The sequence below is a fragment of the Cavia porcellus genome, unplaced genomic scaffold (genome assembly GCF_034190915.1).
Source record: "Cavia porcellus strain 051 isolate PalLab524CR breed Dunkin Hartley unplaced genomic scaffold, mCavPor4.1 scaffold_7, whole genome shotgun sequence".
Classification (NCBI taxonomy): domain Eukaryota; kingdom Metazoa; phylum Chordata; class Mammalia; order Rodentia; family Caviidae; genus Cavia; species Cavia porcellus.
The window spans coordinates 25,543,691-25,615,779 of record NW_026947490.1 but is presented as its reverse complement, the minus strand read 5'-3'; the positions used below and the strand labels follow the sequence as shown (position 1 = coordinate 25,615,779).

The following is a 72,089-nucleotide window of genomic DNA, read 5'->3' as shown; positions in this document are numbered from 1 at the left end:
GAGTAGATTGAGCCATAATCTGGATTTTCACAAGTAATTTGTACAGTGATTTGAGTAGATTGAGCCATAACCTTGATTTTCATACAGTCAGCATGGATAACACCTGGTAAAATCTAGAGACCTTTTAATGTTAGATTGCAATGACCTAATAGTAGACACTAGTCTTTGAAGCAAAGGCTTATAGAATCCAATAGGAAAAACTTAAGGTCCAATTTCAGGAGTTAGTATGAATAGAGGAAGAACTGAGGTCCAAGCCTCTGCTATCTTTGTTGCTCATCAGAGGTCAGAAATGTGCTTGGTGACAGAGGGTGAGATTTGGGATGAATTGAATGAAGCACACCCCCCCCCATTGTTTGGTGGGGATCAGGCAGTCCCAATTAGAAGTTTCTTGAAATAGCCTGGCCATCTACATCAGTTTTTGTTCTACAATTACTTTCTCAATGGTGTTCTTGTCAATACCTTGCACAAATATGAGAAGGTTTCATAGAAGACACAGATAATGGCTGTGCTGTCTCCACAGTTGCAGCAGTTGAACATTTTCTAGCAAGATGCCCTTCCCTTCTGCTCTGAAAACAAGTAGCCTTGTGTTTTACCTTTACTCTGGGCTGTGGTTTAATGACCTGAATGATAGTTGCTGTCAAAGCAGTCCCATGTGTATATGAGGGGCCAATATCTGCACAAACTGAATCATCTCAGCATAGCAATGATTTGTGGTCTTCTAAAACATCTTTTTATCATTCATTTGAATTTCAAAGCCAATATTTGAACTACAAATTTATTTACTTTATTGTCACTTATAATTCTCTTGCTAGCTTGCAATAAAAGTGCAGCACAACCCTGAAATTTTTCATTTGGATGCTGGGAAATAGAAGTTATATCCAAGGAGATCTCACCCATTGTCTTAGTTACATTTTACTCATCACTGAGACAAAATACCTTACACCCAAAGTTAGGGAATGAAAGGTTTATTTCTTACAGTTCTGGAGGTTTCAGTCTATACTCAGTTGGCTCCAAGGCATGTTGGCATAGTGAGGACTGCAGTTCATGGTAGCTTCAAATGGCAAAGTGGAAACTGGCAAGAGAGAGACACACACCTCTTTCCTGCCACTACATTGAATGCTGGCTCCACCCTTAGGTGGGGGCAGCACTGACACCATCAATCCAAGTCCTAGACAATGAAGCAATTACAAATGAACAATGCACTGAAGAGACCAAGAAAGCTCGTTCCACCTGGTGCTTCCCCTCCCCTTCTCCCTTCAAATCCAACTAGGTTAAGTTTTAACTTCCTAAAGGCCATAAAACAAAGGCCTGAGGTAATAGCTCCTGACATCCTGGGTCTTCCCTATCCAGAAGCCCCATCACAAATTGTGTTAATTGCATCAGATTGTATTAGATTGTACATTCTTCACAAAAAATAGCTTCGTTTATATCATAGTAATACCTGTAACTGTAAATGATTGATATGTTAATCAATGCTCTCTGTAAAGAATTGTAAAATCTTACCTAATCGATATGCTAACCATTGTTGCCCTCTACAAATAGAACGGTTGTGGTGTTAAAGTATGTGCAGCTCCACCCCCACAGGAACCAGTGTTCTTAAACTGTTAAGACAAACAGTCTTAACCTAAGACAGATCTCTCAGTCATGAGACAAACGCCCATTCCTAAGAAATGCCACCCCTTCTAGGGAGACACTCCCTTGCCCCACTAAAAAAACCCAATCCCTTAAGGACAGCTCACCATCAGCTCTGCTCTAACCGCTATGATTGGCTTCTGTAACAACGCTTGCTTGCTTTGCTGTTTTAGGCCTTAAAAGGCACAGCCCTGCCCCAACTCAGGGTTCTCCGTTTCCACCTGTTTGGAGGACCCCATGTACACGGAATAATAAAAACCCCATTGTTTTTACATGAGAGCGAGGCCCTTGGAGTCTTCCTTGCGACACCGGTCTAACAACACAATGCACACCCATGAGGCCTGAGTGCCACCAACATAAACTATGATTCCCATTGAAGGGAACTAACCTTGTGGTTTTCATGGCTGCCATTCTAATTTGATCATACACTAACATATCAAAATCCAGTTGACCCAAGGACCTCAAACACTGATGGGATAATCAGTCACCCCCTCCTCCTTGCCTAATGCCCCCAGGAGACTGGCAGGATCATTGGTTACCCTTCCCTCCACCCAAAAGGCAAAAGCAACCAACAGACAATCAGAAATTCTTTCCATCACCTTCAGAAGTTTGGTGGTTTGATGGGGAGCATCGACAACTCCTCACCCACACAGAGGACCTCAGAAGGCTTGTGATAGCATGGGGAGATTAACCCTCAAATAAAGAACCTCAGTGGGTAAACAGGAGCAGCAGTGAACTTGCTCCTGCCAGCTCCCAAAAGCTGTTGAGCCTGGAATGATTGTGGGTAAATTCTTTCATACAAATAATACCAGGTCTGTTAAAGAGTGTGTCCACAAGGTCTCCCCCAACAAGGATGAACTCAAAGGTGCTTATAGACAACCAGTGACACAGTAAAGTCGTAGCTGAGGTGTACATGTCACCTCAGGTGGGGGATCAGGCAGGCTGTAACAGACTGAAGCCACAGTAACAATAGGAACTAAATATTGAGTGACCTCAATATTCATAGGCTAACCAGCCTAGGAAGAATATAGGACTCTCCACAAAGGCCCTGCAGGAGGATTTCAGGTGACTAACACCTCCCCTTCATTGTGGGATCCAGCCAATGGATACACATCAACCACAAAGTAGGACCCTAAAACACACGTGATATACAGGTGAGACTAGTGTATTAAAAGACCCAAATATTAAAGCAAGAGGTGAAAATGACCAAAGGAAAAAGCAGACTGCAATCTCAAAGTCCATGGCATCAGGAACAAGTGCTGGAGATGCTGAAATAGTGGTCACCAAAAGTAATACACCTGGATTTTCTGAAAAGACGACAAGTGAAATGTTCTAACTTGGGCCCCGGTATAAAATCCAAGGAAGCAAGAGAATGAAAATTTAGGTAGCAAAGGCTTTATTTCCAGGCCTGGCGACGAATCTCTGGCAGCCAATTTGGAGACTGCCCCCAGAGACTGAAGGGAGGACTTTAAAAAGAGGCTGGAGGAAAAGGCGGGGGGGGGGGACAAAGAATCCTGCAGAGCCATCAAACTTGTTGACCCAAATCTGGAAACTGTATTGTTGTCCACTTAGCTCTGACAATCTCGGGAGTTCCTGGTGTTTTTCAAATTACTCCCATCCTACAGACTGACATTATCTCAGAGTTGCACATCTGCAGCAATATTTGGAGAAGAAAGTGGAGAGTTAATTATCCCAGGACAGCTCATTTTTGCTAGTGAGTGTGAAGGGGTCAAGAGTTACAAGAAGCTGAAACTTAAGGTTTACAAAGATCTGATATCTAACTCATTTGATGCATATAGAACAAAAGGAAAGCACCGATTGGGGTTTGGGCCATAGTATTTCCCAGTAATTTCTTTGAAGCTAAACAGTTCTTAAAATTGGGGCAGGCTCATTTTATGACAGATCATCACTGGGTCAGGAAGAGGTCACCAGAAACCCAAATTCTTATGGCCTAGCCTAGATAGATAGGTAAGGGGAGAGGGAGGCAATAAGGCACCATAAAGAACAGAAAATGGTGGCTATGGTTTTTTTTTTTTTTTTTTTTTTTTCCTTTCTGGGAAGGGAATCAAGGTCATGTAAAGGGTTAAACTAATATGCAAATCTCTCTGTGCACAAGCAAGTTACTTCAAACAAGTGTAAATTAGTGGGCCATCCTAGTTTTCTTTCACTCTTTAGCAGAGAATAGAGTTGCCTAACAGTGATTAACAACCCTTGTTAGCTTCTTTTAGCACAACTTCAGTAGTTTGTAGAAGGTAACAATGGTGAACATATCAATTAGGTGAGATTATTGCAATTCTTTACAGAGGAGAGTATTGCTCAACATATCAATTAGGTCACTTAACATATCAGTTAGGGAAAAAGGATAAAAAAACACATTTAGTAAGCCACATTGCAGGATTGCTATAATACACATATAACAAAGCTATTTTCTTACAGTACAACATTCCCCACTGATTTTCGTCAGTGAGTCAAATCATTGATTCATTGGCATCTGTTTATAACCTTGCATGTGTCTTTAAAATCATAAGCTTTTAAGATCTTTGACATAGTTTATCAATTTGTTTACAATACAAGGCCCAGTAGGAGGAATAACAAAGATGTTGTAGCTGTCATTATTAAAGCTGTTAAACAAAACGAATTTACTCTGTTCCATCATACAAGTAACAATTTTTAAGTCAGACAGAGGCCTCCTCGGGGTCTCTACAAAGGAGGAGAACAAAAAATTATCAGTTACATTAGATAATCTTAAGCTTTAAAGTGTCCTTGGTAGAAATGACAGTTCACTTATCCGCAGGCTGATTGTCTTTTGAAGCCTGGACCTGCTTGCAGTAGTAACAATGAATCCAGGCAGGCTTTCAGCTACTTTGACAGTCCATTGTGGCTCAAGAGATTCATGGTAAGGTCGCTTGTCCAGGTGCCTAGGCTCTCCAGCTTGCAGTGGGCAGCAGCGAAATAACCAGTGGATGGAAGTCAGAGCTAGCTGAAAAGTCTGGAGGGGACTTAATAAGATCTTGATTAGTTAAATCAGCTAATTTTTTTAGAAACCTTTAAGGATAAGAGGAAGGTCTCTCACATAAAACCTCAAAAGAGGAAATATCTGTAACATAGGGGGTGCATCACACACACAAAAGGGGCAAAAGGAAAAGAGACTCACCCAGTTTTCACCAGTTTTTAAGGCCATTAGTAATTATGGTCTTTAAAATCTGACTTACCTTTTTACCTCTCCTGAACTCTGAGGCCGGTAAGCCCATTGAGTTTTCTAATTGATCTACAAAGCATAGGCTAGTTTGAGTTACTAGGCTATAAAAGCCAGGCCATTGTTGGACCCCACAGATAAAAAGGGAGACCAACTGAGGGAAACTGCTATCAGAGCTGACTCAGACTGAGTAGAAAACGCTTTTATCCATCTAGTGAAAGTATCAACCATTATAAGTAAACACTTATATCCTTGAAGTTCAAGATTTTATTTTTGTAAAATCTATTTCCTAGTGTTTTCTAGGCATAATCCAACGATAACCAGTGGTTTCTATTTGTTGCAATTTGTTTTTGATTTACCAAGTGGCACTGAGGGTATCTTAAGCTCAAAGACTGGGCTAGCTTGATATTAGCCCCCCCCAGGGGCTTCTCTCATAAGTTGAGGTACCAGATGCTAGTCTTTTAAGTTTAAATAGGATCTGACAAAGGAAGTAGTGGGATCAGCAGTAATATCAAGTTTATCTTAATCCCTACTCATTTGGGGGCTTTATGGCTGTCTTTTGGAAGGTGCCATTTGCCAAATTATTTTCCCATATAACAAGATCATCTTCTACCCAATGGATTATACAGTAAATAGTAGCCACTCTCCTTGGCATCTAGATGGCAGCCAACAAGTCCAAATTTGGGGAGCATTTTTAATCTTTTGAACCCAGAAGCCAATAAACACCATTTTTGATAAAGACAACTTGGGGCCTCAGTGTGGGCAATGAGTTTAGCCCACTATGCTGATGTCTCTGGCTCTAAGATTTGTTCCCATAGAACCTGAGATTTTGTGTAATGGCAGCTCCCACGACCCACTTACCTTGATAGATATAACTGCTTCCATCAGAGAAGTAGGATGGTACTCTAGATAGTGGCTTATCCACTAGATAAGGCCAAAGTCCTGTGAGGTGATCGATGACCTCAGTACAATTGTGGTGAGGCAACGAGGGGTCATCCTCAGGCAGTAAAGTAGCCGAGTTTGAAGCCAATGTTTCCAGAAATAGTGTCTGATAGTGTATGGCTCGGGAGTTAGACATCCATCAGTCTGGTGGGGCCTTGATGATAGTCTCCAGCAAATAGGAGGAAACAATTAAGAGTTTTTGTCTAAAAGTCAATTTTTAAGCCTCCTTTATGAGGGGGCCACCTAGGAAATCACTGCAGACCGGATGGCCATCTGGCTGCCACAGAATCAAGTCTCTTGGAAAGATAGGCAACAGGCCTCTGCCAGGGTCCCAAACTCTGGATCAGTCCTGTGGCTCCTAGAAATTTTGTACTTGTCTTTTAGTTACAGGGACTGGAATCTGTTAGATGGCTCACAACAACCAGTGCAGTCTTTCTTTGTGTAGACTGGTTCTGACAAGTGTCGGAGGGACTAGCATCAGAAGAGTTACTTTCTCACGTGGCCCCTCAGATGTGATTGAGTGGCCTGATATGCCAAATTGTTCCCTCAGGTGAAGAGCAGCAATCTGCTGAGACAGCCAGACTGCTGCCAGTACGTCTAGGAGCATTTTTTTTTATCTTAGTCCCGGCTGAGTTTAAGAGACCTCGCTCTTCATAGATGGCTCCATGTACATGTATAGTAGCAAAAGCATATCTACTATCAGTATAGATGTTTACTCTCTTTCCCATGGCTAGTTTTAGCACCTCAGTCAAAGCAATGAGCTCTGCCTTTTGGGCAGAGGTGCCAGGCTCTAACCACTTAACTCAGAGTGCTTCCTTTTGGTGGTCACTGCTGCCCCGGCCACTCATCTGCCTCTGCCATTCTGTATGCTTCCATCTGTGAAATTTCTCAGGTCATTGTCAGACATAAAGGTGGATGAGTTTAAAGCTGAAGAAGTCTTGAAAACTACCGACTCTGGATCCAGGAGCAGGGCCTAATAGTGTGAGATTCTAGCACTCAAAAGCCATTTTTTGGGAGGCATTTTGATGAGTCTCTAAACTGTGGGAGGTCACTACAGAAATCTTCTGTCCAAAATTGAGTTTCTTAGCCTCTTTTAGTAGCATTGCCACAGTGGCCAGAATTTTTAGGCATGGAGGCCACTCTCCTGCCACTGGATGGAGTCTTTTAGAAAGATAGGCTATAGGTCTCTTCCAGGGGCCAATATCTTGAGTTAGAACTCCTTTTTGCTATGCCTCTGAGTTAATCTATGAACAAGGTGAAGGGTTTAGTAACATCAGGGAACCCAGGGCTGGAGCCTCAGTCAGGGCTTGCTTGAGCTGTTGGAAAGCTTGCTCACACTCATCCGTCCAATCAAGCAATTTTTGAGTCTCTCCCTTCAGAGAGTCATACAATGGGTGAGCAATTTCAGTAAAATTTAGAATCCACAGTCTATGGCATCTGACAGCTCCCAGAAACTCTTGCACCTGTTTCTTAGTTTCTGGGGGTGGGATCTGTAATATGGCCTGGATTCTTTTTTTGATAAAGTCCTCTTTCCTTCTTGTAATTTATAGCCCAGGTAAGTCATGGCCTGATGACACAGTTGAGCCTTTTTAGCTGAGACTTTATAGCGTAACCATCCCAAAGTCTTTAATAGCTCCTCAGTTGCCTCTTGACATGTTTCTAGAGATGTTGAAGCTATTAACAAATCATCTACATATTGACAGAGCACTATCTCGGGGTGTTCTTCTCTAAATCCTAAGAGATCTCTTGCTAACTCCTCATCAAAAAGAGTGGGAGAGTTCTTGTAGCCTTGAGGTAAACGTGTCCAGGTCAGCTGTTTTTTTCCCATGTATCTGGGTCAGTCCACTGGAAGGCAAAAAGGGGTTGACTCACTGGAGCAAGAGGCAGGGTGAAGAAGGCGTCCTTCAGGTCATGGACAGAGTACCAGGTGTTCTCCGGATTGAGGAGGCTGAGCAGGGTGTAAGGATTTTTACAGAGGAGAGTATTGCTCAACATATCAATTAGGTCACTTAACATATCAGTTAGGGAAAAAGGATAAAAAACACATTTAGTAAGCCATGTTGCAGGATTGCTATAATACACATATAACAAAGCTATTTTCTTAGAGTACAACATGAAATAAGGAAGCAAGTCCAGCAGACTATAGAGGAAATCAGATTGCAAATAATTTCTCATTTAAAAAAGAAATAATAAACTTAATGAAGGAGAGGCTCATGAGAGGCATAGCTAGAGAAGACATTTACTTAAAAAAGTACAGGAGCATGGGAAAGTGATGCAAACCTTGAATGAAGAATATATAAAAGAAGTAGAATGCACAAATTCAAAGAGATATTGAGGAAATAAAAAAATATATTTAAAGCAGGCAAAATCTGAGGATAGAATTTTAGACCTTAATTACAGGATTGTAACTAGCATCCATGAAAGCAAAGAACTTATTTATTTATTTATTTATTTATTTATTTATTGTCTTTTTGAGACATGGTCTCACTATGAAATTCAGGCTGACTTTGAGCTCACTTTGTAGCCCAGACTGCTCTCGAACTCACAACAATCATCCTGCCTCAGCCTCCCGAGTGCTGGGATTACAAGCGAGAGCCACCACGCTCAGCTCAAAAGCAAAGAACTTAAAAAAAGAAAAACAATTCAGCATGCAGTGAAAAATCTACCACTTCAAGGTGATACAGAGAGAAACAATATAAGACTAATAGGCATCAATTAAAATGCAGAAGTCAATACTAATTTCATGGAAAACTACTCACAGAAGGAATAGCAGAAAAATCCCCAAACATGGGAAATGGATCAGATATACAGATAAGTGAGGCATAGACTCTTAAGCAGTGATAATCAAAATAAATCTACATAGACATATAATAATTAAGATCCCAAAAACTCAACATAAAAAACAGAATAGTTAATTCTGGTAGAGAAAAGAAAAAACTCATCTATCAAGGAAAGTCTATTAAAATCACAGCAGATTTCTCAGTGCACACCCTCAAGTCAAGATAAGCTTGGAGTGAAGTGTTTCAAGCACTGAGAGAAAACAAATTGCAACCCAGACTGATGTAGCCTGAAATTTTTTCTTTTAAAATTAATGAAGAGATAAGATACAGCAAAGAACAACTGAAGAAATTCATGCCCACAAAACCAACCCTTGAATGAGTACTGAAAGACATACTAGACAGACATAAAAAATGACTAAAATTCCCAAAACAAAAATGGAAAAGAAAACACCAGCCTAAGCAAGCAAATACATACAGGGAAAAGCAGAAAACTAACAACAGGAACATAACATGACAAAGTTGTGTCAGTATATATCAGTTATATGAATAATTCAAGAGAAAGATCTAACAATCATAAATATATATGCACCAAAGCTAGGAACACACAACTAGATAAGACAAATATTAACAGATATGAAAAAACCAAATATGCAAACCAAACATGGTGTCAAATTCCTGTAAGCCAAGTACTTAGGAGGCTGAGGCAAGAAGATTGCTGAAAGTTCAAGACAAGCCTGGACTACAAAGTGAGCCCAAGATCACCTGAACTGCTTAGCAAGACTCTGTCTCAAAAAGACAAGAAAGAAGAAAGCAAACAAACCAATAAACCAAACCAAATACACAATAACACAATTGTAATGGGGATCTTAATACCATATTGTTACAAATAAATAGATCAACTTGACAAAAAATTGCCAAAGAAATAACAGAACTGAATCAAACCTGTGAACAATGGTTTAGGAGTTGTTTACAGAGTATTCCACCCAACCACATCAGAACACATATTCCTCTGAGCTGCACATGGGACATTCTCTAAAATAGACCATATATTAACCCACAGAGCATGCTTAAGTATATGCAAAGAGATTGAAATTATATCATGGACTAATCTGACCATAGCACAATAAAATTTCAAATTAATGATAATAAAAACTACAAAATTCCATAAACACATAGATATTAAACAACCCTGCTGAACATGCAAAGAGTCATAAATCAAATTAAACAAAATGACAATAGTAACAATTAAATGAAAATGCATGGACTAATTACACATACCTGTGGTATGTAATGGAAGCAGTCCTAAGAATTGGAGTAGTGAATTCTCACATTAGGAAAACAGAAATAAAAAATAAACAACCTACTGCTACACTTGAAGCTTCTAGAAAAAAGAAGAGCAAGTCAAGCCCAAAGCCAAAGAAGGGAGAAAGTTATAAACATCAGAGGAGAAATTAACACAATTGAGACTGGAAAAAAATAATAAAGTTGAGGTTTTTTTGACTAAACAATTCAAATGGATAAACACCTAGCTGTCCTTATCAAACAGAGAAAAGAAAAAATTCAAATTCACAAAATAGGAAGTAAAAAGGTTGAAATCACAACAGATCCTCAGGAAATTCAGAAGACCATATATACTTACTTTGAAAATCTATACTCTCATAGGATGAAAATACAGAAGAAATGGGATAGATTCTTGGAAACATGAATTAATAAAAGTAGATCAAGAATATATAAAAGTCCTGACCATACACGAGGAATGCTGTCTTGCAATTTGCTGCCTCTAGAGGCTCTGAACTGCTTCCAGTGAAGGCAAGGTCCAGGCAGTGTGACACTCGAGGTCATTGTCCACCTAGCCACCTGGGTCCCTGAGGTCCTGAACTTTACTGAGTCAGATATAAGGCCCTAGCCCTTCACTCCAGAGGTGCATCCTCGCTAGCTGCACAGAGAGTCTGACCTTGGACCAGGCCAGTATTCCAGTGCAGTTCATCAGGGGAGCACGTGATCAGCTTCACTGGTCACAGAGGTACTGAGCTCAGTCCAAACAAAAGCCTTAGAGCTGCCCAATTGGGAGCTATGTTGGGTTTAGGAGAATTTGAGCTCTGCCCATCAGAGCAGAAGGCTCCAGCTCCATAGTCAATGGTGTGGCCCAGCAATTCATGCACTACATCCTGGAGGTTCCAAATTCTGCCCAGCCAGGAGCAATGCCTGTGAGGCACTCTTGCTAGCTACATGCTCTAGAGTCTTAAATCCTCTGAATGAGAAGAAACATCCAGGTGGTGTCACACTTGGGGTCATGTTCTGCCTAGTGCCTGGGTCCTGGGAATTTTAATTCCACTCAGCCAGGGGCTCAGCCCTGATAACACATAGGAGTTGCATTCCTATGAGCAACGTAGATACCAGAGGATCTCAACACCATTCAAACAGGTTCTAGGCTCCAGAAACACACTCTGGGAGTCTGTCCCTGCTAGCAGCAAGAAGATCAAACCTCGGCCCAGCCCAGTATTCCAGAGAAACCAACATAGCACATTAGGGGAACACCCCGCCACTCCCACATGCCACAGAGCACAAAGATCTGGCTCTACAGGTCAGTGGGGTGCCCCAAATAGACACAGGGATATCCGAAGATTGAACTGCTATCCAGTGCAACACTCCAATGCAATTCATCATGGGAGTGCCAGACCAGCCACCTGGATCCCAGAGGAAAATGACAAAATGAAAGAGCAAGAGGCAGTTTCAGTCCTCCAGCCAACTGAGAACAAACCCAAGAGATACAGAAAGGGAAGAAATTGGAAACTGCACTACTGAACTTTCTGAAATGATAGCAAATGAAGTAAAGAAATAACTCTATGAAGTTAGAGAGGAAAGGAAGTCCAAAATAATCTCTCAGAAATGGATTAAAAAGACTCTCAATGGATGAACATAACTTTTATACAATGAAGTACTACTCCACTCTAAAGAATGGATCACATTGAAATATTTGTAAGTAAATGAATGCAACTTGAGACCATTCTTATAAGTGAAATAAACTCACATGTGTAAATACCATATTGTCTCCCTAGTGTAAGAAATGTGAAGAGTACATAAGATACAAAATCCTCAACAAATGAGATGAAAAGATAAGATTGTGCTCAAATGTGCAAAATACTATCTCAAGGAAAAGGGCTAAAAAAATGGAATGGAAAAGAAAAAAATATTTAAATTTGTATAAACACACTTAGGATACCTAAGATGATTGTACTACAAATTATATTAGTTCTTAGAACAAAAGAATTAACATTCACAGGATTGGAACAATTTTGAATGTTTGTGTATGGTGGGTGATCTGAGGAACTCTTTTACAGATCACTGTGTAACATAACAACCTTAGCTATGTTTCTACCACCTTGTTTTGAAGGTCTATATCATCATTGTTTTGCTATTGTCATTTATTTGTTGTTCTTGTTTCTTGCTTTTATAGCAGCTGTTTTTTTTTTTTTTCCTTCTAATTCGGAAAAGATAGGCATACATATAGCGGATTACACATGCCTAGAACTTCTCCTAAAAAGTTTACAATAACCGATTGTATTATGTGTAATGAAATAAACAGTTACTTTGAAAAAGAAGAGACATTATGATATCCATTGCTGACTTTCTATTGCCCTGCTGTGAAGTCCACTCATAATTTTGTTCTTTGTCCAGAGTGGCTTTAGTCTGTTTTGTATTATTTAATTTCAACATACACAAACAAAGGTATGGACGGGTATTTTGAAGAGAACAAGAGATATTTTAGTAGCCACTGTTGATCTATTGTCTTATTTTGAAATCAGTGTCATTTACATTGTTTTCTTCTGATTTGCTTTGCTCTGTTTTATTATGTTTTGTTTTACATTCTTTAAAATAAAAAAGAAGCTTTTGGATAAAAAATGAAATAACAAATATGAAAGAAATGTGTGTATCTAAAGAAGAGCTAAATAAAAAATAGAAGAACATAAAAATGATGGAATTCTTGAATGAACAATATAAGACAGGTTAGAATGCATGAAACAAATTTCAAGTGATATTCAGGAAATTTAAAATTCCATGGAAAAATGGCAAAATGCCTGGAAAGCAGCTAAAGATAGACTGTGAGACCATGAAGATAGGTTCCACCTTATGACAAGGAAATAAAATATCTTAAATATATCAAGAAACAATTCAAAAGCTGCAAGATGATGCAAAGAGAAACCACATAAAAGGGGCCAGGGATTTAGCTCAGTGGTATTAGTGTATGCCTGGCAAGTCCAAGATTGTAAGTTCATTCCCAAGTACAAAAAGAAACAATATAAAGTTTATAGGTGTCAGTGTAAAAATATGGGTCAACACAAACCACATATGACGACTATTTGCTGGAGAAAATAGAAAAATTTTCAAACATGGAAAAAGAATCTGATATGCAGATAAATGATGTATATAGAGCATCAATTAGCCACTGCTAAAATAAATCTTCACCTAGACATATAATAATTAGGATATCCGGAATATCAGGAATTCAGTACAAGAATAGAATACTATAGAGTGTCAGAGAAAATAAACACATTAACTACAAAAGAAAGCCTACCAAAAATCACAGCAGACATCTCATCACAAACTTTCAAGTAAAGAAGAGCTTGGAGTGATCAATTTACAGGCCTACAAGAAAACAACTACCAAGCAAGACTGATATACCTTTCAAAACTATCTTTGAAAATTGATGGAGAAATAAGGTATTTTGACAATGAAGAGCAATGGAAGAAATTCATGAGCATCAACACAACACTACAAAGAGTATTGACAGATACTCTAGAAAGAAATAAACATAACAATTCCAAGAACAACAGCAGAAGGAAACCACTAACCTGGACAAATCAAATAGAAAAAGTTGAAAAAGGAAAACAGAAAGATAACCTCACATTGATAAGTCAGCATATATCAGTTATATCCATCAATGTAAATGGTCTCAACTGATTAACAAAAAGAAAAAAGATTATCATGGTGGATTAAGAATCACAGTTCAAAAGTATGATGTGTACAGGAAACACATTTAACTCAAAAGGAAATTGATAGTCTAAAAATTGGAGGATGAAAAACAATACTTCATGTGATGGGAACCCAGAAAATTGTTGAGAACCTATGCTGTTGACAGATAATGTAAATTTAAAACCAAGATGGAGCAAAAGGAATAAAGAAGATCATTGCATTCTTGTTAAAGGAAAACTTGTAGATAAAGGGAAATAATCATATATATGCTTCAAATATGGCAGTACTCAACTATGTAAGACAAATCTTAATAAACAACAAAAATAAAATAAGCAATAATACAATAATAAGGGGAACCTTTATATCCCATTTTCACAAAGAGACAGATCAACTAAACAATAAAGCAGTAAAGAAGTAACAGAACTATCAAACTTGTGAACAAATGGACCTGGGACCTGGTAGATGTGTAACAAGTGTTTCACACAAGAGCATCAAAATACATGTTCTTCTCAGCTGCACATGTGCTATTCTGCAAAATGCATGATATACTAGCACATAGAACAGGCTTAAAGACATGCAAAATAATTGAAACAATCCCATGTATATTAGTTAATCATAACACAATAAAATTGTAAATTAATTACAAAAACTTCCACAAGAACCGTGTAAACACATGAAAATTAAATAACACTCTCCTAAACAAATGAAGGGTAACAGAAAAAAAGACATTGGGCTGACAATATAGCTCAGTGGCACAGAACATACCTTGGAAGGATAAAGTTCTGGGTTTGATTCCCAGTAGTAAACAAACAAACAAACAAGCCCAGAACACAAAAACAGAAAAAAAGAAATAAAATTTAAAACAATAAGAAAACTTCCAACACTATACTGTATACAGGAAATATGTTTACCTTAAAATGGAATTCATAGTATAAATGTGATAAAAGCACTGTGGTACTGGTAAAAAACAGACTCAGAGAAACAGACTCAAAGACCAATGGAACAGATGACAAGATCCAGAAACTATTCAGAATACCTGAAGAAGCCTGATCTTTGTAAAGGAGTCCAAACGCATGCACCAGAAGAATGATAACCTCTTTAATAAATGATGCTGGGAAAACTCGGTCTGAACATGCCAAAGATTGACATAGAACCATATCTTTCACCATGTACTATGCTGACATCTGAATGGGTCAAAGATTTTAATATTAAAGCAGAAACATGGTAACCCACATGCATCTGGGTCTCATTCAGATAAAAGCTTTCTTTCTCTCAATAAACATATTCTGCCCTTAACTTCTGTTTTTCCTAAAATTCATTTTTAGACTTTAGAGATCTCAAACTTGTATCATATTTATAGTAGTTTAGGAATTTCACTCCTCTATAACATTTGAATATCTTCCACTGAGATCCTTGGAAGGTAAGAGATTGCTTTTGTTTTTATAGGCTCTGGACTGGGACTTATTTAGGTTACAAATCTTATACAATAAAATTTGTATTTTCTTGCCAATTGCTTATAAAACTTTAGGATTTATCTTTCTCCATTGTTTATCAATGCTTTTTCTCCTATATACTTAAGTTAAAGTAAGGAAACTCAAAGTGAAAACATGGGATGTCTATAAGGTTTTGTTCTTATCTATGTTGCATTTTAACTGAATACCAAATTGCTAGTGCTCCTAGCTTGACTTTATGTATATAATAGTGCTAGAGAGAAAGTTAGAACTCTTCTGGTAAAATGGGTCTTAGATAAAATCTAGCTCAGACTTAGAATATATTTTTGCCTATAATAAGACACAGAGCTCCTTCCACCATTAAAACATCTCTAGCTAGTGGCCATTCTGTAAGATTGGAGGACAGGTTTGACTGAAACAGACTGCCTCTAATCCTCTTCTACACCCTAGAGGAAATGCCAAGCCTGTTCTGCTTTAATTTCTTTTCTATGGCTTCACTTCTAATACTTTATCCCACTTTTTCTTTCATTTTTAGAGACATGTAAAAATATAACACTGGATGGTTCCAACCTTTTTATCCTACCAAGTCCATAGAAAATGAGAATTTCCCAATTCCAAAGACAAGGAAGTGATCTTAGATGAGTAAAATATACCTTGTCTCTATGTTGGATGAGATATTGGTACTTTATCTGTCCAGGAGCAAACACATAAAAGCCGTGTCCTGCCTTAGTGTTCTAGAAGAGTCTCTGTTAGGAGGCTAAACCTGAGACACAGTGGAAAGAACCAACTTCTGGGTGAAACCAGAAGGAGCTATTTCCAAAAATAGCACACGTATGGGACCAAAACATATTTAGATGAGGAAAACTCTTCAAACTTTCAAATGTTGTCCTTTAAAATATTTAATGTAAACTTATAAAATAGTAGGTAATGGTCCTGTTCAGGCTTTTAATTATGCCTTATAGAACTCTGACAGGCAGTGCTTACTCTGTGAGCTAATTAATTGCTATATAGCAGTTGGCACTCTTAAAATCAGAGGACAGGTATCTCCAGCGTCTTTTTGGTATATCCTTGGTAAAACCAATGGCCAATGGAATACTGACCAGACTGACAGATGGATTTCTTTTTGAAGATTGACCTCTGGTCATCTGTGTCAATAGAAATTGAAAACAACTGAGGGTTCATGCCCAGGGCAACTATTTGTTGGGCACTCAAAAAACTGTTCAGTGGAAATTGAGTCATGACCACAGAAAATGTCCACTTATAAATATACTTGTATCTCACTGTTAGCAAGCAAAATATTACTTAAAATTCTCATGTAGTTAGACTACTTCTCTCAGATATTAGGCTGAGGCAACCTAAAATAGCTGTTTACATTTGAAAGACACTAGGAGAGATTGATTTACATTTCTGCCTTACATACATTACCTAAGTATAAGAGATTTTCTTCAACCTTTTATGTGTGCGTAAATGACTGATGTGACTTCACTAACTGATGTGCCATTACTAAAACATACTTGGTAGATAAATAAGTTTCACTTATAAGCTTAAAATAAAGCATAATCATGTCATTCTCCTAAGACAAACTGCCCAGGCCATTAGATAGATGTCACAAAAGGCCTTGCAAACCTTGCTTGTGGGCCCAGAATGGCATTCTTCAAGCCTGTTATACTGCTCTATTTACAAGAAAATCTCCATTGTAGAACAACCAGAGAAGTGCTCTAACTCACCTTTTTATAATAAACATAAAGCAATAATTTATCATTCTTCATGCTTTGTTCTTTGAGCATTACCATCATGAGTAGGCTTATGTGAAAAAAAAAACCTGAAGTTTTTCTTTGTAGTGTTCCTTCATTTCCTTGGTTTGGATAATTCCCAGGAATTTTATTCATCTTGAAGCAAATATATTTTTTCTTCATTCCATATATTATCATAATGATTTATGTGTGATGATCTTACATTCTCTGACAGTGCTCTTATGGTTTGTGTTTGGATGTCCCCCAAAGACTCATGCAATCATGTGATTTGGGCTTTCTAGAGGTGAATCTAATTTGTGATTGATTGATGGTCCAATGCTGAGACTGAAGATGTGAGTGCTACAATTTCCCTAGGGTGGGTGACCTTCATACAATTTAAGGTATAGGAAGAACTTTGTGCTTCTCTCTCTACCTAGTTTCTGCTGTTTTCTCCTTCAATGGACTGTTGCCTATCTCTGCCTACACTATGCCTTGGAGCTAGACCACTATGTCTTGTTTTGTTTTCTCTTGTGTTCTCTTTCTTTTCCTGCCTTCTTTACTGCTTTCCCCTATCCTAGTTGTCCTTACTTTTTCAGTAGTTTAATTTAATTTTACATTATCCATCATATACTTTGTATTTTATATGGTCTTTTGGTTCATTACACTAGCAGGACAATCTTTTCCATTCTATTATTTTCATTTCTTTATTGTCTTATTGACACAAGATTTCACTATGTAGTTCGGGCTGACCTGAACTCACTCATACCCCACTCTGTCCTTAAACACAAGATAATCCTCTTGGCTCAGCCTCCCAAGCACTGATAAAACAGGTGCCTGATACCAGACACTGTAGGCGCCACCAATTATACCATGAAAACTCTATAAACTGAGGGACAAATAAATTTCCACCTGTTTATTTGGGTGTCTATTACTTTGTCCCAGCAATGAGAAAGTTAAATAAGAATTGTTGAAACTGTTTATTGAGTATAAGACTTTTTTGATGGATGTCCTTGGGTTTCTATGTAGAATATCAAGTCATCTTCTAGTTATGATAATATGAGTGCTTCCTTTCCTATTCATTTTCCTATTATTTTTTCTCTCTTGCCTGATTGCTCTGGCTAATGTTTTAAGAATTATACTCATATAACAATAGTAGGCATTATTGTCTCGTCACTGACTTTGGAAGGAATGTGTTAAAACAGAAACATTGGACTGATCAGAATCTAAAATATATAACACAATTGAAGTCATTGGTTTTGGAAAGGATTTTCTGAATAACCACAGTTGCAGAACAAATAGCAGAAATGGTTAACAAATGGGATTACATAAAATAAAAAAATCTATTGACCTGGGCATAGTGCTGCATGCCTGTGATCTCAGCATTCAGGAGGCTGAACAAGGAGGTTTGCTTAGAGTTCATATCTAATCTGGACTACATGATTTAAATGGCACCCTGAACTACATAGTGAGATCTTGTTTTAAAAAATACAATCAAAGATTCAACTAGTAGAGGAAAACATGGCTTACACAATGGTAAATTTTTGTTGCCAGCTATAACTCAGGAAGAGTATTAATATCTAGAATAAAAGACTCAAAAATAGACAAACAAAAACTAAAATATACAATCAAGAAAGGGTTAAGTGAGTAAACAAGAGCAGTAGCAAAGTTCCCTGCAGCTCTAGGATTTTGGCAAGCTTGTTAAGAGTGTGGATGAGACTTTCCTCCATACTTTGAACACTGGGTGGATTGAAGAGAGTGCTGATAAGACCTCCCCCAACTTGAAGGAAATCAAAAGAGCTTATGAGACACCCAGTGACACAGTGAGTTATTATCTGAAGCAAACACTATTGCCAAGCATACCTGGTGGCCTTGAACAAGCTCAAGCCATAGGAACAGTAAGAACTAAGGGTTGACTTGCATGAATATTTCTAGGCTACTCATCCAGCAAAGAATATATGATTCACACAACAGACCTTGCAGGAAGAATTCAGGTAACTGATCCTCATCTTCATTATGTGTTCCAGAAATTGGACAAACATCAATCACAGAGTAAGAACCTAAGAGGCCTATAGACAGTTGAGACTGGTAATATTGGAAGACCAAATATTGCCCAGAGATGAAAATGACAAAACAAAAAAGCAACATGCAATCTTAAACATCTAGTCCATCAAGAACAAATGCAAGAGGCATTGAAATAGCACACACTAAAATTCATACACCTAAAATTTCTGAAAAAAAATAGAAAATGAAATAAATAAATCCATGAGCCCCTATTGGAAATTAGATTACAAATAATCTGTTGTGTAAAAAACAGAAATGACAACCTTAATAAAAGAGTTGCTCAGCATATCTAGAGAAGACAGAATTTTTTAAAAAGTACAGGAGCATGGGAAAATGATGGAAACCTTGAATGAACAACATATGAAAGAAGTATAATTCATGAAGAAATTTGAAGAGCTATCCAAGAAATAATTAATTCTATTGAAATTTGGTAAAAGTTTGAAAGAATACTGAAGGTCATACTAGAGAGAGATAAAAATGACTACTATTCCTAGGACAACAACAGTTTCCTTTTGAGTCAGACGTGTTTCTTACATTCAGCACATTTTTAGTTTCTGTTTCTTGATCCAGAAACTAAACTTTTCTTTTAAAAGGTGAATTATATTGATGGATATAATTACATGTACTGGCTCAATTCTGTCATGTTATTTTCCTGCTGTTGATTTTTTTTTACTTTTATACTATAATAGTTTGCCCTCAAAGGGAAATTCACAAACTAAAATCAAAGGTTGGAAAACAATATTCCATGTTATCAGGACCCAGAAAAAAACAGGGATAGTATTCTGCTTGACAACAATGTGAATTTCAAACCAAAAATCATCACAAGAGATAAGAAAGATCACTACATACTTGTCAGTGGAATAGCTGAAGAGAAAGTCCTAACATAGAGGCACCAAAACAGGAGCACCAACTATCTAAGATGAATACAAACACTAAAATCCAAATAAGCAAAAACACACTTGTAATCAGGGAACTAACAGCCCATTGCCACAAAGAGATAGATCAACTAGATAAAATGTCAGCAAAGAAATAACAGAATTGAATAAAACCTGTGAACTAATGGACTTACTAGATGTTTACAGAGTGTTCCAACAAACCACATCAGAATACACATCGTTCTCAGCTGTGCATGTGACATTCTCCAAATTAGACCACATATTAACCCATAGAATATTCTTTAATACATGTAAAGGGAATGAAATTATCCCAGGTATATTATCTGACTATAGTGCACTGAAAGTGAAAATTCCTGGCAAAAGAATTGCAAGTCCAGCATAAATACATGGAAATTAAATACCAACCACTTGAACAATCAATGGATTAAAGGTGAAATTAAAGAATAAATTAATCAATACCTATAATTCAATGCAAATGCAGATGCGATATACCTAAACCTATGGCACACAATGAAAGTTGTCCCAAGAGGGAAATAAACAGCAGTAAATTGTTACACCAGGAAAACAGAATGAGCACAAATAAGCAAACTAGTATTAGGTCTCAAGCTTCTAGAAAAAGAAGAGCTTTATCAGAGCAGAAATTAATGCAATTGAGACTAAGAAAAAATACAAAGAATTAATGAATCAAAGAACTAGTTTTTGAGAGAATAAAAATTTGATAAACTTCTAGACAAACGTAACAAGAAAATGAAAGAAAAAACCCAAATGCATGCAATAGGGGTAGAAAAGAGAGATATTACTACATATCCCATGAAAATTCAAAAAATCATAAATACCTACTCTAAAAGTCTTTACTTATGTAGCAAGGAAAACAAAGAGGAAATGGACAGATTTCTAAAAACATATGAACTACCACAGCTCATTCAAGAGATAAGAATTTTGAATAATCAAATATCAGCTGCTGAAATTGAAAATGTCATTAACAACTTACCCACAAAGAAAAGCCCAGGTCCTGATGGATTCACAGCTGAATTGTGCAAGAAATTTAAAGAAGATTTAAGGCCAATACTCCCCAAAATCTTCAAGGAAACTGAAATGGAAATGATCCTTGATCACTCATTTGTGGAGGAAAGTATTAGTCATACCCAAAACCAGAAAAATACCCAACCAAAAAGGGGAACTCTATGTCAGTCTCAGTAAGGAACACTAATGTAGCAATTCTAAATAAAATACTGGCAAGTAGAATGCAGAAAATCATCAAGAAGTTTGTACATCATGACCAAGTGGGCTTTATCCCAGGAAAATCTGGGTTGGCTTAACATATGCAAATCAATAAAAGTAATACAACACATAAAGATAGACAAAGACACAAATCAGATGATTATCTCAACAGATGCAGAAGAACTTTGATAAAGTCCGACACTTGTTTGTGATAAAAGCCCTACAGAAACTTGGAATAGATGGTATCTACCTCAATCTGATGAAAGCTAACTGTGACACAGCAACAACCAACATTACGTTAATTGAATAAAAACTGAAATTTTTCCCTCTAAAATCACTTACAAGACAAGAATGACCACTATCACCACCTATGCTCACTATAGTTCTGGAAACATTAGCCAAGCAATCATAAAAGAGAAAGAAATAAATGGAATAAGGGAAAGAAAGAAATAAGTAAATTATCACTATTTGCAGATGACATGATATTGCACATAGAAGACTAACAACTTCATTAAAATAATACTAGAGTTAGCAAACAAATTCAGCAGTGTAGCTGGATACAAAGTCAACACTCAAAAATCAATAGTGTTTTTATACATAATGACGAGCTACTGAGAAAGGAATTATGGAAATAACAGCTTTCACAGTACCATTCAAAACTAATGAAATACTTGGAAATCAACCTAACAAAGAATGTAAAACGCCTATAAACTGAAAATTATACTACTCTAAAAAAGGAAATTGAAGAGTTTATTCAAAATGGAAAAATATCCCTTGCTCTTTAATAGGAACAACAGACATTGTGAAAATGACCATTCTCCAAAAATGTTATACAGCTTTAATGTAATCCCAATTAAACACCAATAATATACCTTATATATCTAGAGAAAACTTTCCTAAAATTCATTAGGAAACAGAAGAAACCTAAAATAGTTATGGCAATTCTAGGCAAAAAGGCAAGGCAGGAGGCATCACATAATCCCACTTGAAATTATACTACAAAGCTACAGTGATAAAACCACTCTGATACTGACAAAGAAATAGACTTTGGATCAATGGAACAGTTTAAAAGATGCTAACACAACTACAAAGACACTCAGCCATCTTATATTTGACAAAGGGGTTAAACATGTCCACTGAAATAAAGACTCTTCAATAAATGGTGTTGGAAAAGTTGGATTTGCACATGCCAAAAACTGAAACTAGACCCATATGTATTACCATGCACCAAAGTCAAAATAAAAGACCCAAATATTAAAACAGAAACACTAACACTGATGGAAGGCAAGGTAGGTAGAAATCTTGAAGACATAGGGATAGCAAAAGAGTTCATGAAAAAAAACGCAAACCACATTGGAAGTACTTCAAAGAATCAACAATTGGGATGTCATCTTATGAAAAAGATTTTATACTTCAAAAGAAATCACTAACAAAGTGAAAGATAAATCCACAGAATGGAAAAGAATTTTAACCAGTAATCACTCAGGATAAGAAATTATATCCAGAACATATAAATAACTGAAAAAATTAATCCCCTCAAATTTAAAGACCCATTCCAAAAATGAGCATCTAAGATGAATATGCTTTTCTCACATGAAGATATACAAATGTCAAATAAATGCATGAATTAATGTTCACCATCACTGTTCATTAGAGAAATGCAAATTAAAAAAGCATTGAGATTCCATCTCACTACAAAAACAATGGTGCTATCAAGAAATCAATCAATAACCAATGTTGGTGAGTCAGTGGGGAAAAAGGAACACTTCTCCACTGTTGGTGCGAGTGTACCCTGATGAGGCAACTGTGGCAATCAGTATGGAGATTCCTCAAAAAACTAGAATTGGAATTCTCATTTAATCCAGCTATTTCCTTCCATGTATTTTCCCAGAAGAAATCAAAAATGATACATCACAGCGATATATGTGGAACCATGTTTATAACCAAACAATTTGTATTAGCTTAATGTTATAAACCACCAGAATACCATCTACTGCAAAATGGGTGAGAAAGATGAGGCTATTTACACAATGGAATATTACTCAGCTACAAAAAGGATGACCTTGAAATTTTTACAGGTAAATGAAGGCAACTTGAGAAAAATCTCATAAGTGAAATAAGTCAGATTCACATTTGTGTATATCATATTGTCTCAGTGTAAAAAAATAATAATAATTAAAAAATGGAAAGAATAATACAACAAAATATGTACAATAGTTGTAATAATAAAAGGGAGAGAAAATGTTTAAGAGGAAAAAATGACTTGAAGGTTTATACATATGTATGTACATTTAGGTGTGCAAGATAGATAACCACACTACTAAGTATTATTAATTTATTAAAAGAAAAGTTTATGCTGTCATTGTCTGATTGTCTGCCCACTTTTTAAGCTTTGTGTCTGTAACTTTAACAATTACTTCTAAGATAAAAATGTGTAATTCATCAGCTAGTGATATATTACTGTTAATTTTTTGAAATTCTTTATTATTGCTATTCTTTTTCTCATTTTTTCTCTAAATAAGTAAATACATAAGTAAATAAAATTATATGTTTAGAAAAAAGCTACAGAGCATTTAAATGTAAAGTGTTATGGAATATAAAGTACTCTGGAGTCTTTTGTCTGAGAGAGTTGAAAGAAACATATTACTTTTAGAAAAACACTGTTTAGGTGCTCAGAATTATTGGCAATATTCTACTAATAAACCTAGCAATATATATAATGGTATTTTTTTAAACTGTAGTCTACCTATTGTGATAAATAATTTTGAAATGAGAAATTAATTCCACAAAAAATTTTATGCATTAAAATCATGATGAATCCCTGTGCTGTGCTATATGGTTCTTGGATTTATGCAGCACAAATGTAATACAAGCACTCTGTGAGTGCAGGAGGCACATTAGTCTCCAGTGGAAAAGCATCCTCAGTGTATTCCCTGGGGCCACACAGCATGGTCATGTGGAAATTTCCATCAGCTTTGTGAAAATTAATTTTTGACAACTTTCTAGATCATAAAGTTTACTTTCTGATGCCACTCCCCCCGGGAAAATGTATATCCTCAAACCGACATTTTTCACTCTTATTTTGTCATTATTATGCATTCACTGGGAGATTCAGCTTGCATATAAGAGTTGATTTGTTTTATTTCTGGGTTCATCAGTGTGGAGCTGTAAACAATGTCCCTGAGGCAGCAGGTAACAGATGGTTGATATCCAAAGGGTAGAGAAAGCTTGTCACTCCAGCCCTGATACAGCCACTGCTGCTCACATACAGCCTTTTCAGGAGACCCACTGATCCAGGGAAGCCAGCTTCCTTGAGTGAGAATTCCACACACTCATGCTTGAGGGTAAGAGGGAGATATAAGGATGTCTTAAACATTCCCATTTCCCAGCTTATCATTTTCTGGGATTTTTCTGCATTTCAGATATTACTTTGTAACATTTCTTGAGGCCATAATACTCATAATTTCTTTCCCTAATTTTAATAATATTTTGTTAATACTTTTTCCTTATCATCATTTTATTAATTTCGATCTCTCACTTAATTAGTAATATGTACTGTACTCTCAAAATCTGTCATTGTTTTAAGCCAACTTTGCTTTAAATTATGGCACATTCCCTAGAATACACATTATGTTTTTAAGTATTATTACTATGTGGAAAATCTATGTGATTTCATGTAAAAAGTTAGATATCAATATTCTGCAATATTCTGTTCTCTTGGTCAATTCCAAAGCCTCAATCTATATTTATTTATAGATGAAATACTTCAATTTCATTTTATTTCTCATTATTCTACTTTATGTATATTGTCTTAATTATTTTCACCTATCTTTATCTATGTATCCATACATTTACTATCTGTCTATCATGTATCTACATCAATATCTATTTCAAATCAATTAATATTTATGTTTTATTTGTAACACTGCAGGAATATTTAGACTAATTTATGCCATCATTTTCAACTGGAGGCTTCACACATTTTTATCATATATTAATTACAAAATTGATCTTATTTCACTCTCCTTAAGTTGGATAATTCTTATTTATTTGATTATATTTCTTATTGTATGGTAATATGATGTAACGTTGGAGTTTATTAAGGAAAAGTGGATTGTGCACATAACATACATCTTTATTTAGTTTTTTTCCCTAAGAAATGGGTCATTCTTGAATAGTAACTTGAAGCTAATTTTATGATGAAATATGGATATCCAAAAGATTTTCACCTTGAAATTGCTCCCACTATCCTGAAATTTTCAGAGAAGTCCACTGATTTTGTAGCTTATCTTCATAAAATTTAATATATATTAAGGGTGCTGTTACTTTCTTCAAAATTATTTAAATTTCATTCTTTTATTTTAAAAGAAAACACACTAAATATTATGATAGAGATCTTCATATGAAGCTAATATAAAGTTAGCAATGGTTAATATATTGGATATTGTAACTTTCAAAGTAGTTGCACAGTTTACAAACTAAAGGAATGCAAAATTGATCCAACAATAAAAGCCCAAACTTTTCCTTTCAATAAACTAATGAAAATTAGTAGTATAATTACCTTAGCTATCTTACATATATGTTTTTTCTCTTTTTATAATACTACCCTTTTTCCACATCCCAGTTGTTTCCTTTTTTTAAATAAATTTAAGAAACAATTTTTAAAGTCATAAAAAATTTCAAAATAAGATTGTGGAATATTAACAATGATTAGTACATTGTATATGATTCTCTTTAAAATAGTTTGGCACATTACAGGACATAGGTATAAAAATAGGTCAAGTAATATAGGCAAAAATTTTTCTTTTCAATGACTTGATGGCAATTAGTAATACAAATATATGACTGTTATGTGTGTGTATTTATTTATTTATTTTCCTTTTCCCGTTCTCTTCTACTTTCCCTTATTCAAATTTCTCTTTAATTTTGAACAGTTCCTTTCCATTTTATAATATGCATTGTACATTTGGACCTTACTTCAGATTCTTGCACTCAGGAGACAATATGATGTTTATGTATGAGGGCCTGATTTATTGCATTTGTGAGCATGGTTCCAAATTATATTCAGTTGCCTATACAAGCCTCACATTTATCTTTTTTTATACTTGAATAGAACCCCATTGAATAAGAATGTATCTTTTTTAGTTATTCCTTGGTTAGTGAGCATTTGGGTTGTCTCAGTGGTTAACTGTGCTGCTATAAGCAAGGGTGCACATATATATCTACAGTATGATGTTTTTATTACTTCTAAGAATATAGCCAGAAGAATACCTGGGTCAAATGAGATTTGTAATCCTGGCTTATGGGGGAATCTCCCCATTGATTTCCACAATAGTTTCACCAGTCTACATTCCCACCAATAGAGGAGCAGTTTTCCCTTATGTGTAGAGCACCACTAGATTTTTTCATTGGTTTTTAATGTAAGCCATTCTTTCTGGGGTGAGATGAAATTTCAGTGTTGTTTTAAATTTTCTTCTCTCAAAAATGAAGGATATTGAACATTTTTTCATATTTTCATTTGTTCTTTCTATTTCTTTGTCTAAGAATTGTTTGTTCATGCCAGATGCCCATTTTTGGATAGGGTCTTTGAATTTGGGTCTGATTTTTCAACTCTTTATATGTTCTAGATAGAAGTCATTTGTTTGATGAACAGTAGACTAAAATTCTTTCCAACTTGCTTGATGATTTCGTTTGGTGTGCCAAATCTTTTCAGTAAGATGAGATCCCAGTTTTTGATGCTTTGAAGTGTTCTCATGCTATTTGAAATTTGTTCAAGAGTTTTGTCCTTATCCCTATGCCTTCAAGATTTTTACCTATTTTCCCTTCCAGGAGATATTGTATATCTATTTTAATACTTAGATTCTTGGCCTATTTTAACTTTACTTCATGGTGATAGGGCATGGGTCTAGTTTTAGTCATAGGAATGTAGAGAGCCAGTTTTTCCAACACCATTTATTAAATAGATTATCATTCTTCCAGTGAACATGTTTGGCCCCTTTGTCAAAGACAAAGTGGCTGATTATCTTTGCAATTGTGTCTGTAATTTTGGAAAAAATTCCCTTTCTCCTCAGTGCTAGCTTTTAGTCAGTACCATGTTGATTTTATTGCAGTAGCTTTGTAGTGTAATTTCAATTTAAGGCCTGTGATGCATCCAGTGTTGCCTTTGCTGCCCAGGATTGCCTTGGCTATTCAAGGTCTTTCCTGCATCCACAAAAATTTTATGAATTTTTTTCTAGTTCTAGGGGAATGATATTGATATTTTGATCAGCATTGCATTAAATCTATATAACGATTTTGAGAAGTTGTCCATTTTCACAACGTTGGTTCTTCTGATCAATGAGAAAGGGATATATTTCCATTAAGTGATATCATCTTCAATAATCTTTTCTGGAGTACTGTAATTTCCAATATATAGCTCTTTTATTTGCTTTCTTAGATTGATTTTTAAGTATTTCAATTTTGTGAATGAAATTGTGATGCTTGTGGTTTCCCTAATTACTGAGTGAGTTTGTTATTACCGTATAGAAGTAATATTGATTTTTGAGCATTGACTTTGTATCCAGTTATGCTACACAATTTGTTTAGCATAGAGTATCATGTCATCTGTATATAATGGTAGTTTAACTTCTTGCTTTCCTACCCTTATTAATTTTATTTTCTTTCTTGTCTATTGCTCTGGCTAATATTTCCTGAATTGTATTGAGTAAGAGTGCTAATTATGGATATCCTTGTCTTGTTCCCAATTTTTGAGTGGTGATTTTCAGTTTTTGTGTATTTGTGGTGTTAGCTGTTGGTTTGTTATAGGTGGCTTTTATCATATTATGTAAAGAATATATATTCTGGATTTTTATAGGGTTTTTGTCATGAATGTGTGCTGTAATTTATGAAAAGATTTTTCTGCATCTATTTTCAGATCATGTGATTTTTTTATTTGGCTTTGTTGATATGGCATATTATGTGTATTGATTTGCATATGTTGAATCATCCCCGCATTTCATGGATGAATTTCAGTTGTTCATGATGTATAATCTACTTGATTATTTGTTGCTTTCTGCTTGCTAATATTTTATTGACAATTTTCCCATCTATGTTCATTCAGGAGCTTGGTGTGTAGTTCTCTCTTTGGTCGTGTCAATCTCTGATTTGGGTTTGGGTAACACTTGTCTCCAAGAAAAAAATAAGGAGAATTGCTTCACTTGCAATTTCATGAAATAGTTTTAGAAGCATTAGCATTAGATGTTCTGTAAGTTTCTGTAAGAATTGAGCTGTGAATCCTTCAGGACCTGGGCTTTTCTTTGTTGGTAAGCTTTTAATTATATTATCGATCTCATTAATGAACACTGAGACATGAAGTAGCCTAAATAAATTGCATTGTGGGACCCTGCTACCAAAAGACAAAGAACCAACTCTTCATTAAGTCTTTGTATTGTTTTCTTAGATTTTTTTTTTTACCAAGAGTCAAATTCAGAAACATGGCTTTGCCATACAGGCACTTGAGCTGAGAGCTATATCCCTGGTATGTTTTATTAGTCTTAACTGCATTAATTTCTTCTCTGATTTTTATCATTTCCACCCTTATATGGGCTTTGGATTTGCTTGCTCTTTTTTATCTAGAAGATTGAGGTGTAACATCAGGTCATTTATTTGTGCTCTCACTGTTTTCCTGATATGAGAATTCACCATTATAAATATCTCTCTTAGGACTGCTTTCATGGTGTCCCATGAGTTCCAGTATATGGTATCTGAATTCTTATTCTTTTTTTTTTCTTGCACGAGAGATTAACTCATCAATTTACTTTTGCCCGGAATATGCTTATAACATGGTGCTAAATTCCCACTGCCTTTTTTATTTTCACAAACCTTTCATAAGTACCCTTTGACCTGTGGCCTTTCTACTTCTTCTTTCCTGTTTGTCTTTGATTTATACACCATCTTTCCTCAAATTCTGTAGTGCAGGATTAAGGATTAAGCTACTCTATCAAGGGGAAATTCTTTGCATTACAGATCCTGATTTGTGATAAGTTCTGTTCTGTAAGTATCAATTTTGCCCCTATGGTCCAAAGTACAAAATGTGTACAAAGTGTTCCACCCAACATAAGAATACACATTCTTTTCAGAAGTGAATAACGAAGTAGTCAAGGTATTACCTGGCCTAGATTCTTGAGACTGGAGCACAGGATTAGTTTTCTGTGTCTAAAAACCTCTCCACCCATCTAAAAGAGAGAAAAAAAAGACCCTGGGAAACCAAGCAAGCACCTCGCCTCCCTTGTTAGCGGCAGCATTGTAGCAGACTGAGGCTCTTCCAGGGGGAGAACCAGCAGTGTCTCCTGAGATCCATGTCATGTTGGAACTTAGAATCCTGAAAAACCAAGCAAGCAACTCGCTTCCCTGGTAAGTGGCTATGGTGCGGTAGACTGCAGCCCCACCAGGGGGAGAACCACCAGTGTCTTCTGAGATCCACACCATGTTGGAACTTAGGACGCTGGGAAATCAAGCAACCAGCCTGCCTCCTTGCTAAGAAATAGTGAACCTACTGGTGCACAGCCAAGAGTAAAACATCCCACATCCCCTACCCCACTTCTCCTGTCCCCCCATTAGCAAATGGGAACCAGGGGAGAACATGGCAGACAGATAGCAGCAGCTATGGAGGCTCTCTGAAAGAACCATCTTGGAATTCAGGAATGTTGCAGAGTAAGGAGTCGTGAGCAAGTGGAGATATGCCCTGCTGACCCAAGAATGAACTGGGCTGAGAGAAACCAACTTGGAGTGCAATCCTGATGCTATAACAGAAACAGAAAAGCCTCAGTGTGGAAGATGGAGCCCGCGGCACTGGAAGCCATGATTTGGGTTTCCTGCCGCGTGGCGGCTGCGTCTACATCGGCTCGGCAGGGAGAGAGATACACGGAAGCTCTGAGAACGTGAATTGGCGAACGGAATTGAAAACAGGACAGGCGGGGAGCTGCGCATTGACTTGCGGTAAGGTGAGTGAGAGAAACTGACACTCTTCCCACAGTTTGGGAGACTCCAACAGAGGACATTCTGGGACTGGGCAGACTTGTGGGAGCAGGGCGCTGTGGCGACTTCAGCCATGTATCCTCCTCTCAAGCGGGATTGGTGAGAAGTGCCTAGCCTATGTGACACTGCTGGCTGAGACCCAGTGGGCTAGCACAACCCAGATCCCAGAGCCTGAGGGTGACCTGGAGGGGCGGGCCCCGCATAGGCTGCCTGATCTGCATCTTCCTGGTGTGCTGCGGTGGGCGGGAACACCTAGCTGGCGCAATTCAATCAAACTGTGGCTGACAGGAAAGGAAGCTGGGCCTCCTATATATGCTTGCATATATAAGGAACAAAGAATATGGGAAGAGGGAGGAACAAGAAAGGCCCTTTGGCCCCCAATCCTGAGAAACAGGCAATAGCGGACACCGCACCAATAGACATAAAGCGCCATCTAGAGAGCCTCATAGATCAGTTCAGAAATGAAGTTATCAATGACCTGAAGCTAGAAGTAAGCAGAATAGTTAGAAAAATGCTAAGCACCACCTAAGAAAAAACAGATGGTGGAATGGAAGATCAGAAAAAGAGGGGAGAAATGTTTGATGGAGAAAATAGAGAAAGCATAGAATACGTGAAGCAGGTTCAAAGAGACTACCAGGAAACTAAAAAGTCTATCAAAAACTGGCATAACAGCTTGAAAGAAACTAAGGACAGACTATCTGAACTGGAGGGCAGATTTGTAATATGGGAGAATGAAATGAAAAACTTCTTAAAAGTAACAAAGAAACAAACAGAAATAATACAAAAACTAGAAGATGATAAGAGGATCCATAACTTAAGAATTAAGAACATAAAAGAAGAAGTAGGGACACAAACAAATGAACTACAAAAGCTACTCACAGAAATAATCCAAGAGAATTTTCCTAATTTAGAAAAAGGTAAAGATACTCAGTTGTATGAAGCATACAGGACCCCAGTCACCTACAACCCAAACAGAGCAACACCCAGGCATATAATAATTAAAATTCCAGAAATTCAATACAAGCACAGAATATTAAAAGCTGTCAGAGACAAGAAACAGACCACTTACAAGGGAACACCCATCAGAATTACAGCAGATTTCTCTGCACAAACCATCAAATCACGAAGAGCATGGGGGGAAATAAGTCAAGCTTTGAAAGATAATAATCTCCAGCCAAGATTGATATATCCTGCACAACTATCCCTGGAAATTGATGGAAAAACAAGGTGCTTCCAGGATAAAGAGGAACTAGGGGAATATGCAACCACCAATTCAACTCTACAGAGAATACTGCAGGATATTCTAAAAAAGAAAAATACAAAGAATCCAGAAATAGTGGCAGAGAGGCCACAATGAATGGAGCAGAAAACCAAATGAAGAAGACAAACTGACAACTAATGACAGAAAAAGAGCTCAACAGAAATGGGGCAGAGAAGATTGGATGATAGGAACAGCTATTTTGGAGAAAATGACGTCTTAATAGGTAATACTGATTTAGTATCATCTTGTTTTGAAGTCTCATCAAGCTTTTGTTCTTCTGTCTTCATTGGTCTAAACAGGTTGTATCTTATTGGATTTTATTATGTATGATAGTATAAGCAAAAACTTTTAAAGACAAGGAGGTTATACAGAAACCATTGTTCGTTTTCTGTTGGTTGATTCTAAATACCCTGTAATGCTGTCATTCTCTTAAATGGTTTTACATTGTTTTGATATATCTGATGCTACAGTATACGAAGTTATACTCAAAGATTTCAAGGAAAGAGACAATATGGTAACTACTTTTATGTCAGGATTATCTTGTGGTGAAACACTATTCTGCTTAAATGGTTATGTTTTGATCTGCGCTGTTTTGCTGTTATGCCCTCTTTTATCTCAATCTCCACTTCATTATTTACTTTTTTATTTTTATCCTTTTAATTAAGGGAAAAATAAATAAAAAATAGCAGGATATATTATAGTAACCCACTTTGACTTTCCATTATCTTGATTTAAAGCCCTGTATTACTCTCACCATCTTGTTTTTGACTGATGTCCCCCTATTCTCTTTTGCTTGATAGTACCAGGTTCAAAAGTTTAAGCAACAGCTGTGAAGATAGTGAGATTCATTATAACGCCCATTCTCGTTGACTATTATCTACTTTTGAAGACCTATAATGTCTCCAATGTTTTGGTTTTGTTGGTTTTGTTCTTTACTGTTTTGTTCAATTTTATTATAACTGATGATATAGGCAATTCTATTAGAGATAGCGGGAGGCATCATGGTAACCATTGTTGATCACCTTGTATGATGCTTTTACATTATCTATTATGTCCACCCTTTTGATTTGATTGACTCTGTTCTGTTATGTCACATTTGGTTCTACTCCGTTCCAAAAAGTAATAAGAACTGTGGGAGCAACAAAACCCAAAATGTGTAATTGTCATTGTACAAAAGAGAGGAAAAGAAAGTGCTCTAAATGATATAACTGCATGTATATATAAGTGTATAAGATAGATAATGATATCACTGAGTTTTGTTGGATCATTGAACAGAACTGTTTGCAGTCTCACTGTTGGAATGTCCACTTTACAAGCTTTAATTTTGTGACTTCAACAATTATTTCTAAGATGACAATATGTAATCCATTAACTAGTGATTTCCTACTGTTTATTTTTTTCTGTAAATCTGTATAACTTGTACCCTTTCTCAGTTTTTTTTTCTCCTTAAATAAAATTTAAAGAAAAGAAAAGAAAAAAAAAAGCAAATGGGAACCACAAATCTAAACATCTCTTGGGAGGTTGACCATAGCAAATAAGGTGGATTTCCTTCTACCATCTCTTTGAAGGCAAATATTTTCATTACTGGTTTGACTTATTCTGATTAATGGTACTGCTCTATTCAATATTCTGTTTTGATAAGTTCTATAATGTTCTGTATTTCATTTTATTTTGATATACATGATTGAAAGAACAATTATTGTAAAGATAACAAAGTATACTGTGATATGTATTACTGTTATTCTGGTAACCTGCTATGAAGTTCTGTACACGGTCTCAGTTGGCTTTATCTGTCTTGTTCTGTTGTATTTTACTACTTTCAAAATAAAAAATGAATAAAGAAAGACACAGGGCAAATAAAAAAGGGAGAAGAACAATCAGGAAAAAGAAAAGACAAAGAAGAGAGGGAAAAAACAAGGAAATTCAGATAAAAGGATTAGATGTGAAGTTCCAGCTTCTACTCACTCTGGCTTCCAGTCCCATGATATCTAAATTTTACTGTTGTTATTGATAGTAAAGTCATTGTAAAATTATGAAAACAGGCATATAAATGATATGGGTTTTTGCATATATCATTTCACTCAACATCAAAAGAACTCTTTGGATATTTAAGCATGAAAGATACATTGTTTACAATTTTCTAGATATTTTATCAGAAAAACAAATTCATTTATTTATGAATAATAAAATGTATCCATATATTTTCAAAATTATCATGTATGATATATTTTGTGGGCAACATAAATTTTTAATGCAGTTTACATTGCTAAACCCATTTGAATCTGTGGATATTATTTTCTGCTGTTGCTTCTGTTTGAGTTCACTTTTACAAGTATTGGGAGAGATTATTTGAATTTCAGACCTGTAAATAGATATCCTTGTCATCACATTGTTCAAACTATATAACTATTTTTCTACTAGCATCATGGTAACATCAGCACATAATGGAGAGAACACTCTTTTCTACCCATAGTAAATATTTGTGAATTCTTTTGCACCTGACTTGTTTCACTATAGTAGTGTTCCTGGTAATCTTTCTTTCTTTCTTTCTTTCTTTCTTTCTTTCTTTCTTTCCTTCCTTCCTTCCTTCCTTCCTTTTTTCCTTCCTCTATTTTCTCTCTCTCTCTCCTCTTTCTTTCTTTCTTTCATTCATTTATTCATTCATTCATTCTTTGTTTCTTTCTTTCTTTACTTTCTTTCTCTTTCCTTCCTTTTCTCTCTTTCTCTTCTTTCTTTCTTTTTTCTTTCTTTATTTCTTTTTAATTTTTCTGGTATCAAGGAACAAACTCACAACCTTGCACTTACTAGGCAAGTGCTAGTGGCAATGACTGAAAATCCCTGGCCCTCTTTCTGATTTCTTGGTTAGTATTTTCCCACTATCCATTTTACTCTGTGCAATATTCTGCAGTTATCAATTTTACCACCCTAAAATCCCTATGGTTTTAGTATATTACAGTCTTTGTACAGTTATTCAATTTAAAAATAGGTAGTCACACTATCATAATTCAAAAGCTATTTTCAAAAGACTCTTATTATGCATATAAATTTTATTTACTCTTCCTGGAAATTATCGTATTATCTTTCTAACAATATAGTTTATCCAAAGATTTTCATTTTGTCTTCACATTTATATGTGTTTTTCATAATTTTGGTCACTAACAAGTGCTTTCTTTTGATCATATAGAGACATCTGTTTTTTGTGTCTAGCTCACAATATTGCATTAGGATTTACTGTTCTGTTAAATGTTATATTATACTTCATCAACTCTTACTTCCATGTTAGTTTTATGTTCACTATTTTTAGTCAATTTATATGTGCCTGAGAAGATCAAATGTGTTTTCCACTGACTGGGTGCTATGTCTGCATCATTTGATTAACAGTTTGAACAAAAATATTCTTCCTGTCTTGCTTATAAGTTTCCTATTGTCTATATCAATTTTATTGATTCTTTCTGTAATTCACTTTATTATTCTTCTAGTAATTTAATTTCTTCAAGGATTTTCATCTAATGTTTACATTTGTACATGTTTTTCACAGTTTGGATTATAAATAAGTGTTTTTTGGAGCACACTGAGAAATAGTTTTTTTTTGCACATAACTCACAATATTAAGTTATGATTCTCTGTTGGGCTATTGAACTTCATTGAATCTCACTAAAGTGCTATGGATGGTCACATTTTCCACTCCTATAATATGCACCTAAAGAAAACAAATGTGTTTTTCAATGACTGTTCAAGTTGTATTTCTATGGGAACTTGATAAAAAGTGTGAATACAAGTGGAAAACTTTTTAATATCCTGACTGATTTTGGCCTGTGTGTAATGATTATTAAAATACTGTAATCAAAATATTCCACTAAAATTCAGGAATTGTATTTCTGTAATTGTATGTTTTTATATCATATATACAAATGGCATAAATGTTTGAATTCTTTAAATTTTATTATAAATACAATAGACTTTTTTATTCTGTAGTTTTACTGCCTTAAAGTTTGTTTTGTCCAATATAATTGAAGGTGAGAAAGCGTTCTGTTGATTTGTTTGTGCAATTATTTTTTACATTTTTTATTTTAATTACACTTAAGTAAAGTGTATTGCTGACATCTCATAGGTGTCTTAATGTTTTCTGTATGAATATCCAGTTTCATCTTAACTACTAAGTGCATTCTTCAAGCCATTTTCAAATGTTAGGTCACTAAAAGATTTGGGTATATGTCATAAATTTACTTCCTTTTATACAAAGCAAAGTATATTGTATGCCAGCATCATATAGATTATCCATATATAAATTTGTATTTCCATTTCAATTCAATAAGTCTAATGATCCCCAGTTTGAGTTTCAAGCACAAAATTGTTTAGGCTAATGGGTATATTTTGTAATTTCTTATGAATTTTAAGATTAGTGCTTTTTTTTCTTTTATTCTGTAAAACATGCTCTTAGAATCTTCACTGGATTACATTGATTTCATACACGACTTTAAGGTATATGTTCTCTTTAGCAATATTGATTACTCATTCCCTGTTTAAATGCTGCTGAGTTTACCAGTACCTTGCTGAATAGAAGATGAAAGAATACACATTTTTTTCTTACATCCAATTTTCTTGGAAACTACTTCAGTTGATTATTAAGCATGTATCTACATGTGTGTTTGCCACTCATGACTTTTTGATACTGAGGTACATTTGTTCTCTACATAATACATCGATAATTCCTCTTGTGAAAAATTATACTGTCAAATGAGTCTGTTGAAGTTTCTATACTTCATTAATGTAAGCATATTTCTATTGATTTGTGTATTGGTCAATCCTTGCAAGGAAGGATCAATCATGCTGGGTCATCACGGATGATGTTTTAATGCACTGTTACTGCCTACTTGCTACATTTTTAAATACTCTCAGCAGTATGTTTATCATGTGTCCTGTGTCTTTTTTTCTTGTGGTGTCCTTTTGTAGCAAGATAATTATGGTATTGGGAAATGAGATGAATATATCTCCAGTTTGGATTTTGAAAACCTGAAGATTGTTGCAATTTATTTTTCAAATATACATTGGAATTTAGCAGTGGAATTATTGTAAAATCAGATTTTACCACAGCTTCATAGTTCTGAATCTTTTATTACCATTTATATTTTTATGTATTGATGACTCATTGTAGGTATATATTGTATATGTAGTAAAGTTTGTTTCTTTTAGATACTATAACTTGTGGCAAATAATTTTTATAAACATCTTATTTGATTATTTTTAAAATTTTATTTAAAAGGAAAAACACAAAAACACAAAACAAAACAAAGAAATGTAAGGGTACAAGTAATACAGAACCACAAAAAAAGTAAGAAATCACCAGTTAATAGATTACATATTGTCATCTTAGAAATAGTTGCTCAAATCACAGTATCAAAGCATACAAAGTGGACATTCAAACAGTGAGACTGCAAACAGTTGTGTTCAATGATCCAACAAAAAACATTAATATGGTCAGCTATTTAACACCCCTAAACACACTTGCTGTTGTATCCTTTAGAGCTCTTTTTTCCCTATCTTTTTTACAACAAAATTTACACATTTTGGGTTTTATTACTCCTTAGTTCTTATTACATTTTTGGGGGGGGGGGAGAACAAAGCCAAATATGGCAAAACAAAGCTGTCAGTCAAAACCAAGGATAGAGATAGCACATGATGTAAAACAGAGTACAAGATTATCAACAATGGTTATCAACATTGTCTCTTGTTTCCTTAAAAAGAATTGTCTATCTCATTAGATATTATAAAGTTGAACAAAACAGTAGAGAACAAGACCAATAAGACTTAAGCATTGAAAACATTACAGGACTTCCAAAGGAGACAATAGTAAAACCAGAATAGGCATCTTAGTGAATCTTATTGCCTTCAAAGTAGTTGCCTATACCCTCAAACTTGATACTATCATACAGAATGGAACAGAGTCTAATCAGTCAAAACAAGATCGTGGGAGTATTACAGGACTTCAAAACAAGTTAATAGGAATTCAAAAAAAGTTACTATTATATATCCTGGTAATTTTTTTAAATTTTTCCCCTTAATTAAAATAAACATAAGAAATAACTGAATAATTTTTTTAATGAATAAGGGAGAGATTGAGATAAACAGGACATAACAATACAACAATACAGGTCAAAGCATGACTGTTTCAGCAACCTAGTGCTTCACCACCAAATAACCCGACTTAATAGTAGTTACCATAGTGTCTGTCTTTTTCCTTGAAATATTTTAAGAAAACTTCATATACTATAGCTTCAAATATTTCCATATCAAGAAGCCCAGAATAAAGCCTTTCCAATTAATAAGTGAAAACTTTATAAGACTTCAAGGCCACATAATGGGGAATCATGATTACCACATGTTTTTATATATTTGAATCATTACTTACATTAGGGAAACTATTTGGTATTCACACATGCGAGATTGATTTATTTCACTTATGAGTATGGTCTCAAGCTGCGCCCATTTATTGATAAATATCTCAATGTGATCCTTCTTAAAAGCTGAATAATAATCCATTGTATAGAAATACCACAACTTTTTTATCCATTGCTCAGTTGATGGACACTTGGGTTGTTTCCAAGATTGGGTGCTTACAAATTCTGCTGCTATAAACATGGGTGCACATATATCACTGTGGTATGATGCTTTCAGTTCTTCTGGAAATATGCCTATAAATGGAATAGCTGGAATAAATGGGACTTCCAATCCCAGGTTTTTGAGAAATCTCCAGACTGACCTCCACAAAGGGTGCACCAGTCTACACTCCCCCAACAGTGTAAGAGACTTCCTTTTTCCCCACAGCCTCTCCAGCATTTGTTGTTATTGGCTTTCTTGATCCTGGACATTCTTTTAGGAGTGAGATGGTATCTCAGTGTAGTTTTCATTTGCATTTCTCTAATGACCAAAGATGATGAACATTTTTTCATGTATTTGTTTGCCATTTGCATTTCTTCATCTGAGAAGTGCATATTCATCTCAGATGCCCATTTTTGGATTGGATCTTTGAATTTTGGAGGTCTGAGTTTTTTTAATTCTTTATATGTTTTAGACAAGAGTCCCTTGTCTGAGAGAGAGTTCACTAAAATCTTTTCCCAGTTTGTGGGTTTTCTTTTCACTATGCTGGAGATTTCTTTTGACATGCAGAAACTTTTTAATAAGAAGTGGCCCCAGTTATTGATTCTGGGAAGTATTTCCCATGCTGTTTGAGTCCTGTTCATAAATTCTCTACCTACTCCTATGTCTTCAAGGTTTCTACCAAATTTGTCTTCTAATAGATTTAGTGTTTCTGTTTTAATATTCAGATCTTTGACCCATTTAGATTTTAATTTAGTACATGGTGATAGACATGGGTCTAGCTTTAGTTTTCGGCAAATGGAGAGCCAGTTTTTCCAGCACCATTTATTAAAGAGACTGTCGTTCTTCCAGTGAACCTGCTTGGCTCCTTTATCAAAGATACGGTGGTTTAGTGTGTTTGTATCTGTGGTTGTATCTTCTAATCTATTCCATTGATCTTCGGCTCTGTTTTGATTCCAATACCATGTTGATTTTACTACTGTTGCTTTGTAGTGTAACTTCAAATCAGGGATTGTGATGCCTCCTGCTTTGTCTTTGCTGCTTAGAATTGCCTTTGCTATTCTAGGTCACTTCTGGTTCCAGATGAAATATAGGAGTGATTTCTCTAGATCTATAAGGTATGTTGATGGTAATTTATTGGGATTGCATTGAGTCTGTATAACAGTTTGGGGAGAATGGCCATTTTCACAATGTTTGTTCTTCCTATCCATGAGCAAGGGATGTCTTTCCATTTTCTGAGATCATCTTCAATTTCCTTTTTCAGTGTATTATAATTTTCACTGTATAAGTCTTTTACTTATTTCGTAAGAGTAATTCCTAAATATTTCATTTTTTTGCTTGCTAATGTGAATAGTACAGTTTCTCTTATTTCCCTCTCTGTGATTTTGTTGTTTGTGTATAGGAATGCTATTGATTTCTGAGTATTGATTTTGTATCCAGCCACATTACTGAATTTATTTATTGTATCTAAGAGTCTTTCAATGGAGTTTAGTGGGTCTTCTATGTAGAGTCTCATGTCATCTGCAAACAATGATAATTTAACTTCTTCTTTTCCTATCTTTGCCCCTTTTATTTCTCTCTCTTGCCTAATTGCTCTGGCTAGTACTTCCAGTACTATATTAAATAGGAGTGGTGATACAGGACATCCTTGTCTTTGCCTGATTTTAAAGTAAAGGCTTTCAATTTTTGGCCATTTAGTATGATGCTGGCTGTTGGTTTGTCATAAATGGCCTTTATTATATTGAGGTAAAGACCATCTATTCCAATTTTCTGTAAAGTTCTTATCAAGAAATAATGTTGGACTTATCAAAGGCTTTTTCTGCGTCAATAGAAACGATCATGTGATTCTTATTTTTGGCTTTATTGATATGGTGGATTACATTTATTGTTTACGTATGTTGAACCATCCTTGCATTCCTGGGATGAATCCCACTTGGTCATGGTGTATAATCTTCTTGATGATTTGCTGCATCCTATTTGCCAATATTTTATTGAGGATTTTTGCCTCTGTGTTCATTAGGGAGATCGGTCTATAGTTCTCTTTTTTAGTTGGGTCTTTCTAAGGTTTTGGTACTAGAGTAATATTTGCTTCCAGGAATGACTTAGGAAGGATTGCTTCCCTTTCAGTTTCATTGAATAGTTTTAGGAGTGTTGGCATTAGGTCTTCTTTGTATTTCTTGTAGAATTCTGCAGTGAATCCATCTGGGCCTGGGCTCTTTTTGTAGGTAAGGACTTAATTACATTTTCAATTTCATTAACAGATATTGGGTTATTCAACCGTTTTACACCCTCTTGATCTAGCTTTAGTTCTTCATATGTTTCTAATAATCTGTCTATTTCTTCTGTGTTATCAAACTTTTGAGAGTAGAGGTTTTCGAAATAGGTGTTGATGATCTTCTGTATTTCTATTGAGTCTTTGGTGATTTCACCTTTTTCATTTGTTATTGCATGAATTTCAGCTTTTCCTTCCCTTTTTTTTAATAAGGTTGGCTAGAGGCTTATCGATTTTAATTATTCTTTCAAAGAACCAACTCTTTGATTCGTTGATTCTTTGGATTGTTTTCTTAGTCTCTATTGCATTGATTTCTGCTCTGATTTTTATAATTTCCTCTCTTCTTTTGGCTTTGGGCTTGACTTGCTCTTCTTTTTCTAGCTGTTGGAGGTGTAGCATCAAGTTATTTGTTTGTATTTGTTCTGTTTACCTGATGTGGGAACTCAGTGCAATAAATTTTCCTCTCAGGACGGCTTTCATTGCATCCCACAAATTCCAGTAAGTTGTATATGCATTTTCATTTTCTTTTAGGTATTGTTTAATTTCTTCTGTGACCCACTAATTACTCCAGAGTGTGTTATTCAGTTTCCATGTGTTTTCGTGATTTTTGCAGTATCTTTTATCATTAATTTCTAATTTCAGAGCGCTATGATCTGATAACATGCAAGGGATGATTGCAACTATTTGCATTTGCTTAAATATGTTCTGTGAGCTAATACATGGTCTATTTTAGATAATGATCCATGGACTGCTGAGAAGAATGTGTATTCTGATGTTTTGGGTGGAACATTCTGTATATGTCTATCAAATCCATTTGTTCGCAGGTGTGATTCAGTTCTTTTATTTCTTTGCTCATTTTCTGTCTTGTTGGTCTGTCCCTCGGTGTCAATGGCGTATTAAGGTCTCCTGTTACAATTGTGTTACTGATAATTTGAGTTTTCATTTCTGTTAATAATTGTTTTATATAACTAGGTGCTCTGGAGTTTGGTGCATATATATTTAAGATAGTTATCTTTTCCTCTTGAAGTTTTCCCCTTACGAGTATGTAGTGACCTTCTTTATCCTTTATGGTCATTGTTGGTTTAAAGTTCACGTTGTCTGCAAACAGAATGGCTACTCCTGCCTTTTTCTGGATTCCTGCTGCATGAAGTATTGTTTTCCATCCTTTGACTTTCAGTCTGTGAGTATCATTCTGGGTTAAATGGGTTTCCTGTAAATAGCATATGGTTGGATTTTGTTTCTTGATCAATTCTGCCAGTCTGCTTCTTTTGATTGGTGCATTGAGACCATTTACATTAAGGGTTATTACTGTTAAATGCTGGTTTATTGTTCACATGTTATCTCTCTGTTGTTGCATCTTTATCTTTCTGTTCTGTTTAATTATCTGCTTTGCTTAGTGTTTTTTTCCTTTGTGTATGTAAACTGTCTTTCAATATTTTTTGCAGGGTTGATTTGGTGTTCATGAAGTTTTTCAGCTGTTCTTTGTCATGGAAGTATCATTTTTCACCATCAAATTTGAATGATAGTGTTTCAGGATGCATCAGTCTAGGTTGGAAATCATTTTGCTTTAGGATCTGGAATACTTAAGTCCATGCTCTTCTTGACTTTATTATTTGTGCTGAGAAGTCTGCTGTGATTCTGATAGGTTTTCCTTTATAAGTGATCTGTCTTTTCTCTCTGACAGCTTTTAATAATCTATTCTTGTGTTGGATTTCTGGGATGGTGATTATTATATGTCTGGGTGTAGTTTTATTTTGGTTATGACTATTTGGAGTTCTATATGCTTCACTGATCCTGATGTCAGTTTCTGATCTCATGCTTTGGAAATTTTCAGCTATTACTTCTCTAAATATCCTCTTTACATCCTTTATGTTGTCTCCTTCTTTTTCATTAATCCCTATCATTCTTATGTTATTTTTCTTTGCATCGTCTTGCAGTTGTTGAATTGTTGTTTCCTGATTCCTTGTTATTTTTTTTTTTTTTTTGTCTTTTTCATTTTTATCGGTACCAGGGATCGAACTCACGACTGCCTGCTTGCAAGGCAGGCGCTTATGCCGCTGAGCTAAACCCCCAGCCCCGATTCCTTGTTATTTTTAAAAGATCTTTCCTTTCCTGTTCACTAGCTGCAATCCTGTCTTCAAGGTCTGAAATTCTATCTTCATTTTCATTAAGGTGGTTTTACAACTTTCAGTGGAGTTTTTTATTTCCTGTATATCTCTGTGCATCTGCATTATGTATTCTGTTTGTTTCTTATATTGCTCGTCTACGGATTCTATCTTTTTATTTAGTTCCTCCAATTTTTTATCTGTGTTTTCTTTAGATATATTCAGAATCTCTTTCATTTCTTCTTTTACCTGGGAGATTGTTTCGAGTTTGAATTTCTTTAAAAATTTCTGGATTTGCTTGTTGATTTCAGTAGCTATTGTGTCCATTATTTGAGGTGAATGGCATTTATTCTCTTCTATATACATTGCTCCTAGGGTTTCTTGAGATGGACTAGAGGTTTGAGGTTGTAATTTGGTCTTTTGTTTTGTCATTTTCCTATATTTCTGTGATTCAAGTGTTATTTGAAAGCTTCCTCAGGATCTGTTGAAAATCCCCTTCTAGTTTGCAGCTCCTGAGACTCTGGCACCATGTTACCCCAAGCCACTGGGCCTGCAGAACCAATGGCCCTCCTCTGCCTTTTCAGAACTCTGCAGTTCCAGATAAGCTGGGCCTCAGGGACACTGTGCACCCACCTGCCCGTTGGAAGCTCCACAGCTCTCCAATTGCACCCGGGATGTGGAGGCGGATGTAGACCCCTCAAACCCACCTCTCCACTTCACTGTACCCAGAAGCCTGGAGGGTCCCGAACAGTCTGGGCTTTGGGCAGAGTGTGCTGAGCACTCACCACAGGCTGCAGGGCCTCTGGAACCTTCGATGCACCACTGCCCGCTGAGACATCCACAGTCCTCCAGACACACAGTGAGGATGATGCAGGCGCCTCAGATCTACCCAGCCCCTCCTCTGCACACCGATGGCTAGGTGCGGGAGGCCCAAACAGGCTGGGCTCCGGGGATAGCGTGGGCCTGCCCACCCGTTGGAAGCTCCGCACTTCTCCAAGTGCAGCTGGGATGGGGAGGTGGATGTAGAGGCCTCAAACCCACTTCTCCACTTCACTGCACCCAGAAGCCTGGAGGGTCCCGAACAGTCTGGGCTTTGGGCAGAGTGCACTGAGCACTCATCACAGGCCGCAGTGCCTCTGGAACCTGCGATCCTTCCCTGCTTGCTGAGATATCCACAGTCCTCCAGACACACGGGGAGGCTCAAAGATCTTATTTGATTATGTTTTTGTAGTATCAGTTGTGAAAGAGCTTGGTTTCCTGAGAGGGAGTGTGGGAAAAGAGGAGTGGTAAAACCTGAACAAATGATCCTGACTGCTGAAAGATAATGCAAAGTCATCTTTTACTGAAAACTGGAAACTTGAAGTGAACTTGAAATAGTCATCTCACAGAACAAAGAGAAGGTAGGTTTTCAAAACTGGGTAAGAGTCATCAATCACATAGTTACCATAAATACAATGATTTTATTGACACTATCAAATTCCAAATTTTCTACAAAGAAAAAATGACCTTACGCAATAATTACCCCTTATATTGCATGTATTCAATAATTTCAATGTTGCTGCATGTAATAATAATGAGAATATTTTTATTATATAGTAGGCATGGAAACAAAAATATAAAGTTGTGGTTTACCACAGAAATATTCCATGGGTATTTAAGAATACACTTCTGATCTTTTACAAACAAAAGAGACATATAGAATTCTGCAAAGCCACAAAAAGGACTGGAAGATGACATCTCATGTCCAAGAAAGGCTTGTTCATTGGAAGGACATATCCCCAACAAAATGATACAGGAGAAAATTATTCCAAACTCCTGTGGAGAGATGAAATATTGATTTTCGGTATTTCAGTGTCAACCTTAGTGAAAACTGTATCATCCCTTATCTGACTGTACTTCTAGTCAATCTTTTTCTACCAAAATCATAATTATATGTTCAGACAAAAATGAAAATTTTACATCTGTTGATATCCAAATGTGAACAAAGTAATTGTTAGCCTCTGTTTGTGATCCATAACGTGGGTGTTATATTCTGCCTCTGTCACAAATGTTGTGAAATATTTATCAGTGTGGGGTAATTAATAGTTATTTTTTTCTAATTTCTTCATATCAGTTATTTACAAGAAGCAAACGTTATCAGAAAGTTGTAAGAATGAAATATGTCTCAAAACATTTCTAGTTGACCTGTAGGCTCGGAGGATAGCTAACAATTATGCCTTGTGATCCCTTTTTAGACCAGTATTTAATTATCACTGAGTTGGAATAATTGCGTTTCAGTCAAAATTTTAAAAAGTGAACAATTACTCTCTATGTATTATAAAAATAATTCTTTAGAGAACTTATTGAAATGTTTTTATAGACGCAATACATTTCAACACTCTGAAGAAAAATTCCTTAAAACGTGTTAATTTGCCTTTCACATGGCCAACATGTCTTTATTTTAGTACTGAAGAATATAGGGTGTTACCATGAATTCTTCTCTGTCTACAGCAACTATTTCTATACTGTAAGGTTTTCAATAATCCATGAGAAGCCAGTGTCTGGTAGAGCCACATCTTCTGAAGTTGCACGTACATTTTCTCCTCAAAACCTGGGCTTGTTTTTTGTTTATAATTCCTCATAAACACCATTTTGATTTTTAAATTTTTGTTATATGTATGTAATACATAGCAATACATTCCACTTAGGACATTTGAATACGTATGCATATTGTACCTTCATCATTTTTATTTCCATCCTGTCTTCTCCCCTAAATCACTTTCCACCAAGTCCCTTCTAATCTGAAAAAATTTACCTCCCTGTTTCTTATCATCTTTTTTTTTTTGTTTAGGATCAGAAAAATTAAATACAAGTTTTTTAATATTTCAGTTTTTAATTTAGGCTTGCCTCACCTAATTAAATTACCAAATTATCACTTATAAAATATTTTCCAACATGAAATACTTCGATTTTGTCCTCATATCTCAGATTTGCATTGGTATCATGGTGAACTCATCACTTTTTGTGGCACTGATGCATACCTTCTTTACTCAACCTAATCTTACCAGGACCATAGATTTCATTATGATTCACCTGACAGTGGTGAACAGTTTGACTATCATAGTCACACACCATACATAAAGGTATCCTTTGGAGTAAGACACTTTTTGAATGATGCTGGCAGTAAGGTAACTTTGTATGCATAGTTAACCAAGGTGTTCCCATTCGTACTAAGTCTCCTCCAACATCTATGATTACACACACACACACACACACACACACACACACACACACACACTGTCTTAGTTACTTTTTACTCATCACTGAGACAAAATACCTGAAGCCCAAAGTTGGGAAAGGAAAGGTTTATTTCTTATAGTTTTTGGAGGTTTCAGTCCACACTCATTTGGCTCCAAGGCAAGCGGGCATACTTGGGCTGCAGTTTATGGTGACCACACACAGAAAACAGGAACCAGCAAAGAGCAAGACCCACCTTCTTCCTGACATTACATCACATCCTGGCTCCACCCCTATGTGGGTGGAGCACTGACACCATCAATCTAAGCATTAGACAATGAACCAATCACAAATACACAATGCAAACTCATGAGGCCTGGGGAACATAGACATAAACCATGACATTCCACCCCTGGCCCCCAGGACTCATGTATATCCTTTATACAAAAGGCATTTAGTCCACCTCCAAGAGTTGCCAAAGTCCTAACACTTTCAGCATTGCTGAATAGTCCAAGTCCCAAGTCTCCTCCAACATCTATGATAAACTCTTAACTGTAACCCCCTGTGCAAATGAAACAAGATTAAACATTTCTGAAATGCAAAGGCACAAGATAAACATTACCATTCCAAAAGTTACAAACAGGGAAATATAAAGCATTGGAAACAAAGCAAGTCCAACATCCAGCAGGACGAACATAAAGTCCTAGAGTTCCATGCTCAGCATCTGAAGCAATCTGGTTACAAGCTCCAAAAGGCTTGAGTTATTCCACTGCCAGGGCACTTCCAGTGATTTGAACTCCTGCAGCTTTTCTCTTAAATCTCCTCTGCTCGCTTTTTGCAGATTCCCTTGAATCACCCACATTCCTGGCTTTTCCAAACTTCTGGGGTCTCCACTGCACCTTTGGCTTCACCCTTACATCTTCACAAATTGCCTTCTCAGGGGCACACTGCTTGGCCTCACAGGCCCTTTGCAATCGAGGTAGAAGCCATCTTTTCCTCAGAATTCATGCATTTTCCTTGCACCTAATCAGCACCTTGTAGATGCCACCAAGGTCTGCTGACAGCTGAAGCAGTAGCCAGCTTTTCTCTTTCTTGGCTATAGGGGTCATTTGCCTGGATCACAGGGCTCTGTTTATCTGATTGTGAGGAAAAGCTTCTTTATGTTGCCACCATTCTGGAACATGGCACTCTGATGTTTTTCCCTCTGATCAAATTCTTTCACCTTTGCAGTGAGGCTGCAAAGAGTAGGGACCCACTTCCTGGGATGCCCCAGGGCCATCTTTCTTATCTCTCTGTTTCCCATCAACAATCAAAATCTCAACTCTGTCTTATAATCCATAGCTTCCTGGAATTTTCCTAATGGCCAAATTCACAGCATTGTAAATTATCCTGCTGGGCTCTTAGCTCTTGATCTGAAACATAAAGCTGCCTGAAAGCCCCCAACAATAGCCGTGCCACAGCCTCAATGTTTGATTGCTTTTTAATTTCTTTTTCAAGATTAATCAGTCCATTGCCCTTCGTCTCAGTCTCAGGAAAAGTCTCTGGGCAGGAGCAAAATGCAGACAAACTTTCTGCCAAGCCATAACACACATCACATGGAGTCCAACAACCAATGCAGTCCTTCCCAGCAGAAACCTCCCAAGCCCATGGCTGGGCTGCAGTTTATGGTGGCTGCAAACAGCAAACAGGAAACAGCAAATAGCAAGACATACCTTCTTCTTGCCATTAAATTACATCCTGGCTCCACCCCTATGTGGGTGGAGCACTGACACCATCAATCCAAGCACCAGACAATGAACCAATCACAAGTACACAATGCAAACTCATGAGGCCTGGGGGACACGACATAAACCGTGTCACGCATACACACACACACACACACACACACACAGTGCAAAATGAGACTTACGTTGATGGATAACCCCATGTTATTCCTGAAGCTTTGGTCATGAGCAGACTGGTCAGTTTCCAGGGTGATCAGATCAGGGCTGTTATTTCCTTAGTCTTGGGCTCTGTGTAGAATGATCAGTTTCCAGGGGGATTAGAGAATCACTGTTGTATTCGGTGGTGGCCTAATCTCATTGCAGGAGCAGCTGGTTTGGTTGGCCTGGATCCTGCTAACAGGTCCACCTGTGTTGGTCACTTTTGGCTTCTGTTAATTGGGATGGATCTATGGCACAGTTCCTGTAACTTTAACAGCAATGGAGATGGAAAAATTTACAGTATAGAACCCATTCTTAAGGGCCCAAAACTGGCTGGATTTTATCTGTTAACCCAAACAATGTTCCTGATTTGAATCAGTATATTGGATCTATGAGGCCTACAGGCACTTTCTTCTGTACACATTTATAGACATCTTAAATGGCTAATTCAGAGCTTGCATCTCTCTCTCTCTCTCTCTCTCTCTCTCTCTCTCTCTCTCTCTCTGTGTGTGTGTGTGTGTGTGTGTGTGTCTGTCTGTCTGTCTAGTGGTATCTGGGATTGAACTCATGACCATGTGCTTGCAAGGCAGGCACTTATGCTGCTGAGCTAAATCCTCAGCCAAAATGTATCTCTTTAATGTAAATATTTCTAGAGTTTACAGATCAGCCTTAATTTTACCTATGAATGTGGGTGGCAACCAAAGATTTGTAGTGAGAACACATAGTTTATTTGGTAGGGATGTAGACCAGACCTAGAGAAAACCATGGACCAAAATTGGTCTCATCTTCGGTGGGCCTATTGGCAGTATTTTCACAATTGTTTGAGTGCCCAGTTCATCTGCTCTACTTTTCCTGAGCTCTGCTGCCAGTAAGACTTGCGAAGCTTCTATTTTATCTTTAAAATTTGTGTGAGCTCTTGGACTAGGATAGTTATGAATGGAGGTCAAATCACTGACCCCAAAGTCAGGATTAATCTAAATCTTGGATGATAGCTCCTAACAGCATGTACTCAACCAACTCTGAATCCTACTTGATCGTGGTGTGTAATCTTCTAGATGATGTTGTACATTCTCTGCCAGTGTCTTACCGTGGATTTTTGAATGTATGTTTATTAGAGGGATTGGCCAGTAGGCTTCTCTCTCTCTCTCTCTCTCTCTCTGTTTCTTTTTATTTTTTATTTTTTGTTTGGCCATCTCTCTGATTTTGGTATCAGGGTAATAATTGCTTCCAGAATTGGTTTTTGAAGTATTGTTTCACTTTAAATTTCATTAAAGTGATTAATTGTTAGTGTCATTAAATGTTCTGTAAATTTTTGTAGAATGCAGGAAGAAAACCATCCCTAACTTCTTTTGTTGATACATTTTAATTGCATGTCAATTTCATTGACTGATATTGAGTTATTTAGAATGTTTATATCTTCTTGGTTCTGTTTTGGTAATTCACGTGTGTTTATGAATCTTTCCAATTCAGCTGTGTTTTCCATTTTATTAGAGTACAGCTTTTTAAAGTAGGTTTTGATAATTTTCTGGATATCAACAGGATTTCTTGTGATTTCATTCTTTTCATTGTTAATTGCTTTTGTTTTGGTCTTTTCTATTTTTAGTAAGGTTGGCTAGAGAATTAGCAATTTTATTTACTACTACAAAGCAATTGTTTTACTCATGCTTTTCACTGTTTTCTTAGTGTGAGTTGAATTAAGTTGTGCTCTGAGTTTTCTGTCTTGTGTGAGCTTTGAAATGGATTTGTTTTTCCTTCTGTAAAAGTTTAAGATGCAAAATTAAACTGTTTATTTGAGCTCATTCACTTTTCTTGATATGAAAATTTATTGCTATAAATTTTCCTTTTATGACTACTTTCATTGTGTCCCATAAGTTCCACTACGTTGCATAAACATTTTCATTTAATTGTAGATAATACTTATATTTTCTTCTTTAATTTTCTCTGTGACCCATTAGTTCTTTAGGAGGGTGTTTTTCTTTTTTTTTAATTTTTTTAAATTTTATTTAAGAGGAAAAAGAGAAAAACACAAAACAAAACAAAGCAGTGTAAGGTTACACATAATACAGAACTACAAAAAAAAACATAACAGTAAGAAATCACCTGTTAATAGATTACATATTATCATCTTGGAAATAGTTGCTCAAATCACATTATCAAAGAATACAAAGTAGACATCCAAACAGAGAGACTGCAAACAGCTGTGTTCAATGATCTAAAAACAGTGATATAGTCAGCTATTTAACACTCCTAAACAAACTTGCTGTTATATCCGTTAGAGCTCTTTTTTTTTTTCTCCCTCTCTTTTTTACAACAAAATTTACACATTTTGGATTTTATTTCTCCTTAGTTCTTATTACTTTTTTGTAGGGGGAGAGAATAAAGTCAAATATGGCAAAACAAAGCTGTCAGGCAAAACCAAGGATAGACATAGCACATGATGTAGAACAGAGTACAAGGTTATTAACAATGGTTATCAACTTTGTCTCTTGTTTCCTTAAAAGGAATTGTCTATCTCATTAGATATTATAAAGTTGGACAAAACAGTAGAGAACAAGACCAATAAAACTTAGGCATTGTAAATATTACAGGACTTCCAAAGGAGACAATAGTCAAACCAGAATGGGCATCTTAGTGAATCTTATTGCCTTCAAAGTAGTTGCCTATACCCTCAAACTTGATACTATCTCACAGAATGGAACAGAGTCTAATCAGTCAAAACAAGATTGTGGGAGTATTACAGGACTTCAAAACAAGTTAATAGGAAATCAAAAAGAGTTACTATTATATATCCTAATTTTTTAATTTTTCCCTTAATTAAAATAAGCATAAGAAATAACTAAATAATTTTTTTAAAGAATAGTAGTTACCATAGTGTCTGTCTTTTTCCTTGAAATATTTGGATAAAACTTCATACACAATAGCTTCAAATATTTCCATATCAAGAAGCCCAGAATAAAGCCTTTCTAATTAATAAGTGAAAATTTTATAAGGCTTCAAGGCCACATAATGGGGAATCATGATTACCACATATTTTTATATATTTGAATCATTACTTACATTAGGGAAACTATTCGGAATTCATACATGCGAGATTGATTTATTTCACTTATGAGTATGGTCTCAAGCTGCACCCATTTATTGATAAATATCTCAATGTGATCCTTCTTTATAGCTGAATAATACTCCATTGTATAGAAATACCACAACTTTTTTATCCATTCCTCAGTTGATGGACACTTGGGTTGTTTCCAAGATCTGGAGATTACAAATTGTGCTGCTATAAACATAGGTGCACATGTATCACTGTGGTATGATGCTTTCAGTTCTTCTGGAAATATGCCTATAAATGGAATAGCTGGAATAAATCGGACTTCCAATCCCAGGTTTTTGAGAAATCTCCAGACTGACCTCCACAAAGGGTGCACCAGTCTGCACTCCCCACAACAGTGTAAGAGACTTCCTTTTTCCCCACAGCCTCTCCAGCATTTGTTGTTGTTGGCTTTCTTGATCCTGGACATTCTTTCAGGAGTGAGATGGTATCTCAGTGTAGTTTACATTTGCATTTCTCTAATGACCAAAGATGATGAACATTTTTTCATGTATTTATTTGCCATTTGCATTTCTTCATCTGAGAAGTGCATATTCATCTCAGATGCCCATTTTTGGATTGGATCTTTGAATTTTGGGGGTCTGAGTTTTTTTAATTCTTTATATGTTTTAGACAAGAGTCCCTTGTCTGAGAGAGAGTTCACTAAAATTTTTTCCCACTTTGTGGGTTTTCTTTTCACTATGCTGGAGATTTCTTTTGACATGCAGAAACTTTTTAATAAGAAGTGGTCCCAGTTATTGATTCTGGGAATTATTTCCCGTGCGGCTTGAGTCCTGTTCATGAGTTCTCTACCTACTCCTATGTCTCCAAGGTTTCTACCCAATTTGTCTTCCAATAGATTTAGTGTTTCTGTTTTAATATTCAGATCTTTGACCCATTTAGATTTTAATTTAGTACATGGTGATAGACATGGGTCTAGCTTTAGTTTTCAGCAAATGGAGAGCCAGTTTTTCCAGCACCATTTATTAAAGAGACTGTCATTCTTCCAGTGAATCTGCTTGGCTCCTTTATCAAACATAAGGTGGTTGAGTGTGTTTGTAGTTGTGGTTGTATCTTTTAATCTATTCCATTGATCTTCAGCTCTGTTTTGATTCCAGTATCACGTTGATTTTACTACTGTTGCTTTGTAGTATAATTTCTTTTTTTTTATTTAAGAGGAAAAAGAGAAAAACACAAAACAAACCAAAGTGGTGTAAGGGTACACATAATACAGGACTACAAAAAAACAAAAAAAACCAAAACAAACAAACAAACAAAAAACATAACAGTAAGAAATCACCTGTTAGTAGATTACATATTATCATCTTGAAGATAGTTCCTCAAATCACAGTATCAAAGAATACAAGGTGGACATTCAAACAGGGAGACTGCAAACAGCTGTGTTCAGTGATCCATAAACATTGATATAGTCAGCTATTTAACACCCCTAAACACACTTGATGTTATATCCGTTAGAGCTCTTTTTCTTTTTTTTTTTCCCTCTCTTTTTTACAACAAAATTTACACATTTTGGATTTTATTACTCCTTAGTGCTTATTACTTTTTTTGGGGGGGGGAGAACAAAGTCAAATATGGCAAAACAAAGCTGTCAGTCAATACCAAGGATAGACATAGCACATGGTGTAGAACAGAGTACAAGTTTATCAACAATGGTTATCAACGTTGTCCCTTGTTTCCTTAAAAAGAATTGTCTATCTCATTAGATATTATAAAGTTGGACAAAACAGTAGAGAACAAGACCAATAAAACTTAGGCATTGTAAACATTACAGGACTTCCAAAGAAGACAATAGTCAAACCAGAATGGGTATCTTAGTGAATCTTATTGTCTTCAAAGTAGTTGTCTATGTCTTCAAACTTGATACTATAATATAGAATGGAACAGAGTCTAATCAGTCAAAACAAGATTGTGGGAGTACTACAGGACTTCAAAACAAGTTAATAGGAAATCAAAAAGAGTTACTATTTATATATCCTAATTTTTTGAATTTTTTCTTTAATTAAGACAAACATAAGAAATAAAAAATAGTTTTTTTAAAACAATAAGGGGAAGATTGAGATAAAACAGGACATAACAATATAACAATAGAGGTCACAGCATGACTGTTTCAACAACCTAGTACTTCACCACCATATAACCTGACTTAATAGTAGTTACCATAGTGTCTTTTTCCTTGAAATATTTGGATAAAACTTCATATACTCTAGCTTCAAATATATTCATATCAAGAAGCCCAGAATAAAGACATTCTAATTAATGAGTGAAAACTTCATAAGGCTCCAAGGCCACCTAATGGGGAATCATGATTACCACATATTTTTATATATTTGAATCATTACTTACATTAGGGAAACTATTCGGTATTCACACATGCGAGATTGATTTATTTCGCTTATGAGTATGGTCTCAAGCTGCGCCCATTTATTGATAAATATCTCAATGTGATCCTTCTTTATAGCTGAATAATACTCCATTGTATAGAAATACCACAACTTTTTTATCCATTCCTCAGTTGATGGACACTTGGGTTGTTTCCAAGATCTGGCGATTACAAATTGTGCTGCTATAAACATAGGTGCACATATATCACTGTGGTATGACGCTTTCAGTTCTTCTGGGAATATGCCTAGAAGTGGAATAGCTGGAATAAATGGGATTTCCAGTCCCAACTTTTTGAGAAATCTCCAGACAGATCTCCACAAAGGCTGTACCAGTCTACACTCCCACCAACAGTGCAGGAGAGTTCCTTTTTCCCCACAGCCTCTCCAGCATTTGTTGTCGGTTTTCTTGATACTGGCCATTCTTTCAGGAGTGAGATGGTATCTCAGTGTGGTTTTAATTTGCATTTCTCTAATGACCAATGATGATGAGCATTTTTTCATGTATTTATTTGCCATTTGCATTTCTTCATCTGAGAATTGCGTATTCATCTCAGATGCCCATTTTTGGATTGGATCTTTGAATTTTGGAGGTCTGAGTTTCTTTAATTCTTTCTATGTTTTAGACAAGAGGTCCTTGTCTGAGAGAGAGTTCACTAAAATCTTTTCCCAGTTTGTGGGTTTTCTTTTCACTATGCTGGAGATTTCTTTTGACATGCAGAAACTTTTTAATAAGAAGTGGTCCCAGTTATTGATTCTGGGAAGTATTTCCCGTGCGGTTTGAGTCCTGTTCATGAATTCTTTACCTACTCCTATGTCTCCAAGGTTTCTACCTAATTTGTCTTCCAATAGATTTAGTGTTTCTGTTTTAATATTCAGGTCTTTGACCCATTTAGATTTTAATTTAGTACATGGTGATAGACATGGGTCTAGCTTTAGTTTTTGGCAAATGGAGAGCCAGTTTTTCCAGCACCATTTATTAAAGAGACTGTCGTTCTTCCAGTGAACCTGCTTGGCTCCTTTATCAAAGATAAGGTGGTTGAGTGTGTTCGTAGTTGTGGTTGTATCTTCTAACCTATTCCTCTGATCATCGGCTCTGTTTTGATTCCAATACCATGTTGATTTTACTACCATTGCTTTGTAGTATAACTTCAAGTCAGGGATTGTGATCCCTCCTGCTTTGTCTTTGCTGCTTAGAATTGCCTTTGCGATTCTAGGTCTCTTCTGGTTCCAGATGAAATTTAGGAGTGATTTCTCTAGATCTATAAGGTATGTTGATGGTATTTCTATTGGGATTGCATTGAATCTGTATAACAGTTTTGGGAGAATGGCCATTTTCACAATGTTTGTTCTTCCTATCCATGAGCAAGGGATGTCTTCCCATTTTCTGAGATCATCTTCAATTTCCTTTTTCAGTGTATTATAATTTTCACTGTATAAGTCTTTCACTTCTTTCGTAAGAGTAATTCCTAAATATTTCATTTTTTTGCTTGCTAATGTGAATAGTCCAGTTTCTCTTATTTCCCTCTCTGTAATTTTGTTGTTCGTGTATAGGAATGCTATTGATTTCTGAGTATTGATTTTGTATCCAGCCACATTACTGAATTTATTTATTGTATCTAAGAGTATTTCAATGGAGGTTAGGTGGTCTTCTATGTAGAGTATCATGTCATCTGCAAACAATGATAACTTAACTTCTTCTTTTCCTATCTTTGCCCCTTTTATTTCTCTTTCCTGCCTAATTGCTCTGGCTAGTACTTCCAGTACTATATTAAATAGGAGTGGTGATAAAGGACATCCTTATCTTGTGCCTGATTTTAAAGTAAATGCTTTCAATTTTTGGCCATTTAGTATGATGCTGGCTGTTGGTTTGTCATAAATGGCCTTTATTATATTGAGGTAAGGACCATCTATTCCAATTTTCTGTAGAGTTTTTATCATGAATAAATGTTGGACCTTATCAAAGGCTTTTTCTGCATCTATAGAAATGATCATGTGATTCTTATTTTTGGCTTTATTGATATGGTGGAATACATTTATTGATTTGCATATGTTGAACCATCCTTGCATTCCTGGGATGAATCCCACTTGGTCATGGTGTATAATCTTATTGATGATTTGCTGGATCCTATTTGCCAATATTTTATTGAGGATTTTTGCATCTGTGTTCATTAGGGAGATCGGTCTATAGTTCTCTTTTTTAGTTGGGTCTTTCTCAGGTTTTGGTACTAGAGTAATATTTGCTTCCAGGAATGACTTAGGAAGGATTGCTTCCCTTTCAATTTCATTGAATAGTTTTAGGAGTGTCGGCATTAGGTCTTCTTTGTATTTCTTGTAGAATTCTGCAGTGAATCCATCTGGACCTGGGCTCTTCTTGGTGGGTAAGGACTTAATTGCATTTTCAATTTCAGTAACACAGATTGGGTTATTCAACAGTTTTACATCCTCTTGATCTGGCTTTGGCACTTCATATGCTTCTAAGAATCTGTCTGTTTCTTCTGTGTTATCAAATTTTTGAGAGTAGAGGTTTCCGAAATAGGTGTTGATGATCTTCTGTATTTCTATTGGGTCTGTAGTGATTTCTCATTTTTTATTTCTTATTGCATGAATTTGAGCTTTTTCTTCCCTTTTTAAAATAAGGTTGGCTAGGGGCTTATCGATTTTATTTATTCTTTCAAAGAACCAACTCTTTGATTCGTTGATTCTTTGGATTGTTTTCTTAGTCTCTATTGCATTGATTTCTGCTATGATTTTTATAATTTCCTCTCTTCTTTTGGCTTTGGGCTTGACTTGCTCTTCTTTTTCTAGCTGTTTGAGGTGTAGCATCAAGTTATTTATTTGTATTCGTTCTGTTTTCCTGATGTGGGAACTTAGTGCAATAAATTTTCCTCTCAGGACGGCTTTCATTGCATCCCACAGATTCCGGTAAGTTGTATCTGCATTTTCATTTTCTTTTAGGTATTGTTTGATTTCTTCTTTAATTTCTTCTGTGACCCACTGATTACTCAAGGGTGTGTTATTCAGTTTCCATGTGTTTGTGTGATTTTTGCAGTATCTTTTATCATTAATTTGTAATTTCAGAGCACTATGATCCGATAACATGCAAGGGATGATTTCAGCTCTTTTGCACTTGTTTAAATATGTTCTGTGAGCTAATATATGGTCTATTTTAGAAAATGATCCATGTACTGCTGAGAAGAATGTGTATTCTGATGTTGTTGGGTGGAACATTCTGTATATGTCTATCAAACCCATTTGTTCACAGGTATGATTCAGTTCTTTTATTTCTTTGCTCATTTTCTGTCCGGTTGATCTGTCCCTTGGTGTCAATGGCGTATTAAGGTCTCCTGTTACAATTGTGTTACTGATAATTTGAGTTTTCATTTCTGTTAATAATTGTTTTATATAACTGGGTGCTCTGGAGTTTGGTTCGTATATATTTAAGATAGTTATCTCTTCCTCTTGAAGTTTTCCCCTTACGAGTATGTAGTGACCTTCTTTATCCTTTATGGTCATTGTTGGTTTAAAGTTCACGTTGTCTGCAAACAGAATGGCTACTCCTGCCTTTTTTTGGTTTCCTGCTGCATGAAGAATTGTTTTCCATCCTTTGACTTTCAGTCTGTGAGTATCCTTCTGGGTTAGATGGGTTTCCTGTAAGCAGCATATGGTTGGATTTTGTTTCTTGATCCATTCTGCTAGTCTGTTTCTTTTGATTGGTGCATTGAGACCATTTACATTAATGGTTATTACTGTTAAATGTTGGTTAATTGTAGGAATCTTATCTCTCTGCTGTTGCATCTTTATCTTTCTGTTCTGTTTAATTATTTGCTTTGCTTAGTGGTTTTTTCCTTTGTGTATCTAAACTGTCTTTCAATATTTTTTGCAGCGTTGGTTTGGTGTTCATGAAGTTCTTCAGCTGTTCTTTGTCATGGAAGTATCGTATTTCTCCATCTATTTTGAATGATAGTTTTTCAGTATATATCAGTCTAGGTTGGAAATCATTTTGCTTTAGGATCTGGAATACTTCACTCCATGCTCTTCTTGACTTTATTGTTTGTGATGAGAAGTCTGCTGTGATTCTGATAGGTTTTCCTTTATAAGTGATCTGTCTTTTCTCTCTGACAACTTTTAATAATCTATTCTTGTGTTGGATTTCTGGGATGGTGATTATTATATGTCTGGGTGTAGTTTTATTTTGGTTATGACTATTTGGAGTTCTATATGCTTCACTGATCCTGATGTCAGTTTCTGATCTCATGCTTGGGATGTTTTCAGCTATTACTTCTCTAAATATCCCCTTGATATCCTTTATGTTGTCTCCTTCTTTTTCATTAATCCCTATCATTCTTATGTTATTCTTCTTTGCGTCGTCTTGCAGTTGTTGAATTGTTGTTTCCTGATTCCTTGTTATTTTTAAAAGATCTTTCCTTTCCTGTTCACTAGCTGCAATCCTGTCTTCAAGGTCTGAAATTCTATCTTCACTTTCATTAAGGCGGTTTTTACAACTTTCAGTGGAGTTTTTTATTTCCTGTATAACTCTGTGCATCTGCATTATGTATTCTGTTTGTTTCTTATATTGCTCGTCTAGGGACTCTATCTTTTTATTTAGTTCCTCCAATTTTTTATCTGTGTTTTCTTTAGATATATTTAGAATCTCTTTCATTTCTTTTATCATTTCTTCTGTTATCTGGGAAATTATTTCGAGTTTGAATTTCTTTAAAGCTTCCTGGAGTTGCTTGTCAACTTCAGTAGCTATTGTGTCTGATATATGAGGTGGATGGGATACATTTTCTTCTAAATACATTCCTCCTAGGGTTTCCTGAGATGGGCTAGAGGTTTGAGGTTGTAATTTGGTCTTTTGTTTTGTCATTTTCCTATATTTCTGTGTTTCAAGTGTTATTTGAAAGCTTCTTCAGGATCTGTTGAAAATCCCCTTCTATGTTTGGAGCTACTGAGATTCTGGCACCACGCTACCCCAAGCCATTGGGCCTGCAGAACCTATGGCCCTCCTCTGCTTGTTCAGAACTCCACAGTTCCAGACAATCTGGGCCTCAGGGACACTGTCCGCCCACCTGCCCCTTGGAAGCTCCACAGCTCTTCAATCGCAGCCGGGTTAGGGTACTCACCACAGGCCGCAGTGCCTCAGGAGCCTGTGATCCCTCCCTGCTTGCAGAGATATCGACAGTCCTCCAGACAAAGGAAGGGGCTTCTGTAGGCACTTCAGATCCGCCCAGCTCCTCCTCTGAACACCGATGGCTATGCGCGGCTAGGCTCTGGGGGATAGTGTAGGCCCACCTACCCATCGGGAGCTCAGCAGACCTCCAAGTGTAGCCGGGATGGGGAGGCGGATGTAGTGGCCTCTAACCCACTGCTCCACTTCACTGAAGCCAGAAGCCTGAGGGGTCCAGAACAGTCTGAGATTTGGGCAGAGTGTGCTGGGCCCTCACCACAGGCCGAGGTGCCTCAGGAACCTGCGATCCCTCCGTGCTTGCAGAGATATTCAGTCCTCCAGACAAAGGAAAGGGCTTCTGCAGGCACTCAGGATCTGCCAGCTCCTCCTCTGCACACCGATGGCTAGGCGCGGCTGGGCTCAGGGGGATAGTGTAGGCCCCCCACCCATAGGGAGCTCAGCAGACCTCCAAGTGTAGCCGGGATGGGGAGGTGGATGTAGTGGCCTCTAACCCACTGCTCCACTTCACTGCACCCAGAAGCCTGGGGGGTCTGAAACAGTCTGAGATTTGGGCAGAGTGTGCTGGGCACTCACCACAGGCCGAGGTGCCTCAGGAACCTGTGATCCCTCCCTGCTTGCAGAGATATTCAGTCCTCCAGACAAAGGAAGGGACTTCTGCAGGCACTCCAGATCCGCCCAGCTCCTCCTCTGCACACTGATGTCTAGGCGTGGCTGGGCTCGGGGGATAGTGTAGGCCCGCCCACCCGTAGGGAGCTCAGCAGACCTCCAAGTGTAGCTGGAATGGGGAGGCGGATGTAGTGGCCTCTAACCCACTGCTCCACTTCACTGCACCCAGAAGCCTGGGGGGTCCAGAACAGTCTGAGATTTGGGCAGAGTGTCAGGAGGGTGTTTTTCAACTTTTATGTGTTTATGTGTTTTTGTGGGTTTTTTTGCTATTGATTACCAATTTCATACCCCTATGGTAAGATAATATTCATAGGATAATTTTATTCTTCAGCATTTTTCTAAGCATGCTCTACATTCTTTTATTTTAAATTTTATTTCAAAGATAATAAAACAAAGAGGACTGAACAAAGCAGATCAGAGAAAAGCACTGTAAGCAACACAGTGCATTATAACAAGACAACAGTATTAACAGTAGTTACCATAATATCTCTTTCTTTGAAATAGTTGAGCATACATTCACATATAATAGTAGCAAAATAACATAAAACCAAGAGAATGAAAGTATCATAGGCCATTCAGAACCACAGAACAGAAAATGAACAATCGCTACTATATTATCTCATTTTCCATAAAAAATTTATTTATACTATCACACATATTAAAATCCAATAAGATACAACATGATAGATCCAATGGAAATAGAGCAAAAGCATAGTAGGACTTCAGAATAAGATGATATTAAATCAGCAATGGCTGCCATAATGTCTTATTTTCTTCAAAATAGCTGTTCATACCATCACACATAATAAGATCAAACAAAACAGAATAAAACCATTGCAACTAATGAATGAATACATTACAAGGCTTCAAAGTAATGCAGTGGTAAATTGTGAGTACCAGAAAATCTTATGAACTGTTACCATTTCTTACACTAGGGAGAATAAACGGTATTTATACACATGAGTTTGATTTATTTCCCTTGTGTGTAGGGTCTCCAGTTGTATCCATTTATTTAAAAATAACTCAATGTGATAATTCTTGGTAGCTGACAGTACTCCATTTTATAAAAATACCAAAACTTCTTTATCAATTCCTTAGTTGATGGGCACTAGGTTGCTTCCAAAATCTGACTATTACAAATTGTGCTGCTCTAAACATGTGTGCACATATACCACTGTATGATATTTTCAGTTCTTCTGAAAATATGCCTAGTAGCAGAATAGCTGGCTCAAATGGGACTTTCAAATCCAGCTTTATGAGAAATCTCTAGACTGACCTCCACTATGGCTACACCAGTCTACATTCCCACCAACAGTGCAGGTGAGTTCCTTTTTCCCCACAGTCTCTCCAGCATTTGTTGTTGGTAGTTTTCTTAACCCTAACCATTCTTTCAGGAGTGAGATGGAATCTCAGTGTTGTTTCAATTTACATTTTTCTAATGAGTAATGATGATGAATACTTTTTCATGTATTTATTTGTCATTTGTATTTCTTCCTCTGAAAAACTGTGTATTCATCTCAGATGCCCATTTTTGGATTGGGCCTTTGAATTTCAGGGATCTGTTGTTTTCTTTTTTTTTTTAATTCTTTATATGTCTTAGAGAAAAGTCCTTTCTCTGAGAGGCAGTTCACTAAGATTTTTTCCCAGTTTGTGGGTTTCCTTTTCATTATGCTGGATATTTCTTTTGACATGCAGAGATTCTTTAATAAGATGTGATCCCCATTATTGATACTCAGAAGTATTTCCTGTGCAGTTTGATTTCTGTTCATGAATTCTCTACCTACCCCAATGTCTTCAAGAATTTTACCTAATTTGTCTTCCAACACATTTAGTGTTTCTGCTTTAATATTCAGATCTTTGACCCATTTAGATTTTAGTTTAATACATATTGATAGGCATGGGTCTAGTTTTAATTTTCAGTATATGGAGAGCCAGTTTCTCCAGCACCATTTATTAAAGAGAGTACTGTTCTCCCAGTGAGCATGCTTGGCCCCTTTATCAAAGATAAGGTGGGTGAGTGTGTTTGCAGTTGTATATTCTAATCTAGTCCATTGATCTTCAGATCTGTTTTTATTCCAGTAACATGTTCATTTTATTAAAGTAGCTTTGTAGTATACCTTCAAGTCAGGCATTGTGATGCCTCCTTCCTGCCTTTGTTAGTTTGCCCTGGTGATTTTGCTTTAAGTTCTTGAAGCTCTGATTCAGGAAATTTGGCTAAATACAAATCACACAGATGCCTGGCATTTTCATAGGCATCATTAATAACCTTAGCCACAATGCAGTTTGAATTTATGATGCCAATGTTTTGATGAGATGGACATCTTTATCCTCAAATAATAATGTTAATTGAATAATCTAATTGAAATTCTAGTGATGTCGAATCAATCCAAAACAGTACTAAACATTTTAGTAGATAACTGGCTGAATCCCAAGATACTCTTTGAATTCAATCACATCATGGTCCCTTCCCCCCTCCCCTCCCTGGGCTCCCATGACCATGACTGAGGGACCAACTGGGCCCAACATGGGTCATTGTAAGAAGGATGTCATTGTGTTAATTTTGCATCCATATCACAGTATTTATAAAGTGTGATGGTGTCATTCCAGGAATATATTGCATAAGGGAGGGCAGGATGTTGTCTTCTGGGGAAGACCTGCTTCTTGTCTTTAAAATCAAGATATTCTTGAAGGCTCTGCATATACCAGAGTTTTCTGAATTGAATGGATGTAGTTCTGAAAATATCTAGAAAGAGATCTTTTTTCCAACTTTCATTGTATTTGCCAACCTCCTGGTAAATCTTTCCAAAGAAACATATATGAAGCATTTTCACAAGCAATCAGTGACTCAAAGATCAGAAAGTGATTCATGGAGAGTGGCATAGCTCAGAAGTGCAAGTAGAAATCCTGGAATGCTGCTCTGTGGACTGGATCCTGAGTCCAAGGTGAGACTGTGGCCATAGCTGGGGTGAGCAGAGCATGGCTTGGCATCTGAGTTTCATGGAAATTTTATGATGAGCCTGCTGCAGGAATGAAGCCTCAGGTCCAGCTTGTTTCTGAGTGCTATGTCCCACAGTATCCAATTTGTTTTTGATTTTTGAATTGAAATCATTCACATTGATGTTCATAACTGATATGCATTAAATTATCCTTGCTGTATTGTTTTTCTGCAGTTGATTCTCTTACTTTTCATTCTACTTAATTGATTACTTTTTCTGGTTGAATCATTTTATTGAGATTCTTGGAATTGAAGTTTTCACTTTCTTTTTCTGGAATATTCTGTAGAAATTTTGAGATCGAGAGCATATCAAAACATGAAATACCTTTAGCTACTCTATTTTCTGGAATCTACTACAATTAAAAATGAAAAAGTATTAGATTTATTGTTGAAGGAACCAAGGAAAATTATTCATGCACTTAAAATGCACTTGTTCATTGAGTAAAAACCTGAGGAAAATTAAAGATTAATATTGATTACTAAGACATCACAAAAGGTAAGAAACTTCACAAACGGGAAAAATAACTAGGATACAGGAAAGAAGAAAAGGAAAGAAATGGAAAAAACAGATTACTGTATATGCACATAAAATAGATAAGATTACTATACTACTAATTCTATTTGTTATTGGAAAAGAACAGTTAATATTCATATAATTCGATCAGTCTGCATGTCTCTGGGAATCTAAGCAACTCTTTGGAAGAAAGAATATGCAATGTTACAACTATTGTTAAGTTCCTGTCATGTTTTAAAAGCACACTTTTTATTGGTTTGGGTTTTGTTGCTTTTGTAGTTGTGCTTTGTGTGTCTCTTGGTGTTTGGTTGTTGCTGTTCATTTGTTTGGCTTCTCTGTGTTTTCTCCCTTTCAAATAAAATAAAATAAAAATAAATAAATAAAGTGAGCAAATCTCGAGTGAAAGGTAATAAACTCTGGTGACAAAGCCCCACTCTCAGGAGCTATCAGAGAATGGAGATGACAATTTTATCTTTAACCTCTTTGGCTCCTCTCTCTGGCAAATGCCTCTGGGCAAAGCTGCATTTCTTGAAACTTAAAGTGTTTATCTAAAGGCAATTTAAAAATTTTGTCAGGCACATATGAAAAGAAAAAGAGGGGCTACAAGACGGCCAAAATATGTCTACTATATATCAGTTAGAGATAAGGAATGAAGACAGTTAGCAATATCAGAAAACCAGAAGATGGCAGCACACCTCCAGTGCATGCTGCTTTTTTGTCATCACACTCTGATAATGAGAGTTTTGCTGGAATCTCTACTGAAGATTTCCAAAAGGAAATTAAAAGAGACAAATCTGATATGTTCTTGGTGTCACTGTCTAGGAGAAACAATTGATTGTGATGTGAAAACATGTCTCAGGACATTCCAACACCACTGTGCTTTGCATGATGAAGCTCACAAAAGGATAAAAACTTTCACAAGGAATTTACATGGTTTATTTTCCAAAACATAAGAAAACTGCACATAATTCTGAAGCAGCTTATTTAGAAGTAAGTTTCAGTGAATATGATCTGTGGCCCTCATTTCCCAAAAATGAAAAAAAAGTCACAAATGAAGACAAAGAAAATCTAATTTTAAAGGACCATCAAAAGATATCAGGTCCACATCTTCAAAAGGAACAGCTGAAATGGAAAGTATTTCCTATTGTGATAGGTCTCCACACAAAAGAACCCCAGGGACAATAAGCCTAAATGTGGATTTTGCCATGTACAGGAGTAAAAAAGTGAATCAAGAGGAAAATAGCTTATGTTTAATGCAAGATTGCAGCTTCTTATTATAAGTGCATGTGATTTTCCTCTGGTGCAGTCCAGCTAACACGGACAGGAGCAGAATTTGGAGATTTTGATATTAAAATAGCATTTTAAGGGATTAAGTGAGGAAAAATGATTTATGCATTTTTGCATTCAGCTTGGTGCTACTATTGGATGTAAAATAAAAGCTTGATGAAGACTTATGATTACCACTGTGGAGTAAAAGACAAAGCTAAATAAATTGAAAATTCATCAAGAAGAATTTACAAGTTGCATTGTAAAAACCACAGTGGAAATAATGAGAGGGATGAAGAAGATGAGGAATGAGAGAGTAAAAGCCAAGGAAAAGTAGAAATTTATCAGCAACAAGCACAGCAGCAATTTAACAGAAACTAGGTATGAATGTTAATTATATGGGATCTGTTGTCAGGATGTAATGCCCACTGATAAATACATGATGAAGTAGTGGTATAAAATACAATTTTTAAAAAATCTTAATGTGTTTAGTTAAGATCATGTTACCAGAATGCTGAGGATTGTATAAACTTGTTTAGTTTTTTTTAAACTAGCCAGTTTGCAACCAAAAATAATCTACTTTATTAATAAATGTAGTTACAATGTCAAATCAATAAGATATTCTCATTCTTAAGTAACATTAAGTTGGTTTTATTTTCATTAAGCATCATATTTTACATTTCTCATCATCTTTTAAACAGGTTCATGGGGTAGAATTAGAAAACTCAGAATGAATATGACATCCATAACTACTATTCTTTTTACTATTTTCTAAAAGGGTTTGTAACCTTTTACTGCCCAAGTCTTAGTTCTTTAATTGACCTACCTAAAAACTTCTTGTGTGTTTTATGAATCTTCACTATACAGCTGAGTTTGACATGTTGATATTAGGTAACTAAGATTTGCAGGTTATAGAAAGCACTTGAATCTCTATTTACCCTACATATATTGTTAAATGTAAAGCAGATACTGACATGAAGTAATTTATGTTTCCAAACTGAACAAGGCTCTGCTGTTCAGAGTGTTTAAGTTTGTTTAGTGGATCATGCTCAAGGCAAAGTAAGCAAATTTTACCTTACAATTCAAATATACTGCTGGTGACAACACATGGCAATTTATGGAATTTTTTTCTCACTTAAGTAATGAAGGCTAGAAATGGATAGAAACTTCTGTTTACCTTAGCTTTGAAATCACATGCTAAAAATCTCTTCCAAGAAGTGTGCTGAAGTTTTTTATTTGGTTTCTTGTCAGAGTTGTTCTCACTGACAAGAATGGACTTCAGCATCTGGGGATTATGAGCTATAAGGTCCAGTGCTTATGCCAAAATTCTCATGACAATACATTTCTTCTCTTTCCATGTCACGCAAAGAACTTCTAGCAAAATGATCAAATACTTTTGAGTTTAAACCAACATTTGGTAACAGCCAATTAAACCTCTTGCAGATTTAAGGGGTTATCACCTGCTAAGAACTTTAGACACCACATCTGAAACCTATTCCTCTCAAGTGCACTGTTGTGTGGAATGCTTCACTTATTGATCCAAAGTGTATAAGGAAGTCTCCTGTACTATGAAAGTAAAAAAAAAAAAAAAAAGAACAGTCTGTGCATAAAATGGTATTGATTTTTAATTTTGTGCTCACTACATTAGAAACTTATTTAATTTTTTAATGTTTTCCATCATCCTTTTTATCTTTTAAATAGGATTTTGTGCCCTGTTTTTTTTTTCCAGTAGGGCTCAGCATTGTTTAATTGACCATCAGAATTGCTTCTTATACCAGCTATTTAGAAAAGATTTTCATACTGGTGTTTCTTGCTAGTGACATATTCTTCCCCTTACTGCTGAAAAACATTTATGTATTTCTTTCTAGAAAAATTATAAAGCTTTAGTTGTGGTCTACATAATACTACAAAACAAGGTTGTGGATTCTGATTTCTTTTTTCTTATTTTTTTATTTAAAGAGAATAAAAAATAAAATATAAAAAGGTGGAAATAATGCAGATTTTCAACAACAACAAAATGATAATACTAAGAAACCACTAGTTGATAAATTACATATTGTCATCTTGAAAGTTGTTCAAGTCACAAAATTAAAGCATAAAAAGTGGACAATCAAACAATGACAGTGCAAACTGATATCTTCAGTGATCCAACAAAAAATTATTAATATGATCATCTATGTTACACACTTAAACATACACACAGTTATATTCTTTAGAACACTTTCCTTCCCTTTCTTTTTTAAATAGCAATTACACATTTTGGATCCTATTACTCCTACAGATTTTCGTACTTTTTACACTAGAGAGACAATGTGATACTTACAAATATGATTCTTATTTATTTCTCTTATGAGTATAGTCTGGATTCTGATTTTGGCCTTATCTGTTGGCCAGCCACAGTAAGGCATAGTTAGAAATAAAGAAAGTTATGTTCACTTGATTGTACATTGAGATATTCCGCAGCTGATAGAACAGAATTTTAAATGTAACAGGTGAAAAATTATACAGTGTTTAGTGGCTGAATATTTTAATGGCTAGCCCCTTAAGAACAATTTTTCAAATATATATTTACACATTTACTACAACCAAGGGAATAAATACTTACTTTATTTTAAACATATTTATTATTATTTTTAGGAGACTGTCTTCATTAGTGCATTTCCTCTGTGTTTCTCTTTTTGCTTTTAATATGCCATTATGTGTATGAGATTAACTTTCAGAATTTATGACTTGAAATGAAGGGACAGATTAAGTGAGTTTTCCAAAGTATCTGTACTTTATTCTTTACAACAGCTTTAAAACCATTTTTTTCTTAAATCTTTAAATCATTGTCTCCAGGTCATTTTTACCTTGTGTGCCATAGAACATAGGCATGGAAAAACAGAATTCCTTCACATTTGGACAACTACTGCAATGAGTTTATTTAGAAAATATAGAAGGTGCCAAGGGTGATCATATCCAGTCAATAATTATAATATAATTATAATTATATAAATATAATACAATATATATAATTATATAAAGGACTTCAAAAAGTACAGCTTTCAGGTGATGAATTTGTTGTGTAGTAAAATATGTGACTTTGAATGGATTTATTCAGCTTTTTCCCTGGCATTAAACCAAAATAATACTTTACCTATTGATTGGATGGGTAAGTGGCTGAATACGTTTTTTCCACTGTGGTGTGGCTGGCTGAATAATCTTTCATTAATTGAAACATAAGTTGAAGTCACAGGATAAATCATCTTTGGTTGTAAGCCAAAAATATTTTGATTATCCATTTCACCACATGTTGAGTAAAAATTCCTTACAATATAAAAATTGTACATTATTTATGTTCTCAAGTAGCATCATCATCTGGGTAGCAATTACATTGTGGCATTAATATTTAGATAAATGGACCTCAGCAGTGTATTTACATCTCTTAAATCCTTAACTGTAGTTTTAATAAGCATATTATTTGACAAGTATTTTACATTTACACCATTTCCAAAAAATAATGCCAGTATTGTCATTTATGCTTACTTTAACCTAAAATTTTGAAATGCCTTTTCTTTATGTCCTTTGTTTTCTTTTCATTTTTGTTGTTGTTGTTGTTGTTGTTGTTGATGCTGATGATGTTGATATTAAACAATGTTATCTTTACAAGCATATATTCAAGATTATTGTGGAACATTTATTGCCTTACCAGAAAAGTTAATGAGAAATGTTCTTTTGTGTAAAAAGATAGACTTGTCCTTTTTTATTTCAATAAGAACTCTTTGTTCCTGTGGTGAAAGGATGAAGGGATTTTTACATCCATTTCAATTTATTAAAAACCCACAACTGAAATTACTTTTATTTCAAGGATAAGTAATTGTGAAATTTCAGATAGTACTTGCTCACAATGACATGCTACTTATATGGTTGTATTCTGTTTCTTAATACACCTGCCAATCTGTTCCTTTTTATTGGTAAGTGGAGACCATTTACATTGATGGATATCACTGATATGTACTGACTTATCCATGTCATATTATCTTTCTGTTTGTGGTTTTACATCATTTTTGTTGAATATTTGATCTGCTTGGGGGTTTCCTTCTACTCTTTTTCTTGGAATTCTTGTTATCCTTATCTCTTTCTAGATTATCCTTTGTGATGTTGGTTTTGTGGTCATGAATTTTTTTATTTGCTGTTTGTACTGGAAGTATCTGATTTCTCTATCAATTTTCAAAGATGGTTTTGTAGGGTACATGATTACGGGTTGAAATTTTTTTCTTTCAATAATTCAAATATTTCACATCCAGCTCTTCTTGACTGAAAAGTTTGTATTAAGAAGTCTGTTGTGACTTTAAAAACTTTATGTTTAGGTGATCTATTTGTTTCCTCTGGCACTTTTTAGTATTTTGTTCTTGAGATGAAATCCTGAAACCTTAGTTGTTATAAGTCTGGGTGGAGATACACTTTGGTTATGGCTAACTGGGGTTCTATACACCTCATTTATCTGGATATTAGATTCTTTTCCCATATTTGGAAAATTCTCATGTATTATTTCTCTAAATAGGTTCATGTGTCATTTGTGTTGATGCCAGCTTTTTTTTTGACAGCTGTCAGTCTTATATTGTTTTTCTTGGCATCATTTTTCAGCTGTTAAACTGTTCTTTCCTGTTGTATGATATTTTTAAAAGATCTTTTGTTTCATGATCATAAGCTTCCATCCTGTCTTCACAGTCTGAGAGTCTATCTTTATCTTTTTTCAAGCTGTTTTGCCAACTTTCAAATTGATTTTTAATTTCCTAAATTTCACTTTAAATCTGTTTCACACATTCCATTTAAATACTACGTTGTTTATTAAAGATTTCTATCATTTTCATGTTGCTTTATTTTTTAATCTAGATATTGTTTAGATACACTGAATATTTTTCCTAATATTTGTCCTATCTGTTTTTACTGAAGCAATTTTTCTGATCTGATTTCCTCAAGAGCTTCATTGTTGTTTTGCTACTTCAGTTGCTGTCATTTCAGAAAACTCAGTTGTGCTGTTTCCTGTGTTTTCCAATTCAATGTCTCCAGAGTTTGTTCTAGGTTTGTTGGACTGAGATTGTATGTTGCTCTTTCATTTTGTAATTTTCTATTTGGACTCACATGGATGACCAGGTAACCTCTTGATGCAATACAGTGGCATGTTGCACTGGACAGAGCTTGATTCATCCAATATCTATGTAGCTAGCCAAGGTGCCCCTCTAAATTATGACACTGGCGCCTGTGCTTTGATGGGTGGAGCTCCAAATCTCCAGGACTGATTGTCTAGCCTGGTCAATCCCTGAAGGATGGCTCTGGAGCTTTGGGCTAAGAAGAGTGCTTTAGCTCTATGACTTAAGAACTTGGACAGGCATTCCTCTAATCAATTACATTTGGATGCTGAAGCAGAAGTTGGATTCTCTGTGCAGTTAGTAGAGACACCCGCACAAAATGTCTTTATTTGTTTTCTGTGATGTTCCTAATGAGTTTGCTTATCATGTAACTGCATTACTAGTATCAGTGATTCTCTAGGAAAAATCTGTTCTTCAGAGATGGATTCTATATGTAGAAAACTATTGCTTTGTTTCTTTCGCAAGATTCTACATTTCCAAATTATTGACCATAGGATGCTTGTGTCTTATCATTTTGGGGGCTCATTCTGCAGAATTTTAGTGCATGGTCATGGTGAAATTATTACTCTAGAGCTTCCCAGTATTATTACAGCCTAGCTAAAGTAGTAAAATTGGTAATAATAATAGCATCATCACTATTTATGAACTGACAAAATGTAGTGCATGGGAGCAAAGTCTGTAGATATAGAAAAGAGTCAATCATAAATGAGGAATTTGTTTGCAAAGTGTTCATCCTTGGTGGCATAATTTTTCCCTCTATGGGTCAACATAGGGTGGATAGAGTATAAAACAACGAAAACTTGGAAACAAGTAGAAAGAAAGTTGGAGGAAAAAATGTGGTCATGCAAACTTTGGGTAAGCAGATAAGAGGGTAGAAAAAGAAGGAATGGTGTATTCAAGAGATTACTTGGTCTTGGATTCTGGGTTTTGTGAATCAGATTGGTTTTCCACTGGATTACTACCAGCATTTAGATAAGAGAGATAAAAAGAAAAAAGACAAAAAAAGAAAGTAAAAAAGAAAGTAAAAGGGAGTAAAAATAAAAAAGGAATAAGAAAAGACAAACGGGAGAAACAAAACATTTGATAGAAAAGGGCAATTTACTGATTTCCAGCTTCTTCCCACATTGGTTTGAGTCTCCAAAAATTTCTTAACAATATGGAAACTCATTGACAAAAGCATAAGCCCAGTAAGGTGATACATTCTCTCTTAACCACTAGCTCCTCGCTGAGCCAAAATAAAACACCAGAAACGAACAATTCCTGGGAGGAAAAAAAATTGTTTTTTGGCTCACACTTTGTAGAGGTTGCTGTCCACAGAGTCATGGCTCCAAAGGAGAAATGTGGAGTGGCAGAAGAGCTTGGTAGAGGGACAGCAAGATTGTGGGGTGGTGCCCAGGTTGCAGAGATGGCTGGAAAAAGAGATGAACACTCCAGACCATGCCCTCGGTAACTTGAATCTTCTGAGAAGAACTCACTTCCTAGGAGAAAGTCAGCTATCAGCTCCCTTGTCATGGTTCATGTCTGTGGCCCCCAGGCCTCATGCATTTACATTATGTAACTGTGATTGGTTCATTGTATAGTGCTTGGATTGATGGTGTCAGTGCTACACTCACCTAGGGGTGGAGCCATGATGTGATGTAATGGCAGAGAAGAAGTCATGTCTCACTCTCTTGCCAGTTTCTGCCTTGCTGTTTGCAGCTGCCATGAACTGTGGCCCCACCATGCCACCCTGCCTTGGAACCAACTGAGTACGGATTGAAACTTCCAAAAACTGAAAAATTAACCTTTTCTTTCCCAACATTGGTCATAAGGTATTTTGTCTCAGCAATGAGTAAAAAGTAACTAATACAGGATTTGGTACTGAGGAGTGGGGTCGTTTACTACGACTATACTTGACCATATTTTTTGAGAGGCTTTGGTAATGGCTTGTGGGCAGAGTTTGGAAAGGTTCAGACATGTCACCTAGATGCGTAGAGCTGCAGCCACTTAAGCTGTTCTGTAGAGGAGATCTGGTCAGAGCTCAGGAGTCCAGAATGCTGGTAGAAAGTCTCATGGTAAAGACCAGGCTAGGGAAGTTTCTGCTGGGAAGGACTCCATTGGTTGTTATACTTTCCATGATATGTGTTATGGTTTGGCACAAAGTTTGTCTGCATTCTGCTCATGCCCAGAGACTTTGCCTGAGACTGACACAGAGGGCAATGGACTATTTAATCTGGAAAAGGAAATTTCAATGCAGTTGAATATTGAGGATGTGACTTGGCTATTATTGGGGGCTTTTAGCCAGCTTTATGTTGCAAATCGAGAGCAAAGAGCCCAGCAGGATAATTTACAACACTGTAAGTTGGACCAGAAGGAAAACTCCAGTAAAGTTATGGATTGTAAATGTAATCCACCATATCAGTAAAACTAAAAATAAGAATCACATCAGTAAAACTAAAAATAAGAATCACATGATCATTTCTATAGATTCAGAAGAAGCTTTTGATAAGGTCCAACATTCCTTTATCATTAGAACTTACAGAAAATTGGAATAGTCTTTCGCTCAATAAGATAAACACCATGTATGACAAACCAACAGCCAGTATCATACTAAATGGCCAAAAATTGAAGGCCTTTACTTTAACATCAGGCACAAGACAAGGATGTCCCTTATTATCACTTCTATTTAATATGGTCCCAGAAATACTAGCCAGAGCAGTTAAACAAGAGAAAGAAATAAAAGAGGTAAAGATCGGAAAAGAAGAAGTTAAATTATTATTTGCAGATGACGTGAGACTCTACATAGAAGACCGCCTAATCTCCATTGAAATACTGTTAGGTATAATGAATAAATTCAGCAATGTATCTGGATACAAAATAAATACTCAAAAATCAATAGCATTCCTATACACTAACAACAATATCACAGAGAGAGAAATAAGAGAAGCCACAACCTTCACACTAGCAACCAAAAAAATGAAATATTTAGGAATTACTCTCATGAAAGAAGTGAAAGACCTATTTAGGGAAAATTATAATACACAGAAAAATAAATTGAAGAGGAGCTCAGAAAGTAAAAAGATATCCCTTGCTCATGGATAGGAAGAATAAATATTTTGAAAATGGCCATACTCCCAAAGCTGTTATACAGATTCAATGCAATCCCAATAAAAATACCATCAACATACCTCATAGATCTAGACAAATCACTCCTAAAATTCATCTGGAGCAAGAAGAGACCTAGAATAGCAAAGACAGTTCTAAGCAGCAAAGGAAAGGCAGGAGGGATTACAATCCCTGACTTGACGTTGTACTACAAAGTGACTGTAGTAAAATCAATATGGTACTGGAATCAAAACAGAGCCAAAGATCAATGGAATAGATTGGAAGATACAAACACAACTGCAAACACACTCAACCACCTTATCTTTGATAAAGGGGCCAAACAGGTTCACTGGAAGAACGTCAGTCTCTTTAACAAACTGGTGTTGGAAAAACTGGCTCTCCATTTGCTGAAAACTAAAACTAGGCCCATGCCTATCACCATGTACTAAATTAAAATCTAAATGGATTGATGATCTTATT

General features: G+C 36.0%; 1 pseudogene; it reads left to right on the top strand.

Annotated features, from left to right (window-relative positions):
- Positions 1-62,708: 62,708 nt before the first annotated feature.
- LOC100732331 (PHD finger protein 6-like) lies at positions 62,709-63,774 on the top strand (annotated as a pseudogene).
- Positions 63,775-72,089: the final 8,315 nt, after the last annotated feature.